At 46.9% G+C, this 71348-nt stretch overlaps 4 protein-coding genes across 15 annotated transcripts; 1 reads left to right on the top strand and 3 right to left on the bottom strand.

The window, feature by feature from the left end:
* Window positions 1-12054: 12054 nt before the first annotated feature.
* LOC136457572 (uncharacterized) lies at window positions 12055-14554 on the bottom strand. Its single transcript, XM_066457608.1, has 3 exons — window positions 14458-14554; window positions 12405-14361; window positions 12055-12319 (listed from the first exon to the last, which is right to left on the bottom strand). Exons 2-3 carry the CDS (start codon window positions 14354-14356, stop codon window positions 12055-12057), a joined length of 2217 nt encoding a protein of 738 aa, XP_066313705.1. The 5' UTR covers window positions 14357-14361; window positions 14458-14554.
* A 1356-nt stretch (window positions 14555-15910) lies between these two features.
* LOC136457562 (uncharacterized) lies at window positions 15911-16774 on the bottom strand. Its single transcript, XM_066457598.1, has one exon. The coding sequence runs from the start codon at window positions 16772-16774 to the stop codon at window positions 15911-15913; it is 864 nt and encodes a 287-aa protein (XP_066313695.1).
* Window positions 16775-21734: 4960 nt separating this feature from the next.
* LOC136528654 (putative pentatricopeptide repeat-containing protein At1g13630) lies at window positions 21735-50609 on the top strand. 12 transcript variants are annotated; one of them, XM_066521968.1, is made up of 10 exons: window positions 21735-22242; window positions 22871-24933; window positions 25030-25134; window positions 25839-26148; window positions 26233-26473; window positions 26583-26666; window positions 26754-26880; window positions 26972-27397; window positions 27487-27587; window positions 50481-50608. In XM_066521968.1, exons 1-2 carry the CDS (start codon window positions 21873-21875, stop codon window positions 24919-24921), a joined length of 2421 nt encoding a protein of 806 aa, XP_066378065.1. In that variant the 5' UTR covers window positions 21735-21872; the 3' UTR covers window positions 24922-24933; window positions 25030-25134; window positions 25839-26148; window positions 26233-26473; window positions 26583-26666; window positions 26754-26880; window positions 26972-27397; window positions 27487-27587; window positions 50481-50608. The 12 variants fall into 12 exon arrangements, with proteins under 12 accessions (XP_066378065.1, XP_066377996.1, XP_066378408.1 ...); XM_066521899.1 differs by lacking the exon at window positions 50481-50608 and adding an exon at window positions 43608-43770; XM_066522311.1 differs by lacking the exon at window positions 50481-50608 and adding an exon at window positions 27708-27876 and having other exon boundaries at window positions 26972-27040.
* LOC136457545 (zinc finger BED domain-containing protein RICESLEEPER 2-like) lies at window positions 28626-30702 on the bottom strand. The gene is made up of 4 exons (XM_066457578.1): window positions 29935-30702; window positions 29629-29851; window positions 29050-29538; window positions 28626-29002 (listed from the first exon to the last, which is right to left on the bottom strand). Exons 1-4 carry the CDS (start codon window positions 30700-30702, stop codon window positions 28626-28628), a joined length of 1857 nt encoding a protein of 618 aa, XP_066313675.1.
* Window positions 50610-71348: the final 20739 nt, after the last annotated feature.

Below are 71348 nucleotides of genomic sequence, written 5' to 3'. Positions count from 1 at the left end.
ACGACCAGCACCGAGCACACATCTTGAGTGACACCGACGTAGAGGTGGCCTTGCCTCCTTTGAGGCCCCGCACGCACACCATGCGGGTCCCCCATATGACCAGCACACCTTCGTCGAGTACCTGCGGTGGCTTCACAGGTCTATGAGGACACATATCAAGCCCCCGTACACTGAGGAGGCGATTGACGAGGACTCAAAGGAATATGTGATCGAAGATGTGTACGACGTTGCCACTAGAGACGACACACAACTACAGAGAGCCCCGCTTCAAATATACGTGGTAAGATACTCGAATGGTATAATTTGTTATCCATTTGGTATTAAGTATGTGTACCAAAACTGTCCAACCGCGTTTCTGTACCCAGGCGACACAATTGTCAAGGATGTCCAACGAAGCAGCGTTTCGGCTTCACGAGTCTAGAGGGCAGGGGCCAGACATTCTCGAGGCTTTTGTGAAGGTAAACATAAACTTGTCCGTTTCGAAAATGTTTCTTTAGTATATATGCGTTTGAGAAATGCACTAACTTTAACGTCTATTTATGCAGAAGGGAAGCGGGACTGCAGGAAGTTAGCTCATAAGATGAGCTGCATGGACACTCCTTTGGTGGAACCGACAGTCCCGGCGTGGTCAGGTGGCACGTCTTCTAGCTCTTTGAGGACACCAGCCGGCTCTTCTTAGCCGATGACTGGTGCCACTTTCGCAGTGCGTACACCACCACATCATAGCGCTGGGAAGGACCCTGCAAACGAGGAGGAGGACGACGACGACGACCCCCTGGGCTTCCGTAGACAGCACCACCAGTGGGACGATTGGCCGTATGACGAGATCGGCATGTCTCAGCTAGGTAGTACTCCGCTTGGTACCAAGAAACCTCACAGGTAGTAACAATTTAGTGATGTGTCACCGACCGCCGCCGCCACCACCACCACCCGATCGCCTCCACTAAACGAGACGCAAAAGGCCATCATGTATGATATTGCTAGTCTGGTGAACTCTGAATCCGCCAGCACTAGGGGGAACACTGAAGACCAGAATCCATGCAACTGGAACCGATTCCAGTTCTTTCTCGGTCGTCACTAGCATCGCCTTGTCCAAGTCCAACTATGGCCTATCCGATTCCTCCATCTTTGCCCACCTTTGCCGTCTTGACACCTTGCTGACCCTTGACCTTTCCAGAAATTCCTTCACAAATTTGTCCGCTCAGTTCTTCGCCTATTCTTCTTGCTCCATGAAAGAAGGGTTGCAGTCACTTAATCTTAGCACCAATCAGTTGGCTAATTCGCTCAGTGATCTATCTGGCTTCCACCAGCTAGAAATTCTTGATTTGTCCTTCAATTCCTTTGCCAGTAGAAGTCTGAGTGCAGACTTGGGTTCTTTTCCCAAATTAAGGAGCTTCAACGCTAGTACCAATAAGTTGAATGGTGATGTTCCTACCAGTATGGTCAGCTCTTTAGCGGAGCTGGTATTGCCTCGTAATCAGTTGAGTGGTTCAATCCCTCCGGGCTTGTTTAAATATGAAAATCTCACTCTGCTGGATCTCAGTCAGAATAACCTGACTGGTGTTGTCCCAGATAACTTCACGAGTCTCTCCAGCTCGAGACTTTGCTCCTTTCAGGCAATTTACTGACTAAGATTATAAGTAATCGTGCATGTACGAGCCGTACGTACCGGTAACGTGACCACACCGACGTTGGCTACACTCCTAATGTGTTGCCAATAAATTCGAAGAGACAGAGGCGTCCAAGAGATCTTTACACTCCTAGATCTTAGTTTGATAGATCGAACCAATATTGTCGTCCAAAACTTGCCGGCTTAGTTGGTTTTGTTATATCGAACTTATATCGAATCAATGAAAATATTATGTGGCAACTTGTCAACTTACGCACGGACTTTATTTATTTGCTTTATATTCGCTTCAATGCGTCACGACAGCACTGCCGGTGAGATTAACTAGCAACTAGTTCGGGAACTAGAAGTCCCGGCGTATCTCGCCGTCGGTGGCCGGCGTCTTGACCCCGATCCTTCCGAGCTTGGTCATCGCCGCCACGAAATCGCCAAAGAAGACACCCTGGTTGGACGCGCAGTAGTCGACCGTGCTGCGCGACCTCATGTTGGACTAGAGCACTTGCTTGGAGCCCACCGGCGAGGGGTCGAGGAAGGCGAAGGCGTTGGGGTCGGAGCTGCAGGTGTCGTTCAGCTGTGACGCGAAACCGGGGTCCATAGTCGCGTTGCTGCCGACCCTCACCAACAGCAGCCGATCTTCTATCTGCGTTCAGGTCCTGCCGCGCCATGGGACTTGGCGCGGCAGACCCTGCCACGTTACCGGTCAGCAGCCCCGGTCCTCGCCACGTCATCCTCCTGCCGCGCCACCATGCATGGCGCGGTACAGGCATTTCGCCGCGCTATAGCAATAGGCGTGACCAAAAGTGTTAGTTTTAAAAAAAATAAATAGTGTTAAATTTAAAATTAGTTTACAAAATATGTTAAAAATAAAAAAAAATCAATGCGGCAAGCCAGCAGCAAAGGCAACTGATGGACCAGACTCCTCTGACGTAGAGATCGGCGTCAGATGCTCAGGATTCACATCTCAATAGATGGGTGGGCGGGTGGGCAGAGGAAACAGTCGTCAGCCGACGGACATGCGGGAAATATCGGGGACCGAGCGAGCAGAGCCGTCCGACCGGTGGGTTACTGGAGTGGCTATAATCAGTTGGTAGTATTGAGAGTGGTTGTAATCGAGAGAAAGAAAATGATTGAACTGCGATCGTTTCCATTGATTGATCTTCCATTTATACGTGTTGAACCGTCGCCAAGGATCGGATGGTGTCCGTTCGGAGGCATCCCTCGCGAACCGACCCGTCGCTCGGCGACGTCGGTTGTTTACAGGGATGTACAGGAAGCGTCCGATTAGATGGACGCTTAATACTAATCCAACTCAGTAATCCTTAACTAATCCATGTCATGGATCTTGTGCTTCTTCCACCTTGGCGATCCGTGTGATGTTATCCATTGTGGCAATCCGTGTGATGAGATCAGTTGAATCTGATTGGCTCTTAACATATATTTTCGTTACCCGTTAATCCTATTGTTCTTAATAGAAAACTGTCAAATTCCAAGCTACCAATGGGCCGGCCTATACAGAGCACGAGCAGTATAGCAGGGCTAGGATGAAACTGGGCACCTGACATGACAAAGAGGTTTGCGGATTAATTAAACCTTGGGCTTTTCTATCTTATATAATATAATAATCTCCATCTTGACTGATTTTTAGTGAAACTTTCATGATTAATGTCGGAAGGAATCACGTGTAACTCGGCACGCGGTGAGCCGACACGAACCGATATTAGATCCAACGGCAACACACCAACATACGGCATCCTCGTACTGTTGTGCCCAGCGATGAATATAGGACCTCTCGGGTGTTTAATGCGCTTGCTGCAAGCGTGACAGTGGTCGTAATCCATGTCCTTCCTTAGCGGTTCCTTGATGTCTCTCACCATCTCATGACATCCACCTAAAAAAGGCATCAAAAGATGTCCAAACATTATTCAAACGAACCAAACGCAAACATAGCAAACAAGGACCTTAAACCATACACACTACTCCGTCCTCAACTTTCAAGATAGAGAGAATTTAAAATGCACCCATCTTCAAATCGTGCAAACAATGGCATGTTCGGTTTGCCACACTAAAGGTTAGGCACATGCCAAAGCTCTGACATGCATATATTTGCAAAGTAGAGCTATTTGGTTGATTACCATGTCAAACTAAATTGAGTTGTGGCAAATTGAATGAGGTAAGTATTTGGACTCCTACACGAAACTTGCCACAGTTGGATAAACATGTAGCGGCTGTTTGGCTTGCAAGTAGCAAAACATGACCCAAATCTATGAAATGGTAAGAATATCACATCGGACAATTCAGTTGGACCATATGTTTTTTTTAATGCATGATCAATAATTATATAATGATAATACACCTATCGATAATGTCAAACAATACAAAACTGAAAAAGGTGTACGCAATGCAACAAATCTTCTCAATGTTACTCACTCCAAACAATATAGTACAGCAAGCCACAAGATGCATTCCGTATGACAAACCGAAGGCATACCGTAACAGGAGGAGACCTAAGTGTCCAAAAAGAGGCTGCTACTTCCCATACAGTGCAGAGGTATTAATAGATTCACCATAAGCATAGATGAGCAATTTCACGAAGAGAAACCAGATCATTAATCTTGAACCCAACAGATTGAAAGTTGTTCTTCAATGGTGACAATGCAATTAGCCACAAAACCAGTACAGAATAGGTATAACCATGCTTATCGTGAAGCATCTCTATCCAACATGGGACATAAGTTACCAATTTTTCCCTATAAATAAAAGGAATTTTATCCATAGAAAAAATCACATTGCCTATGCAAGAAGCTACTTATAAATGAAAATAATTAGCTTATCATCAATAGAACAAGAAACAATCTTCTTACAAATTCCTAAGATAAATAGAAAAAGGGATGCATTTTACCTCAAATTTACAAATATTTGGAGACAAATAAACACAAGACCAAAACGGGTGGGCAAGATAGTTTTGAGAGGCCAGGGAGCGAGATGGACCAGTGTGGCAGAACCGCATAATCTAATACCTCAGGAGTACTTGTCTTCTATTAGACACTAAGTACTCAAGGGAGCACATCAAAATACGCAGTTCCATTGAGCACACCTCAGGGAAGAACCCAAAAATTCATATTTTTCCATCAGGATCACAAATGAGAGAATAAAGCTTACATCATTCTTAACCAATTCTTACATCGCTTTTTATGTAACATCAGAGTATAATATTTACTGTTGATAATAGCAGAATATGATCATGTTATCAGAGTTGTGAACAATTTAATTTAACAGCGGAATATAAACATGTGACCAGCGTTACAGTGGAAATAAATACCTATTCATGACATGATGAAACATTGATATATAAACATTGACAACAGGTTATAAAGCTTCTATTTATAAAAATATTTAGTGAGAGTTATAAATAAAAACTATGATCGCAGCGTAAAGGAAATCTCCTCTGAACCCACCAGGAGAAATCCACACACAAGGGTTAGCTCTAGCATCCGCCTGTCACCTGCAACAGGGGGAAATAAAATCATGAGTACTCAATTATACTCAGCAAGATTTACCCGATAGGAGAAAAGAAAAGACTCCAAGGATATGCAAAGCTATCTAGCTTGTGGGTTTATTGCATCTACAGGAAGCATTACTTCCTTATATTCAATTTTATTAGCAGTCATTATTAGTTCATTAACTAACAGTTCTATGTAAGCACCTGTGTTATTTTCAAGCAGGTGGTAAGCAATCAGATTTATTTTGCCATCTTTCATCTTGTAGTTCTTACTACGTTGCTAGACTATAGACAAGCTGTACTAGATTGTCCGGCGATTGGCGAATCAATATGCCCAGCTGGGTACCTCAAAACACATGCCCCGCTTGTACCCTAGGCACAAGCAGGACCAACCCACCACCCTCTTGTCACGGGGTCCAGGTCCATGTCCAAACTTGGACTCCAAGCCCCCGCCCCTGAGTCTCGGACTCAGTGCGGTGATAGGACCTCCACCAAAAAATGACTCTGAAAGTCGGTCCAAAAAGAGCCGGAATCTATGACAAGAGAGTAACAAGTCTTCCCTATGCCCATACACAAGTATGTGTTTAGGATAATAAGTTTGTGACCTGCCTAGAACCCAATGCAACGGCCGGTCCTTAACCGACACAGACAGGGAAACAGTATAACCAAGCTATGCCCCGTTGGCCGCAGGACACAACCTCTTACACCCACCAATATCCAACCCATATTCCTACCCGGTCTTTATTTTTTATTTCCACCATTTTATCATGAGTGATAATAATATAGTAACAATAATAATATATTTCTTATCTCTTGTGAGTGATAGGCAATCACTCGACTTCTATTAGAGTCCTATAGCATAACAATCTACACGATCATGACATACTGGTAAGACTCATTATATATATATATATATATATATATATATATATATATATATATATATATATATATATATATATATATATATATATATATATATATATATATATATATATATATATATATGCAAGTGGGTTTCATTCGACTCCTTAAAACTTAATGCACAAATATAATTTAAAGTTAAGAAAAGTAGGGGTTATGCACCGAGGCTTGCCTGGGTAAGATTTAATCAGAAGTTAGCTTTCCATTACGATGGCACGACCATCGAGACACAATCTTTTCTGATACTCCAGATGACTCCACAATCCATCAACATCCCTATTATGATATGCAATGCGATGCAATACAAAGACGTAATTAATCAACTGCAACCGTGACTTATAAAATATGATTTACGTCTCTCAAGTTAACGAGCCAGTTCTAACGACGACCGTACTTAGGCTATATATCCATGTTGTCGAATAAGACGTTATTTCCCAACAAATATTTTAGTATACAAACTCAAGTTGTTTCGTTATTCTGTTCTATCGATTTAATCTTTATTCGAAATAGGGCATCATTATCTATCTAGCAAACTAATTATTATTGGCTACAAAAATTATAGAGAACACATGATAACACTTCTAATTTACTGTAAAATTTTTAGAGTTATCACTATCACCGATTCATCACGGAAATTTCTACAAATTTATGTATTAACAATATTAAGCATGTTAAAATAATTAGAGCAACCCTAAAAACATACAAAACCTATACGAACAAAATACACTATCAGATAGACGATGATTTCAGAAACCTAACAAATTTGGTTTGGCATTTTTATGATTTTTCTACTATTTACTATGAATTTTTAAGCATTCAGTTGATTACTAAAATTAACGAAATACCGAAAAAGAAGAAAAGATCCTTGGGCCCGAAGCGGCCCAGCTCGACCTAGACCAGGGGCCAAGGCAGCCCAGACGAGATGGGCGCGCGCGGGCGTGAGCAGCCCAGGCGCGGCGGCAACAAGCCGGCCCAGCGCGGGCGCGAGCGGCCCAGGCGTGGCGAGCATGGCCCAACACTCGGGGAAAGGCACGCAGAGGGGAAAGGCACGTGAGCGGCCCAGGCGCGGCGAGCGTGGCCCAACACTCGGGGAAAGGCGCGGCGAGCTTTTCTACCTTGAAACAGAGCACGCAGAGGGGAGCGGTCACCGACGGCCGATTCGGCACGGGAAAGGCACGACGGTGGTGGAGGATCGGCCGCGGGGTGAGTGGGACCGTCCCGCATCCTTTGGTGCCAACAGCATGGAACGAGGTGGCCCACAGCAGCGAGGCGACGTGCGGTGGCGGCGCGGCATGGCGACCGGACACGACTGCGGCAGGGGAGGCGGTGCGTCGGCCGATGGAGACGGTGGGGTGGCACGTGGGGCAGCGGTGGCTCCAGCCGCACGCGTGGGCGGCAACGGCTCGGCCAGCACGGCCGGTGGAGCACCCGCCACGCGCATAGTGGCAGTGCGAGGGCGCGCGCGACACGGGGAGGAAGAGGAGGGGACGTCGGTGCGATGCGTGGAGGCGCGGAGAGTAGGGGAGGTCACCATGGAAGGAGGAGCGCCGTTGAGCAGTAGGTCCAGCGCGGGGCCGTGGGACGCGTGCGCACGCGAGGAGCCAGGCGACGGCGCAGCAGGCGCGATTAGAGGCAGCGAGATGCCTCGGCCGAAGGTGGAGCGACGCGAGGAGGTGTGCGGATTCAGCACACTCGCGCGCCCTCGATAGTTGGGGAAAAGTCAGCAATGGTGGGCAAGAGGCGTGGCACGGCGACGTCGGCACGCCAATACGCAGCGGCGAAGGAGCAAGAAGGGCAGTGTTGCAGGGCCATGGGGGGGTTCGCGTGCACTCGCGAGGGGGGGGCCACCGACAGTGGGCGCAGCCCTGGCGGTTGCTCGGCTTGGCAGAGCAAGCAGAGATAGAGGCAAGCGGAGGCGGACCGGGACAGGGAAGAACGGCGCAAGAGGAAGAGCGAGGAGACTTGAGCGAGCTCGCCAGGTGAAGTCAGAGCGGTCCGATTGACAGCGGCCACGAGTATGTGGCCCGGTCAGCTAACAGGGAAGGACTTGGCGCGATGCAATGAATCGTAGCAGCGGGGTCCGAGCGGGGTTGCCGGCGTCTGCTAGCCGCAGAGCAGGGTAGGGAGACATCCCGTCCTTGCTGTGACCGAACCACCGATCGAACGCAGCAGCAGAGGATGTGGGCAGAAGCGAGGTAGGTGCGATAGGCGGCGAAACAGGTGCCATGTCAGCCATCCCGCGTTGGCTAGCGGTTCCAGCTCGACCCGTGCACCTTCAGACCGGCAACGCGCACACGACGGCCGCGCCGCAGCGGCCTTGCAGTACAGCCTGGTCTCGCGAAGACGACCATGACCAACACTAGCACGACGTGGAGACAGACGCGGTAGCGGCAGCTGGACAGCCTGTCGAGAAGCGGCGTCGGCAGCGCGGCCGCAAAGACGAGGCTGGCAACAAGGCCAGCGCACAGCAAGGCAGCGACGAGGCTAAGCGTGCACACATGCGTCCATGAGTGTGCTGTGCCATTTTCTTTCTTTTTCTTTTACCAAATATATAAATAATCATGTAATTACAAATATGTCATTATTTCTTTATTACTAATATCCATACACACATGCATATATTTATTGTATGTTTAAATGTTTACTTATCTATAGAGATACACTCGAAAAAAAAATAAGTTTGTACACTACTTTAATTAATATAGCAACATGCTTACCAAAACTAAATACACGAGTGTATATATATACCTATATATTTATATCTCTATCGGTTTACTAATTTAGACAATTAGCAATGTCTAGACACAAGAAAATTTTCAACAAGGCTCGAATTTAAATTTGATTCAAAAGCTATATATATATATATATATATATATATATATATATATATATATATATATATATATTTAATAATGTATTTTATTTCATTCTATTTTTGAGTTCTCTTCTACTCTAATCTTGATCTAATTTATTATTAACAAGTTAATAATTACATATTTAATGCTAAGAGGGCTCATGTAACACTAGAGGTATTACAACCGGCACGTAACTGTAAGTTCCTAAATTACTTAGGGACCGTTTGGATATTGGGATATAGGGGTAGGATAGGGATAGAGAAATAAATGAATGTCCAAAATTAAATGAGGTACCAAGAACATATGATACAATATTTTTTTTATCTCTGTCACAGTCCCTATCCCCATCCAAACGTGGTGTTAAGCCACCGCAGCCCACGTAATGGGCTTTCAACAGGCACATTTGGAGATGGATAACCAGAAGAGCAGCAAATTGACTAGCGCCCTGTTAAACCGTACTTTTTCAATCAACGAACAATATATTTCTCTCAAAACAAATCAGCCAATGATACTTTTAGTCATAGCTTATCAGCCAAACGAATGGGACATAGAATCCCATGTAGAATTAATAGAGATATTCGTTAGTTCCGAGAAGTGGCTGCAAAACAAGAGAGATTCAGTGAGAAGAGAATGAAAGGGTGAAAAAGATGCAGGAGCCCATTTTTCCCTCTGTCATGCCAGCTTTAATGGGTGGGTGGATGACCGTAGCACACTTCTTTCTGCACGTGCGTGTTGCGCCCAAGACTGTGGCGATCAAATCCTCCACCGTACCAAAACTTAGCCCCGAGAAAACACCTAACTTTCTTTGGTGCACTACAGTCTGGTAACAGAACAAACAACCTACCTTAGTGTGCCATGACTAACTTGCAGCATCGCAAGGTGTGGGGTCCAACCAAGCAGACCCTATGCTTATCTACCGGAGCCAACAAACTAGAGAGACAAACATTGTTCCAGCAAAACTTAGTTAAAGAAACAATAGTAGAAAATAGAGAGACAAACAAATGAATGAACTGTTGGAATTTCACGTGAAAGTGTTCCACACAAGCCTTATTAAACAAAAGTAGAGCCAAACGTTACTAACATGAAGTGCGAATCGAACTACTTAGCGAAGCAAGAGTCATCGATGGTGCATACACGCATAGGCTCGGTACCCTCATATGCCTGAAGATCTGGGATAAGCATTAGCTCAGCGAAAAACAACCGCTTGGCAAGGTGTGAGGTGCTTTGCTGGGGGGTGGCGATGAAGTTCACATGGGCAAATGTCGTGCCATCTTATGCTGTGTTATTTCAGTAACAGTTGGTAAGCACAAGATGTATTGCAGAAGCGGTTTGAAGTAAAAACAAGTTAAGGAAGCTTGCAAATATACCATCTTCTTGGTGGAGTTATAGACTTATAGTGCTCCAAGGCAAGCATGGCAAAATGGCATGCCTGAGGGCAAACCGGCCATCCAGAACGATCTGCTTCCATCTCCATCTTCTATGCAGTCAAGTGCTGCTCGCTGCGAGTGGCGTATATGGTTAATTCAGTTGCATCTAAATGCGCTCTAAATGTTACAAGGCTGGGCATGCTAGAATCCAAGACTGCATTCTTATGCAATACACATGTGAAGGTTCTGATTTTGTTGTTATCATCAAATGTAGTTATTATTAGGTCCCAGGCATCAGCCAGGTCTTCCACACATCAGGAGATCAAAGAACACACTTTTTTTTAACGAGAATTGCCATGTTCGCTTGGCTGATAAGCCATGGCTGAAAGTACTGTTCACTGATTTATTGTGAGAGAAAAATACTACTCGTTGACTGAAAAAATATGACTTATAAGCCAAGCGAACACGGCCGGAGTTGCCGGCTACAAAAGATAACAAAGGTTCAAAGACAAGAACTTGATTAAAACTCTACTACATCTGAAAGTGGATAAGCGCCAGTGTTGAAATCCTTGAGCCATCTCAGGACGTCCTCCTTCATCTGCGCGACTCGATCCCTATCAGAGTCCTTCAGTAAGGCCTGGTTTAGTTGGCGAAATGGTACTGTAGCACTTTCGTTGTTATTTGACAATTAGTGTCCAATCTTAAAAGATTCGTCTCGTGAATTTCGTCTAAATTGTGTAATTGGTTTATTTTTTATTTATATTTAATGCTTCATGCATGTGTCCAAAGATTCGATATGACGGGAAATCTTGAAAATTTTTGCAAAATGGAAGGGAACTAAACAGGCACTAAGTAGCTCAATTTCTGCATAAACGGCAGTGCAGTGTATATAACATCAGTGGGCGCTTTAGGGAAATGCTTTTCAATCATCATTTTATTCCGGCATGTCCACAGAGCCCAGGCAAAACATGCAAACACAAACATGATCAACCTTTTTGGCCAGGGCCCCTTGCCCAAAAACCACAGGCTGGAGAGTTCCCCCAAAGATCTAGGGTAATACTGAATGTCATAAATTTCCTGAAGCATACCCCAAACCAGCTTAGCTAAATGACATTTGAAGAGAATGTGGTTGATGTCCTCTACACAGGCACAAAGGCAGCATTGGCAATTCCCCCGCCAGCCCCTCTTAACTAAGCTCCTAGCAACCTGCAGCTTATTGTTAAAAATTTGCCATAAGAAGAACTTTATTTTTAAAGGCACTTTACTCTTCCAAATCAGACCAGCAACCCTGCTGGAAACCCCACTATCAGACAAGAATCTATAGAGTGATTTGGTAGTAAAGCATTTGCTTTTATCTAAAGCCCAGTAAACCAAATCCCTATCAGAGGATGGAGTAATGTTAGACTAAATTGCACGGATACGTGGATACGGATACCGGTACGCGATACGGCGATACTCCGATACGCCATTTTCCCCAAAATGCAGATACGGGGATACGGCAATATATATAAAAAATAAAAAATAAAACATACCATAAATATTACATAACATAACATGGTTCAGGGCATAACGTTCAACAGTTCAAGGCATAACGTTCAGGCCATCAAGCCATAATTCAAACTTAGGTACGACACACACACACATAACATAGCAACTAGATTAAGGACACCACATGATGAAATGATAAAACGATAACTGATAAAGTGATGAAATGATGATGCATGAACAGCAGCTGGCCATGACAAACTGGCAATCATCCATCAATCCATCGATCCAACATCTTCAGTCAGACCCAGCAGCAGCACCAGAGCTTTCAGTTATTCCTAGCGCCCCAAGATCTTCTAGAACTCTTTCAAGGTCTAGTTCATCAAGTGACAGATCAGCATGCTCAAGAAAATCAGCACCACCCTCAAAATCAGCCTCAAAAGTATCAGCTCCAATATCCCACATTGCTGATGGACCATGGTGGTATTCTTCAGTTTTCCTTGAAAGAAGGCGCAAGTTCTGGTGTGTGAAAACTAAATCCTCAGCACGGCCAGGATTCAGCCTACAAAAGCAATTTGTAACCAGGAATCAAACTTCATGCAGGCAGTAAAAAATAAGGCCAAGTAATCAAGAGGTAGAATTAGAACCTGTTTCTCAAGGAACTATGGATCAGCCCATAGGTACTCCAATTTCTCTCAGCACAAGAAGATGATGTTGGCTGACCAAGTAATCTAAATGCTAACTTTTTCAGGTCTGGTGCAGAATGACCATGAATTCCCCACCATTGCTTTGGATCCATATAAGTTCTATCCTCAAGTGAGTCAAATGAATTGAATCCAGGCCCAAACAAAGAGAAATTAGCATATTGTTGCTTGATCTTTTTTAGTTCCTCATCAGAAAAATACCTCCTGAAACAAGCATTTCTCATTTCTGAAATTTCCTCATCATTGTGAGGGGCTACTCGGTTTGGAACCTCACTGATCCATGCTTCAGTGTAGTACTTGGAATTTAGTGAGTGTGCTAAGCAGTGCAAGGGGGTGTTACTTTTTGCCCATCGACTCACCAAGATGTCTAGCACAGCTGAGAAGAAGGCAGATTCTTCATGTGGTTCTAGCCCTTCATGACGATAGATCACAGCCTTCACCTTCTCTATCATTGTATCCCACATTTCATATATCAAATGCAGGCATGGCTTGTCAGTATCAGCTGCCCGTATCATAGAATAGATAGGTTCAGTGAAACTGAGGAAGTAGCGCACCTTATCCCACCACACATCATTCACAATCTTGTCTTTGACAAATTGGGCCTGACCTGGATTATCATCCCTGTAGGCAGACCACTTGTCACTCACTACCATCACTGAAAGAGCATCTTTTATAGCAACAAACCTCTTCAACATCACAATGGCAGAGGCAAATCTTGTCTCAGCAATGGCAAGGAATTTCAGCTTGCTATGCTCATTGAACATAAACAGCCTCATAGAGTGATTCATGATGTAATTCTTTATCATGCTGGCATCTGCAATAACCTCGCTGATCCACTGGAATTCATCATGAAGCTCATCCTCAGCGTCCCTAGGAGCACAAATGTTCTTCAAGGCAAGGTTCAAAGTATGCACAACACATGGGGTCCAGAAAATATGAGGGTGCTTCTGCTCAACAATGATACCAGCAGCTCTGCAACTGGAAGCATTATCAGTGATCACTTGCACAACATTTTGTGCCCCAACCTCATCAATTACAGCTAGCATCTTCTCTGAAATGTAATCCTTGGTCTTGGATATTCCTTCAGTGTTGATTGCTCTAAGAAACATTGGACCATCTTCTGTTACAGCCAAGAAATTCAAGAGTGGACGCCTTTGAGCATCTGACCATCCATCTGATACAATACTCACACCTTTAGAGCTCCATGTCGCCTTGATGGGCTGCAGCATTCTCTCGACATGTGTCTTCTCTTGCACAAGAAGAGTTGTTCTCAGCTTGTTGTAGCTTGGAGGGACATATCCTCCAATTGGCCGATTGGCAGCAAACATGAAAGCCTTCCTAAAATATGGGTTACGTGCAAGATTAAATGGCAGGCCTGCTATATAAAACATTCTAGCTATCAGTTCATCAAGCTGGCTACGGACTTCTTGATTGAAGCTAGATTCAATAACTGAGACACCCTTCCTCTTTCTCATCTTCTTGTTGCCCTCAGTAGGAAGTGGAATATCTCTAGGCATGGTCCTGGCAACAGCAGCATTGGCAGCAACAACTTCAGCTTGCAGTTGTTCAAGAACATGTACAATCACCACTCGACAAAACTTTACCCCAAAACTAGAAATCTTTAACAGATGTGCTTTAACTCTAGAGTAGCTTCCTTGAAAATGATGGTCACAAAGTCTACATCTCATCTTTGAGTTGCCCCCCTGACCCTTTCCAATTCTCTCAATTAACTCAACATACCTCCACAGTGGCTTCTTAGCATCATCATCTGAAGGTGGAGGAGTCACACGAGCAGCAGCTAAGACCTGACTTGCAATAGCAGGGTTGTTGGCGACAGGAAATCCTCCACTTTCAGAACCATCAGTAGATGCAGAAGCATTCGAAGAAGTCGCCATTGGATCTAATAACAAGAGGAGAATCATACAAGGAGCAGGGAGATAGCTGAGAAGTGAAGGGAAGGACCAGATAAGAGAAGAGAAGAAAAAAACGGACTCACCGTAGAAGGGGAAGGAGCCGCGGCCGCCGATGGCGTGTGGAGGCGGCAGGGGCTTGAGGACGTGGTCCAGGGAGAGAAGACACAGGCGGAGAGCTGGAGAACGAAGGGGCGGCCGAGCAGCGCTGCTGCCGCAGATCTACGGCGTGCTGCACGCCTGCTTCAGAGGAGCGTGTGTGCAGCGGCGGCGGCTGTTGTGGCCGCACGAAAAGGGATTGCAGAGGGGCACAGCTGAGCGGACGGCTTTTATACGAACCGAATGAGTGGTTTTAAGGGTTGTCAGGTATCCTACAGGTATCGGCAAGGTATCCCAGGAGTATCCGCGTATTTTTATTATTTGAAAATTGCGTTAATTTCCGATACGTCCGGGATACGTATCCGGCAGTATCCGTGTAGTATCCGTATCTGATACGGTATCCGATACCGATATGTGAGTTTTGCGAAGTATCCGCGTTTCTTAGATGTCAGATAAGCTATCCTTGAGCTCTATCCGTCTATTGTATTCATGGGTTGTCAGAGTCCTTTTGAAATCCATCTCCCAACCTTCTTCATCCCAACAGTCTGCCACAGAGCAGTAGGGATCTCTAACCATCTTGTAAACATCCTCATATTGGATTTTCAAGGGGACATCACCGGCCCAAACATCCTGCCAGAAACTGCAATGTTGTCCATTTCCAACTTTATATAAGCCCCCCCCCCCCCCCCCCCCCCACTTAAACAGGTGTTTCACTTTATGAAGCCCCCGCCCAAACTGAGATGAACCCTTATTGTCAGAATGAAAAAAAAAAACTCTAGAATCCATATATTTAGCTTGTAAAATTCTGAACCATAATTCATTGGGTTCCTGCATAATCTTCCAGACTCGACTCGAAGGAGATATTGCCACTGCAGATCGAGCAGCAGCTATGGATTTTTTTTGAAGTATTGCCCTAATACTTATCAATTTTTTCATGCAAAAAGACATGCCAGTGTCACTGGGTGGTTGGTCCTTGAAGACAACGTCCTTGGGCTTGGTGGTGGCAAGCTTTGTTTTGAATAAGCCCTGAGCATCCTTTTTTTAGCAAGTAGGAAATTGATTAGCCGGCTGTGCTAAGAATGGCATGCCCCAGATTGTTGGGATGGCAACAATTGCGCACGAGCATGCTGTGATTGTATCAGCATTTTGTATCCATATTTAGCTTGTAATTTTGCTTTATATAGAAATGAAACATCAAGAGAAAAGCTGTCGCTTGCAGCACCAAAACATTTGCGTCCTCTGTGTTCGCGTGTGTCCACCCTCTCCCGATCGGAATTCTGTCATTTGGCATCAGAGCCGGTCTCCATCGTCGCCATGGCATCCCAGTCGCCCTCCAAGAAGAAGTCGACTGATGCTGATAACGAGGACAAGAAGCCCAGGCCTTCGACCTCGCCGTCACGACGACGTCGTGGGCGCTCCAACAACCGACACCGCTCTGGCTCACGAGTCGTGGAGCGCGTCATCGAGCGACCATCCGCGAACGTCGCGTGGCCGATGCTCACGCGGACGAACTACCCGGAGTGGGCGTTGGTGATGGAGGTGAACTTCCAGACGCTCCGCGTCTGGGACGCCGTCGACATCGGCATCGACGAAGACCCTGATGAAGATGAGCACCATCAAGACCGCCAGGCCATGGCGGGACTCCTGCGCTCGGTCCCCTCTGAGATGTGGGGGACGCTCGGTCGCAAGCGGACCGTGAAGGAGGCGTGGGACGCCGTCAAGGTGCTCCGAGTCGGCGACGGCCGCGCGCGTGACGCCAGCGCCCAGCAGCTTCGCCGCGAGTTCGGCGCGCTCGTCTTCAAGGAGGGCGAGTCCGTCTCCGAGTTCGGCATCCGCATCACGTCGCTCGCCGTGAACCTCCGCACCCTCGGCGACAACATCTCGGACGCCGAGGTGGTAAAGAAGCTCCTGCAGGTGGTCCCTGAACGCTTGTCCCAGGCCGCCGTCTCCCTCGAGATGTTCCTCGATCTGAACACGGTCTCGATCGAGGACGTCATCGGCCGACTGCGAGTGTTCGAGGAACGCGGCAAGCCGAAGGAGATCATGGATGGCATGGGGCGTTTGATGCTCTGTGAAGAAGACTGGGAGGCCCGACGCAAGGCGCGCCGTGAGCAGGAGAGCTCTGGCGGCAGCTCCGGCCCCAGCAACCGCGGGAAGCGCCGAGGGCGCGGGCGCGGTCGTGGCGGCGGCGCAGGATCTTCGTCGCGTGATGGGCGCGATGGCCAGAACGTCGGTGCCGGGAACGCCGGTGGTGGGAAGCCACCGCCCGGCACTCTTTGCCACAACTGCGGCAAGGGTGGCCATTGGGCCAAGGATTGCCGCGGGAAGAAGAAGGGCGCGGCACATGTCGCGCAAGCGGAAGAGGAAGAAGGGGCACTCATGTACATCGCCGCGGACACTGAGGTATGCGCGTCGCCGGACTTGTGCTCTCATCCCACGTCGCCACCACAGGCTGTTCCGCAGGCTCGCGTCCACCTCGTCGAACGAAAGGTTCTGCTCCATCTCAATGAGGAGGAGCAGGAGGTTGTGGGGCCTCGGCGCTGGGTGCTCGACACTGGCGCGACGAACCACATGACGGGGTCGCGTTCTGTCTTCGCCGAGCTGAACACCAACGTCGCCAGGACTGTCAAGTTCGGTGACGGTTCAGTTGTCGCCATCGAAGGAAAAGGCACCGTGCTGTTCGCCCTGAAGAACGGAGAACACCGGCGTCTCGACGGCGTCTACTTCATCCCGAGGCTCACCACCAACATCATCAGCCTCGGGCAGATGGATGAGGATGGCCTCAAGGTGGACATCGAGTCCGGCTTCCTGCGCCTCTATGATCTGCAGCGCAGGCTACTTGCCAAGGTGCAGCGATCGGCAAGTCGGCTCTACTACCTCGACATGAATGTCGTGGCGCCAGTCTGCCTCACTGCCAGAGCCGGTGACGTCGCTTGGCGCTGGCATGAGAGGTATGGGCATCTCAATTTCCAGGCGCTGAGGAAGCTGGGACGCGACGAACTCGTGCGCGGGCTGCCGGTGGTTGATCACGTTGATCAGGTCTGTGAGGACTGCGTGCTGGCCAAGCAAAAGCGCACGTCGTTCCCGCAGACCGCGAAGTTCAGAGCTGAGGAGCAGCTTGAACTCGTCCATGGTGATCTGTGCGGGCCGATCAAGCCGCACACACTAGCCGGGAATGCCTATTTCCTGCTGCTGGTGGATGACATGAGCCGCTACATGTGGCTCACGCTTCTGCGCACTAAGGCGGACGCACCAGCGGCCATCATGGAGTTCCAAGCCCGTACCGAGCGTGAGACGGGCAAGAAACTCAAGGTCCTGCGAACTGACAATGGAGGCGAGTTTACCTCGGTCGAGTTCGCTTCTTACTGTGCAGGTGAGGGAGTCCAGCGCCACCTCTCGGCTCCTTACTCGCCGCACCAGAACGGCGTCGTAGAGCGCCGCAATCAGATGATTGCAGGCACGGCGCGGAGCATCCTGCGCGCACGTGGCGTGCCCGGACGTTTCTGGGGGGAGGCGGTCCACACTGCCGTGTATCTCCTTAACCGGGCACCGACGGCGGCGCTCGAAGGCAAGACCCCGTACCAGGCGTGGTACGGGAAGAAACCTCCAGTGCATTTTCTGAAGGTGTTCGGATGTGTCGCGTACATCAAGCGGCTGCGCCCACACGTCGCCAAGCTAGAAGACCGCGGCCAGAAGGTCGTCTTCATCGGCTACCAAAGCGGGTCCAAAGCGTATCGCTTCTACGACCCCGCGACGGAGCGCGTCCACGTCTCGAGAGACGCGGTCTTCGACGAGAGCACGCGCTGGGACTGGGGGAGTACATCTTCTGGATCCGATTCCGAGCCCTTCACCATCGAGGAGGAATACGAGCTTCCACTCCGAGCTGCTGGAACACCGTCGCCCAGCACGACGCGGGAAGCGTCCACGACGTCGTCCGCCACGCCGGAGTCACCCGCGGCCGTGGCGTTACCAGCATCTCCTGCGCCGGCTGGCACATCATCGCCGCGAACTCCGATCGTTCCCACGGGGACGCAGGCCGAGTTTGTCACTCCACTCAGCGACGACCCCAACCTCGACGCAGATGATGACGAGGACATGGTGCACCGGTACCGCAGGCTGGACAACATCATCGGCTCTGGAGCCGTTCCAGGCCTGGCGGACCGTGATAGAGTGGAGGCCGAGCTGCACTCGGTCAGTGTGGAGGAGCCACGGTCGGTGAAGGAGGCCGGAGGCGATCCAAACTGGATTGCCGCGATGGAGGAGGAGATGAACTCCATTCGGGAGAACGGGACCTGGTCCCTGGTGGAACTCCCGCGTGGCCACCGTGCCATTGGCCTCAAGTGGGTCTATAAGGTGAAGCGCGACGAGAACGGGAACGTGGCCAAATACAAGGCACGCCTCGTCGCCAAGGGTTATGTGCAGCGCCCTAGTATCGACTTTGAAGAAGTCTTCGCTCCTGTGGCTCGGTTGGAGTCGGTGCGACTGCTCCTCGCCATAGCAGCGCACTACGGCTGGGGCGTCCACCACATGGACGTCAAATCGGCATTCTTGAATGGTGATCTCTAGGAAGAGGTTTACGTTCAGCAACCGCCGGGGTTCGCCGAAGGCACGCACCAGCACAAGGTACTGCGCCTGCACAAGGCGCTGTATGGACTCCGGCAGGCGCCACGAGCGTGGAATCAGAAGCTCGACGCCTCGCTGTTGGCGCACGGCTTCACTCGCTGCATCAACGAGCACGGGATGTACACCCGTGGAGGAGGAGCTGCACGCCTGATCGTAGGCGTGTACGTGGATGATCTAATCATCACAGGTGGCAACGCTGGAGCGGTGAACAAGTTCAAAGCTGAGATGATGAACACGTTCCGTATGAGTGACCTCGGACTCCTCTCATACTACCTCGGTCTGGAGGTGACGCAGGGTGCGGGCGGCATCACCCTTCGGCAAGGAGCCTACGCCACTAAAATTCTTGAGAAGGCGGGGCTGGGCGCTTGCAAGCCGAGCGCCACTCCCATGGAGATGAAGCTCAAGCTGTTGAAGGAAGGAACGACACCGAGTGTTGACGCTACTGACTACCGCAGCCTCATCGGGAGCCTCAGGTACCTGTGCAACTCTAGACCTGACTTGGCCTACGCAGTTGGGTACTTGAGTCGATTCATGGAAGCACCTCGGGAGGAGCATCTTGCTGCCGTCAAGAGGGTGCTCCGCTATGTGGCAGGGACAGTACATTGGGGCTTGCACTACTGTCCCGGAAGAAGAACAGAAGGAGTCCCCAAGCTGGTTGGCTACTCTGACAGCGATCTCGCCGGAGACGTCAATGATCGGAAGAGCACTAGCGGGCTCATCTTCTTCCTTGCAGGTGGACCGGTTGCCTGGCAATCGGCCAAGCAGAAAGTGGTCGCGTTGTCCTCATGTGAGGCGGAATACATTGCGGCCGCCGGAGCTGCGTGTGAAGCAGTTTGGCTAGCACGCTTGATGGCTGAGCTCGTCGGAGGAGCTGTCTTTGCGCCGAAGCTCAAGGTAGACAACAAGTCTGCCATCTCCCTGATGAAGAACCCGGTGCATCATGACCGGAGTAAGCACATCGACGTGAAATTTCACTTCATCCGGGAATGCTATGAAAAGAAGCTGATCGACGTCGAATTTGTTGGCACTGAACTGCAGCTGGGAGACATTCTCACGAAAGCTCTTGGGCGTGTTCGGTTTCAGGAACTTCGTGGCGAGATCGGCATGAAGAATTTAGTCTAGCAGCTCTAGGGCTTAGGAGGAGAATGTTTTGAATAAGCCCTGAGCATCCTTTTTTTAGCAAGTAGGAAATTGATTAGCCGGCTGTGCTAAGAATGGCATGCCCCAGATTGTTGGGATGGCAACAATTGCGCACGAGCATGCTGTGATTGTATCAGCATTTTGTATCCATATTTAGCTTGTAATTTTGCTTTATATAGAAATGAAACATCAAGAGAAAAGCTGTCGCTTGCAGCACCAAAACATTTGCGTCCTCTGTGTTCGCGTGTGTCCACCCTCTCCCGATCGGAATTCTGTCAAGCTTGCGGTAGACGGCGACGAACTTGGCCTTGAAGGCACGGAAGGCGACCTTGTCCACCTCGGTGTCGCACAGATCCTCGTCCGCCTCCTCCAGCCGCTTCGCATGTTCCAGCATCTCCCGATTGCCCCGCTCCCTCGCCTCCAGCTCCTTGGACCCTTCCAGCCCAAATACCAGTTCCAGAGGCTTGGACGGCAACTGCTCCCGCTGCCGCTTGTCGTCTGACCCTAGAGGCAGAGGGCCGGCACAGGGGACCAAAACGCCGGCACGAACGGCAACTTACTCAGGGCCTCAGGGGTGTTTGGTTGACTCTTACCACTAAATTTAGACCTATTTAGTCTTATTCAGTTATTTTTATCCAAATACTACGATTAAATGGACTAAAAAGTGCATTAGCTAATTAGTCACCTAAGTGTTGCTAAAGGGACTAAAGCTCACTTTTTAGTCAGGCTGTCTCACATTTTAGTCACTTTGCAGCCAAACACTCTGACTAAAAGGGACTAAAAGGCCTCTTTTAGTCTATTTTAGTTTATCAAACTAAACAGAGGATGACTAAACTCTAGGAGCTAGTTTAGGTGACTTTAGGAGGTGTGAAACAAACACGCCTACCAAAGTAACCTTCACGGGCTGCCGTGGGATCCTCCTCCATCGCCCAGGCTTCCTCTGCCTCCCTGCTGTCGCCGACATGGCACCAGGCGACGACCCGCTCCCTCAGAATCCTTCTGAGCCTAAGGCCGGCGCCGAGCCCGGCGGTGCAGCAACGTTGCCTCCTTCCACGGGATCGTCTATGGTTTGGTCTTCCATATCTAGGTCGGGCTGATCGATCTACCAGAGCTAGAGGCGGGGGCGCCCCTCGGCGTCGCGGAGATGGTGGGAAGCACGGCGGAGGTGCGGTGAGCGAGGGCGGCGACGATCTGGGAGATAGCTGAGGCATGATGGGCCTTTTCTTTCTCAATGAGACACTGCATTGAATTCGGGTTTACTTGCATATGTACACCACTACTTCCCTACCAAGGGAGACCTGAGAGATTAGCTAGCTGCATTCTATATAACTATGCAAAAAAAAAAGGCATCACTAAGCTTGGACCAGTGTTTGTATTTTAGCCCCTAGGAGCTAACCCAATGCCGTCTGACGGCATGTCATTCAGCCCACTAACTCCAAGCCCAAAGATCTTTTGGCCCATAGTCATTTTCACACTTTTCCTCTCCTCACACAAGCAAAAACCCCGACCGGACCACACGCGCCGCCGCCGCGCCGCCGTTAAGCCTCCTCCACATGCCCGCCGACAAGCGCACGGAGGCCCTTCCACAACCATAGGCTGCCGCCGCGCTCCCCCGCCATGAGACCCTGCCCCACTTCGGATGCCCTTTCGACCACACATCCCCCTCCGCCTCCTGCCTCACCTCCAGCACCGCACTCCCCGCCCACCCAGACCTCCACGTAGACCGCTCTCCTACTCTCCCGCGGCGGCGTTGTCGGCGGCTGGAACAGAGTCCGAGGAGGAGGCGGTTGTGGGTAGGGACGCGCCTCTAGCCCCTCCCCGCGCAGGCGGGCCGGGAGGTGGACAGCCTGGGCGTGGCTGGGCACGGCAGGGGTCGCTCGATGAGAACAGGGCGGAGCTCGAGCGGAAGGCCTCTATCGCCGCACGGTTCAGGCACTGCCATGAGCTTCTGTGGCAGACTAGGTGGCGGGAGATGCGCGACGGGTTGGCCCAGATGGTGGACGAACAAGGTGAGCTCGGTGTGAGTGCTTGACTGCTTGTGTTTGTATATCTAAGTAGTTGTTGCTCTTGCCGGGAACATGAAAGCACAGTTATTCATGAATCCTAGCTGCAATTGCCATGCTCTTCCCTTAATTTTGTCTGAAGGAAACAGTATTTGCCAAGAGTGGGTTGCATTTTTCGTGCTGTTAATTATATTTTGATTAAATCTAGGGTCATCTGTTAATATACTGAAATTCCTATGCTGGTAATCGTATTTGTTTGAAATTTGTGATCATCTGTTACCGAGCTGCAACTTTCATGCTGCTAGAGTGCTAGTTGTATATTTGGTGGAAGTGTGAAGAGACAAACTATGTATCTAGACATAGCATATATCTAGGTGCATAGCAAAAGCTATGTATCTAAAAAAAGCCAAAACGACTTACAATTTGGAATGGAAGTAGTAGTAGTTTTGTCTGCAGAAAGCAAACTCATAGCAGGATCACTAGCCAAATTTTGCAGATTGTCACTTAGTGTATGCATAAATATTCTTTCACATGTCTTGAAAATGGTAGGATTTGTATCTCAATGCATGCAACCACACAAAACATTTAAACGTAACCTTTTCTGCATTCAATTTTACCATATCTTTTGCTGTAGGTTCTGATTCTGCTCCGACTCTATGTGATATTCTGTGGAGTGGATTCAGGGAGTGGGATTCAAGCAGCATTGTGTGGGATGCTCTAGCAAATAGTTATGCTAGAGCTCAGATGAATCATGACGCTCTTTATGTTCTTAGTAAAATGAGCAGCCTAAACATGCAAATCTCAATAACCACCTATGACAGTTTGTTGTACAGTCTAAGAAAGGCAGATGTGGCACTGGAGATTTTTAAAGAGATGGAGTCATGTGGTATTCCCCCCAGTGATTATTCCCATAGCATTCTCATAGATGGCCTCTGCAAGCAAGATAAAATTGGAGAAGCTTTATCTTTCCTTCAAGAGATTAGGAAAGAGGGGAAATTCATACCCTTGGGGATGACCTTTAACACCCTCATGTCTGCATTGTGCAATTGGGGGTTCATTCAGGATGCAAAATCAGTTTTCTGCCTGATGTTGAAGTATGGATTAAATCCGAGCAGGCACACATATTCAACCATTATACATGGTCTATGTAAAATAGGTTCTGTACGTGAAGCATTCAATATTTTTCAGAGTGTGACAGAAGAAGGAATGGAACTTGATATTGTCACTTGCAACAGCCTTATTAATGGCTTTCGCTTGCATGGTCATACAAGAGAAATTCCAAAAATGATTGAGATGATGAGGGGCCTAGGTGTCGAACCCGATATTGTTACTTATACTATACTTATTGCTGGCCACTGTGAAGGTGGTGATGTTGAAGAAGGGATGAAGATAAGAAAGGACATCTTAGGCCAAGGTATGGAGCTGAATATTGTCACATATAGCGTTCTTATCAATGCTCTCTTCAAGAAGGGCCTGTTCTATGAGGTCGAAAACCTACTTGGCGAGATATGCAGTATTGGTCTGGAATTGGATGTCATTGCATATTCCATCCTAATCCATGGGTACTCCAAGCTAGGAGAAATTGGAAGAGCACTTCAAGTCTGGAATCTAATGTGCTGTTCTCAGACGGTAACTCCAACTTCAGTAAACCATGTATCTATTCTTCTAGGCCTTTGCAAGAAAGGATTCCTTGATGAAGCAAGGTCATATTTGGAAACTATAGCTAGTAAATATCAGCCATCCGATGTAGTCCTCTACAATGTAGTTATTGATGGTTATGCAAAAGTGGGTGATATTGGTAATGCCGTTCAGCTGTATGATGCAATTATTATGGCTGGTATGTGCCCAACCATTGTAACATGCAATTCTCTTCTATATGGTTACTGCAAATTTGGGGATCTGCATATGGCAGAGAGCTATTTTACGGCTATTCAGTTAAGTGATCTGCTGCCAACAACAGTTACATACACCACCTTGATGGATGCACTCTCTGAAGCTGGGAAAGTTCATTCCATGCTAAGTCTTTTTAAAGAAATGACTGGAAAAGGTATCAAACCAAATGCAGTAGCTTACAGTGTAGTTATTAAAGGACTTTGTAAGCAGTTCATGTTTCATGATGCCAAGAATGTTCTTGATGATATGTGTAGAGAAGGTTTTGATGCTGATCCAATACCTTACAACACGCTTATACAAGGTTTTTGTGAAACGCAAGACGCCAAAAATGCTTTCGGTGTGTATGAACTAATGGTATTTCGTGGAGTGATGCCCACGCCTGTTACTTATAACTTGCTTGTTAATGTGCTGTGCTCAAAGGGACTAGTTATTCACGCTGAAATGAAACTGGAGTCCTTCAGAAAACAGGGTGCCAAGCTGAGAAAATTTGCATACACAACACTTATCAAAGCTCAATGTGCAAAAGGGATGCCTTACAAGGCTATTATGTGGTTTGGCAAGCTTCTAGATGCAGGGTTTGAGGCATCTATTGAAGACTTCAGTGCAGCAATCAACCGACTATGCAAAAGACAGTTCACCAAAGAAGCTTTGATGCTCGTACCGATCATGCTCTCTGTTGGTGTTTATCCAGATATTCAACTATACCGTGTATTGGGTACAGCTGTACAGAAGAAAAATGAGTTATTCTATTTACCCATATTGCAAGCCCTTGCTATCAAAGCTGGTATTTAGTACTTTGAGCATGTAAGTGAAACTGCCTGGTCACTGTTCTTAACAAGCCACATCACACAGGCTGACTAACCCCTTTTGTATTTTGTATCCATGTTTGTTGCTCTGCAGCTTGCGGTGTTCAGCTGCAATATCTGCCATGTTTGAATAGATGGGCATTTAGGACTGTTGCCCACTGTCAATCGCTGGGTCAGTATGATTGTGCCAAAGCACAAGGTTAGCTAAAGTTTTGACATCCATTTACATCATTACATGATGCGATCAGTATATTTTACCAAGAATGCTAAGATCCTAAGATCATAGTTTGTATTTGGTTTTACCACATGTTCTTGTGCAATTAGCGCCAATGAAAATGTACTTAACTTAAGGTTACCATTTTGGTACTATCCATTATCTTTCAGTTACATGTTTATGATACTGATTCTTATCATGATTTCTGAATTCAGACTTTACTATTACTAGATTTCGCTGGCTTGCGAAACTATTGACCTTGTGCATGTAAAGCAGTGTTCATGCAGGCAAATGCATGCATCAGCTATGAGCTATCCAGCTACACCTGCACACAAGCAAATATTTTGCCTAGTTATATGTGTCATGAAATGACTTGTTTTGTTTGAAAAAAAAAGGAATTGTTACTTTGCTAGTTTGCTTATTCTTTAATCTTTTACCAAGCAAGATGTGCAAACGTGAACTTGTATTTACGGTCCAATGGTGACGCAGAGATGGTGTGGAAACTAACTTGTTTCTTTTGGTAGGTCAAAGATATCTTTTCCTTGGCTGAATTTATCTTTTAGCCCTACTTAACTCTTTTCATGTTTTCATGTGCCGTGGCTTGGTAATGGGCCATCAAGTTCTAAGGGCTGAACTCGAATCCTAACTCGTGGGTTGTTTCTTTTGGATCATGTATGGGCTCTTCAAAGAAAGGGGCTGGATTAGATCAGAATTTATGTTAGAAGGATTGGATTCTCGACGTGGCCTCATGTAGCCGCGTGGATCTTGGATAGGAGGGAAAGGCCATTCGTCTCAGCACCCAGCACATAAGCCCGCCAGCTAGGGTTGAGCAGAGGCTGTGGCACTGTGCATCGCTGTGAAGCAGACTGCTCCTCCATCCTCTCCAATATCCTGCACCATTAGGGGTTCGGGTGACCCTGAGGATGGTGGTTACCTTGAAGATCCCGGTGCCATTGCTTCTTCGCTACTTGGCCTCTCCACCGCCAGCAACCGTCCCAGGTACGTACCATTCCTCCCCCAGTTTTCTCTATAATTGATCCCTCCTATCTCATAGCTACTCGTGATGCCCTGCATGTTTCACAGCTCTCCCAAGCGTTTGCTTCAAGCATGGACTGGGGAACAAATCTAGCTGCCCATTCTTGACGCCTTCCCGTCCAAGGAGGAGCAGGCAGGAACTCCAGCATACAGTGGTCCTTGGCGGCACCTTCGAGCGTCTCCATGACGGCCACCGCTGCCTTCTCAGAGTTTACTTGGATGCAGAGCAAATCAGGAGAGATGATTTAGAATCTCTCGGTTATGTTCTTATGTACTTTCTTAGGGGCAGGTTTGTTTGTTATCAATCTTTTCACCCATCTGTTGTAAACATGTAATGGTTCCACGCATGCTTCTGTGAATGGATGTAACATTTCATTGGTGCTTTTGTCTTTGAACAGCCTACCATGGCAGGAGCTGAAAGCAGGACCAAGATTCAGAAATATGACAAAATCAGAGAGAAATAGATGCTTATTCCTGTGGAGGTGGCTCATAAATTAACTCTCGACAATTCATTTTTTTTATGAGAACTGCAGTAGGCAGACATTCATAAATTCTTTATTATGGGTTAGGTACTCTGCAAATCGTATACATCAGAGTTTATCTCCTACTTTCACTACTGTCGTTCATTGTGGTTTTAAGACAAGCCTGATTATTCTTACCTGAAGAGACTATTCTGTGATCTCTTTATTCAGGAAGGTGTGATTTTAGTGCGCATGTTTATTATTCTTTTTGCATTTTCTACTAGAACATCCTGTAATTGGTATTTCTAATTGTGTTACTTATGCAGGATACCAGTTTGACTATGTGTTTGCTGGACCATTTTGAAGCATCCTCAGGCTGCAACCCGCGGATGAGGGTACGTAGTTGTCCTGTGTTTCTGTTTGATGGACTTATCCCATCTGTTTGCCATTATCTAGGCAAGTGAAAGAACTAGTGGAGGTGCTGGACCTTAAATGGATAAAGGGTGTGTTTGGTTCTGAGAGCCAACTCGCCTGACCTCACCTTGCCCTGCCGGCACAAACAACGAGAGGCTCGCCCAGGTCGGTGAGCCATTGGCTCTCTCCCGAAAGCAAGAGAAATCATTGCTAGCACAGACCCCGAGACAGGCAGGCAAGAAAACCAAACGGCTAGACTCAGCTAGAAATCTCGCTTGGCAAGGCAGCATAGTTTCGGTCCAAGAAACCAAACGTGCCCAAAATTGAGAAGACCCCAGGTTTGTGCTTCTGCTCTTGAAAATTTGTGTAACAAATCTATGATAAAAACCAGACATACGTTTGTGCATGCATGCTCCTTTTTGTGCAGGAGAGGCGTCTGGTAGAAGGAATCCTAGTGGTTCTGTGAATCCGAGTGGCAATTATGCTCAACAACCACATGAGACCATATCTATGTCATTAAAGGAAATTGTAAGTTAAACTTCCCTCCGCCCCTTGTATGATCTATGAACATTCAGTGATGTTGTATCTTTCCTCATGCAGTCCTCTGAATCTCATGAGCTTTCCTTGTGCATGTTGTGTTACTTGTAGCTGTACCTGCACTCTTGCTGTACAGGATAATATGTAGCCGCACTCCTCTATAGAAGTGGTTGAGGACAATATGATAAAAAATAGCAGTTGCTAGAACTATTTGTGTTTTCCTTGATTGATAGCTCATGCCCTGTTTTCCTGGATAAAAGAACTTTGTCAAGGACTGTACAATTCGTTGATGGCAGTATATATGGCCATCGGGCCGGCCCGGCTCGGGCACGGGCCAGGCACGGCCCGCTGGTGTCGGGCCGGCACGGCACGCCGTGCCCCCCGTGCCGTGCCTTACCGGGCCTCGTGCCCCGTTGACAGCCCAAGCACGGCCCCTCGGGCTGAAATTCGGGCCGTGCCGCCCGCACAGCCCGGCCAAAACTTGCGGGCCGTGCCAGCCCACAACCCAAATTGTAGAAAACCGCTCATCAGATTCTTAATCAACAGCACATTCATAATTTTGATAAGTCATTCACAGAATCACAAAAACAACTTAACTATTTAACAACTTAATAGCAAGACTCAAACACAACAAAAGACAGAGATTTAAAGATAGAAATGAGCTGTGTGCAATGGTGCCTCATTAAAAACCTTTTTGGGTAAAACTCACCCTTGTGAGAAACCCCAAAAAGGGAAAAAGAGTGCAGCACAGCTCTTATAATGTTCAAATGTTCACAATACAAATACCAGATACAAGCATTATGTCTCAACTCTCAAGCCTCACAGGTCTCAATCTCAACTCTCTCAAACTGAACTCTCAACTCTCAGCTCTCAGGTAGCAGCAGAAGCAGAAGCAACAGAAGCACTTGCAGATGTGCTAGCAGAAGGAGGCCCAGATCCATCTTCAGGAACATCAAGATACAGATTCTCAAAGGACTCTGCCAGCTCTTGGTTGTCAGCAGAATGTTGAAGTCTTCTATCACCCAGCTCCTAGTCCTTGATGCAAGCAAGCATCTCCACATGTTCAGGCAGAAGTCTTCGGCGCCGCTCCTCAATAATCCTTCCTGTTAAACTGAAACATGATTCTGAAAAGACAGTAGAAACAGGAACAGCCATAATATCTCTTGCCATTATAGAAAGAACAGGATAGGTTAGTTTGTGGTCACGCCACCAGAGAAGCAAATCAAAATCATCCTCATATGCAGTGACATTGTCACTATCCAGATAAGTTGTGAGCTCACAAGCAACAGAGGCAGCAGATTGAGTTGAAGTGGAGACAGAGGCAGGGGGAGGATGACCAACAACAGCTGATGATCCAGGGCCGCCAAAGATCCTTCCCCATGCTTGTATCCTCTTACCTGAGTTGACTGCAGGATGTACAGGCCTTTGAGTATTACCAGCACATTAAACAAACCTCTCAACTTAGCTCTAGGATCAAGAATGAAAGCAATAGAATATAACAGAGGTATATTTTCCCAGTACTTAAGATATTTAAGCTTCATAGGATAGACAACAACCATTAGATTTTGATCTTTTTCATTTTCATGCAAATGATGAGCAATGTCAAGCATATGGTGCAGAATTAGTGGACTAGTTGGATAGTAAACACCAGATAGAACACATGTTGATTCATAAAATAATTCCAGGAACTCCAATATCTTGGCAGCAATGAGCCAATGTCTTGGAGTCAACAATGTGCAGCCAAAATTTGCATTAATGAACACAGAAAAAACCTCCTTGTAAGGTAGCAAGTGTTTAAGCATAAGGTATGTAGCATTCCATCTCACATCTATATCTAAACCAAACTTTCTAGGTCTAACACCCTGAGCATTGCAATAATTCTTAAACATGGCAATTCTGTGATTAGATGAATTTAAGAAGTTAATAGCAGTTCTAAAATCCTCTGTGTAAGTTTTAAATCTCTTTAAACCAGATTTCACAATTAAATTAATGATATGACAAGCACAACGCTGTTGCATAAGATTATATTTACGCTTATTAGGATCTGATGAAGTAGGTGTTGGATCAGAACCTAAATAACATGCAAACATGGGTGTCAAAGTCTCCATTGCCTTAGCATTGGAGGAAGCATTGTCTAGAGTAACAGAATAAATCTTGTCAATCATACCAAATTCCTGAACCATACAAGCAATTTTTTCAGAAATGTTCTCACCAGTGTGCTTCACCTCAATCAACCTGAGGCCAATTACCTTTTTCTGTAGCTCCCAATCTGCACTCACATAATGTCAGAAATGTTCTCACCAGTGTGCTTCACCTCAATCAACCTGAGGCCAATTACCTTTTTCTGTAGCTCCCAATCTGCACTCACATAATGAGCAACTACACTAATGTAGTCCTCCTTAGCATTTCTAGACCATATGTCAGATGTCAAAGCAACAGATGATGCACCAGACAAAACATGATTCTTAAGCATATTACGACGTTCAGTAAATAGAGCACGAAGGTCTCTAGTGGTGGACTGTCTAGACACCCTACGAAACCTAGGGTTATGAGCACGTTGAATGTACTCCTCAAATGCATCTGTATCACCAATACCCAAAGGCAAATCAAGCCTAGCAATCAATCTGCAGAGTTCAGTTCTAGCTACCTCAAGTTTATAATCCCAGTTATGCACAGAACCATCAGGATTGTAAGATAGCCTAGATTGAACCCTGTCACGTTGATCAGTTTTCTGCCTACAAGAGTTCTGGTGCCTCTTCAAGTGACCAGTGCCAGCACTAGATCTAGCAGACAAGGTTGACTTACACATTTTACATTTAGCTTTAGTGCAAATCTGTACTCCATTCATAGTCTCAAATATCTCTTCAAAATCATCCCAAACAGGAGATTTACGCTTACCAACCTTACCATTACCAGCAGCAGCAACAGATGGAACAGAGCTGTTGGAGTTGGAGCCGACCGGGTTCGCAGACGTCGTCGCCCCTTCACCACCGTCGCCGTCTCCGAGATCGACACCGAACAACGCAGCAGCGTCATCACGGATGTCGTCGTCGTTCTCGCCCTCAGGGGCCATGCCAGGCGGAAGCTCGCCATCGTCTTCAGCCATGGCCGCCTCTCCAGCACCGTACCTCAACGGTGCGGGTGTGAAAGGACCTAGGATGCCGCCTAGAGGGGGGTGAATAGGCGTTTCTGAAAATTAACACCTTTAAATGCGGAAACAATTAGAAAGGGGGAGTTTCCAAAATGGAAACTCCAAATCAAGAGTACTACCACCCCTCACAAGTTAGCCACAAAGTAAACAAGGTATAAAGAATATATCTAGAAGCTACAACCCTGCAACACCAAGTTAGAACAGAGAATAAATATTTTCAGTGGAGGCAGGAAATACCGGACGTGTCCGGTATGAATACTGGACGTGTCCGGTATACACGATTTCTGCAGATCAGCCCCGAACTTGCTCCTTTCGATTTCTATCTTCAAACCAAACTGCAGGCACCTAATGGAGATGACAATATACACAGAGAACCTGCAGCACAGCTAGAGCAACACAAATATCAAATGAAATGCGAATTAAGACACGATATTTGTTTTACCGAAGTTCGGACTCGTTCGAGTCCTACTCTCCGTTGAGGGGGCTGCGGGCGACCCAGCGAAGGTCAGCCCTAGAGGGTACCACGAAGGTCACTCTAGCCAGAGTCTTTTCCAACTCCTTTTCCTCCTTCCACTAAATGATTCCGAGGCGGCGGAATCGACCGTTACAAACTTTCTGAAACAACCACAATCTCTCGGTTGCTCTCCGGCGACGCCTAGCCGTCTAGGACCGAAGAGTCCAAGAGTAACAAATGCGAATCACGAGATTGACAATATGCACAAGTGCTCAAGTGGTGGCTTGCTCTCTTTTTCAAATTCTTTCTCAACCCACAAATTGATTTTGCAATTTGGATCACACACTCACTAAGAGAGGGTTTAGGAGAGTTGGCAAGGCTCAAAAACATGTGTCTATCACAGCAGAATCAGCAGCCTCCAAAGGTGGAGGCTTGGGGGTATTTATAGCCCCCTTGAAAAACTAGCCGTTGCAATACCGGACATGTCCGGTATGCATACCGGACACGTCCGGTATGACTCACACTGCGCCAACGGTAACTAAGTTACAGTGAAGTTGTGAGGTGTCGGAACTCCCGAAGAATGCCGGGACTTCCGACCGTCGGAACTCCCGACTCAAGTCAGAACCCCCGACCCTCAGTAATTTTGAAAAACATGTAACTGAGTTAAAGTTAGTGAGGTGTCGGAACTCCCGACACATGTCGGAACTCCCGACCGTCGGAACTCCCGACTTACATCGGAACTCCCGACTCTCACGGCTTTTGAAAACTAGCCGTTGGCCTCTGGTCATCCATACCGGACACGTCCGGTATGAATACCGGACATGTCCGGTATGACCAGGACAGTGAACCCTCCAAGTCAGTTGAAGTGCGACACGTCGGAACTCCCGACCCATGCCAGGACTCCCGACCGTCGGAACTCCCGACCTGCGTCGGAACTCCCGACGAACCAACCCGAGAACAACAGGTATACAGCTGCTGGACAAATACCGGACACGTCCGGTATGAATACCGGACACGTCCGGTATTGCCAGACCAGCAAGTGATCAGTTAGCACTTTTGTCGCTCAAATACTCAAAACTCACATGGGTTGGCTTGAGCACTTATGAAACATTATCTATCAACATGATGCATCCCTCTTAATAGTACGGCATACCTATTAAACTCAAGATAAACGGAAATATGAATTTGTACCACTTGAGTTGTTCTTTTGAATTGATGCCGTCCTTTCCAATCTTCATCAAGTAAGGGTGCTAACATGTTGATGTTGATCTTTTCACTTGAGCATAGCCATCTTGAGCATGTGACTTGATTCCATTCATCAAGTTTGAATAATCCCAGATGTATCAAGTCACTTCCATCAAATACTTCATTATAGATTTTATCCTTCACATAAATATGACCATCTTAGCTTGATTAGTACCTCAACTAAATGCAAGTACTTTCTTCTTCACCCTAGCTAGGTTCTTCGGCCGCCAAGCCGTCGCTTGCCCTTCACCCTTGCTTAGTACCTCGAAGCCTTTCCTTGCTATCTTCACCATCTCAAGCCATCAAGTCACATCTTGTGTTGAATCATCCATTCATATGTATTGTTATCTTTTTCATTTTAATTTTGCAAGCTTCAAATATGAGACCATTCCATATGCAATCCCTCATGTCTCATTAACTAATAATCATGAGCTTGCTTTCACATAGTACATAGAAATCCCACAAGAAATAAGCCTTCACATGATTTCCATTTGCATTGTTGTCTTGTGCTTGAACTAGATTGTTTATACAACAATACATCATTTTGGCTTTCATTAAGTACCTGTGAGATAACCTATTACCTGTTCACACTTAGCAAACGGGTTAGTCCTTTAATCATGTTATCATTCAATCATCCAAAACCCACAAAAGGGCTAGATGCACTTTCAATCTCCTCCTTTTTGGTGATTGATGACAACTTGATTAAAGCTTACAAAATGATATAAGCATTTAAACTTTTGGATTCAATGATTTATGAGAGGCTCCCCCTTAATATGTGCTTATGATTAGAATCCACAAAATGACCTCAAATGTCAATTGCACATACTAAAACAAATAGGAGACTCCCCCTAGATCATTGCATCCGTGGGGTGCATGTGTGTGTGACAAAGAAGAACCGTGATGCATATGACATGATATATCATACAAGAATAAATATAAAGGCATCACATCAAATATTTTCATTCTAGCATGCATAGTCCTTATGAAAATAAATATGACACATGTAATTCACACATAGCACTCATTACAAATTTTCTCAAGTCCAGAAACCACTGATATATATAGATAAAGATCATGTCTCAAGAGATACATAGATAAAGCATAAGTAAGTCTCATCTCTCTCATGATACAATCTATCTCAAATCCAAGATACATCAATGAAGCTCAGAAACAAACTACAGCCTGCAGTACATATCTTCAGGTACAAAGATAAGCAAATGAAACTATCCTGAAGCTTTAATCAGTCTCTCTCCCCCTTTGTCATCTATCACCACAGAGGTCCAACAATGACATACTAAGGACAAAGGGGCTACAAGCTGTCACGGAAAGCTGAGATCACTCATCATCATCATCATCTCGACCAGCATCCTCATCATCTGAGCGTGCAACACTGGCTGGACGAGAACCACCCACACCAGACGCGTCATAGCCACCAGACCCGTAGAAGCCACCACCACCTGTCAGGTCACTCCACCAATCTGTAGCATAATCGTCTGCAGTGCTGGGACGTGGCTGAGAGTGAGTAGGCACACGAGCCTGAAGTGGTAGAGTGTCAGGGTGCTCAGGTGCCTGCTGCTGCTGCTGTCGCTGTATGAACTCAACATACTCTCTATCATATCTAGCCTGCTGCTGCTCCTCAGTCTCAGGCTCACTAGCTGCCTCATCTGATAGAGGAGACCTAGGAGGATCAAGCTCAAGATTAGAAGCAATTTGCTTCAAAGTCCGAGTGTCCTTCCTCCTAGCCTCCCTCTCCTTCTGCTGCCTGGTCTGGATGTCACGGCACATCCCAAATATGGAGCTGAAAAGCCTGCGGAAAGGCGAAGGAGGACTGCCACGGCGTGAAGTAGAACGTGAAGGAGCACGCGGTGAAGGTGAAGCTCCTGCTGGTGCACCACTCCCAGGTGCATCTTCCTCTGGTGCTGCTGCTGCTCCTCCTGGTCCCGCTGGAGGTAACCCGGTCTCAGGCAGATCTGCAATAATCTTCAGGGCCTTGTGAATCTTATCATACTCAAATGTGTGCCCTGTCACCTGCTCAATCATATGCATGATATAAGGAGCAAAACCACAGCCCTTAAGGGGCCTCTCTCCAACACTCCTGATCTCGGACCAAATAAAGTCAAACACGCTGAAGGGCCGAGCATCAGGTGCCATCCTGTGGAGTAGGTTCCTGGAGTAATCAGCAATGGTGCCCTTGTCTCCACCCTTGCAGTCAATAGTCTTCCTGAACATCCTGTCCAGGTACCTGTAGGTAGGGTGAAGACCTAGAACCTTCCCCACAGCTCCTCTCTGACCACCAGGAGGATACATATATGCGAGCTGCTCAGGAGGTAACACCTGCTCGGTGTGGATCCTGTCCCTCTGGAGATCATCCTCAGAGAAGCCAAGCTGGGCGGCAAAAACATCATAGTCAACACTGTACCACTGGCCCTCAAGCATCCAGTGCATCCGCCTCTCATCCTCCTCAACGAACAGAGTAGCATAGAACTGAGCTACTACCTCTGTGTTCCAGTCATGCTGGAACTCCATGATCTCATAAACTCCTGTGCTCTGGCAGATGGCAATAGCATGATCAACTGAGGCCTTCTGCAACTCTCTAATATATTGCCAGTCAATCCACTGAGACCTGGCAATTACTGGGTTCCTGGTAAGAATCACACTGGAGTAGAAGTCCAAGTGAAAGGCGGTCTGGAAGCGGTGATCGTACTGAACCTTAGGTAAGTTTCTCGGATCAACCCTTCGCTCATCTCTAGCCTTCCTGGTCATACCCTTTCCCCTGTAGTCAACTCTGGAAACATAGGAGGGCACATTGGGCAGACGTGTCTCAAGAAGACCATAATGCATCCCCTGACCAGGCTGGTGCTGAACTGGAGGAACGGACTCCTCCTCCTCAATCTCCTGCTCCTCATCTGAGCTGTCACCATCTGATCCTCTGTCAGTGCTCTTTCTCTTTCTTTCATCTCTAGACTCCACTCTAAACTCATCAGTGTCTGTGTCAGAAGAAGAGCTCCCGGACCCCTCTGCATACTGAGCTGTTGCACTAGAGGCAGCCCTGGTGGACCTCCTGCTGGTTGGCTGAAATCCAGGATGCATATCCTGTCTCGCCTTCTTGTACTTCTCAAGTGCTGGATCATGCCTGTGCTTGGACCTCGGCTGCTGTCGTCCACTCATGGCTGCTGTCCTGTATCCAAATATTTCCAAATAATTTTAGATACATGCCCATAGCTTATTCTTGAATTGTAGTTAGACATAGATTCTTTTATCCAAGGTTTTACAATCACCTCGACACACCGTTGTCACAAGGTTTGCAAAACATAGATACAAAAGAAACTAAGCCTAACAAACCATTCAGATAGGATTGAGTCAGAGAACAGCAGGGAGTCTGCTCTGCTGGGCCATACCGGACACGTCCGGTAGCATACCGGACACGTCCGGTATGGGCGACCAGCAACCCTAACCGGGGTTTCTCGATTCAAACCACCACGGATCAATTCCAAACTTTGGGCATTGCTTCTATATCACCAATGTAGCATATTGACCGAAGGAATTTTAAAATCTTGCATTGACCATGTAGATCGGACGAGGTCCGTGATTAGGGTACCTTGAGAGGAGAGAAGACAGAGTGATGTGAAATCCAAATCCACGGGCCTTCAATTCTTGATCCAAGTCTTCTCCAATGCAATCTCCCTCTCTCTCTTTTCCTTGATGAGATCCTTGGTCGCCCTAGGGGAGAAGAAGGGCGTCGGCTGGTTGGTTTGGAGGAGGCAAGTCTGTTTGGGCCGAAGGGGTAAGCTCTGTTTTTATAATCCCGCTCATACCGGACACGTCCGGTAGCATACCGGACACGTCCGGTATACGTGGGCTGGCCCAAATAATTCCAAAATGTTTTCTCACTCTTCCAAACCCTTTCTCTGTTGTTGCTCAGTCCAAAAAGGTGTATGATCTTGATCCAAACCGAGTACTATCACTTTTCTTATCAAATGCCATCAATTTATTTTCTCTTTTCCAAATAAATGGCATAAACAATAATTCGCTTGCTTGAGAGAGATAAAGTGAGACAAAGTAGATTGTGGACTTAAGAGAGCCATGTCATGTGTGATTAGCCAATCAAACAATCAAGGAGAGCTATAATCATCACATGGCAAGGCTAGGTCACAAAGACCAAGATTCAAATAGTTTTTCAAATTCACACTTCCTACTCATGCTAGTTAGGGATTTTTGAAAAACATCTCTCCTATGTCACACAAATGCACATTCTAACATATACAGGGCCTTAGATGCACTTACAATGTATGTATGTAAACACATACCTTTGCCTTGAGCCCGCAAGAATATCACTAAGAAGACAAGCAGCATGATGATCTTTATGTTGACCTCAATTGCCAAATAATCATGCTAGATACATTTTCATCCAAAGAACTACAAAGAATGCTAGATAAATTTGTTAGTCCACAATGGTGCAAAATGGAAATTTAGCTCCCCCTAAATAAGTGCTTCACGTATTTTGAATGACTTTTAACAAGCACTTTTATTCTAATAAGAAATTTGAGAGCCAATTTTTCATTTTGACCATAAACCAAATAAGATTGCCATAGTTAAAAGTGAGTTTAAGCGATGCTCACAATCCACTTAGATTTGATAAAACACAAGCTTCTGAGTAAGTTAGGGATATATAAAAAATATATGGATCGAATACTCACTTGGAATACAATTAGTGTTCTGGTCCATGCAATACCGGACATGTCCGGTAGTATACCGGACACGTCCGGAATACACAGAACAGAAACACTGACTTCTGTCCCTGTCCATACCGGACACGTCCGATAGTAATGCCGGACACGTCCGATAGGTGAAAGACAGAACCAATTAAGTTGCTGCTTGTGATTCTTCGTTTTAACTGTAATATTTATTTATTGTATACTTGCATCTCAACAAATAAATTACTCTACTAGAGAGCTAATAAAAGCATCATATGGCAAACATGATGAATCTCAAGTGAAATTAATTAGCCACTTTCATTATTTCACAAATGTACTTATTTGTGAACTATAGAACATGAAATGAACAAGATGGCTATCCTAAAAGGTTTAGGTACGTGTTACCAATGGTGAGGATGAAATATATGAGATGTTCATCGTATTATCTTCGGGTCAACCATATAAGGGATTAAGATAAGAATTGGTTGATAGATTGAGTGAATATAGTCAAATTGCTTGCTCAACCACCCCGAGGTGTTCATCTCATCACCAAGTACCTACATCATTAACCTAAGCACACTTTGGTACCCAACTCTTGTTGGGTCCTTTTGAGTTAGTCAATAAGTGCTTAGGCACCCAAATAGCTTTAGCATTAGTTTGTGGTGAACACATCACCTTACTAGTGCTAACTCCATTTGTGGTCTTCCTAAGCATATCATTATAAACAAATGTGTTTGCCTTAGGAGTTTTACCATTTGGGCGTTCATAGCTTAGATGCCCCTTTCTTCTACAAGCATAACATATGCGGCCTTTGTGTGCTCTATGCTTGATTTGCTTGTATGGACATCTATCAACCTTGTGGCCCATCTCATTGCACCCATAGCATCTTCTAGTTGCAACTTGGGCTTTCTTTCTTGCTTCTTTGTACATTGGGCATTTCTTGGTAGAAGCCTTTTGATTGGCGGCTTCAACTTTGTTGGCCCAACTCTTGTGTGGACACATAGCCCACTCATGTCCATACAATCCACAACCATAGCACATCCTTTTTCTATGTTTCTTGCTCTTGGTTGTGTTGGCCTTGCTTGAGATGTGATTCTTTTGTTGGGCTTTGGAGGAAGCAAGGTTTGAACCCTTCTCAAGCTTCTTCACCATGTTATCACGGTTATCTTGAGAAGGTTGTGCTTTCTCCTTACCCTTCAATCGAATTACATCTTTCTTTAATCTTTGCACTTCTTCTTTGAGCTCTATGTTTTCTATAATATTTAGCTCAATCGAAGATTGGCTTGCTTGAGTAGCACATTCATTAGTACAAGAAATATTTAATTGAGATGGTGTACTAGTGAGCGGATGTGTGAGAGGTTGAGAGAATTTTACCGATGTAATCACAACCTCATGAGCCACCTCAAGCATGATGCTTGATTCTACTACTTCCTCATGAGAGCACTTTAGATGATCATAATTTGCTTGTAGCTCATTATACTTGCTTGATAGTTCATCTAGCCTTGCCTTGAGCTCAAAGTTTTCCTTCTCTAGTTGTGAAACACTAGAAGAGGAGTTAGTAACTAAAGCATGCTCAATTGATAATTTTTCATACCTCTCATTAATTGCCTTTAGCTCTTGCAATTTGGAGATGAGAAACTTTTCTTGATTTTGAAGCGATTGCTCTTGCTTCTCAATCTCTTCTTCAAGCTCATCATTCTTTTCAACTATCTTCATGATGATGAACTTATCTTTATGGTTGAGATGATCAAGGTTGTAGTTGTCTTCAACTTCAACATCACTCTTATCTTGATCATCTACTTGTGCTTTCTCCTTTTCTTGATCTTTCTTGTTATTCTTCTTCTTGCTTTTCTTGGCCATGAGACACAAGTGATGAGTATCATGAGATACTGAGGTTGACTCATCACTTGGTCGCCATCGGGCTTGAGCATCGCTGCAAACAGCTGCTTGCTGGTCTGCTGCCTCGGCCATACCGGACACGTCCGGTATGTGCAGGCAGACAGCACGTCATGTGCTGCTTACACCTCTTGCTCCGGCTCGGTACTCTTGAGGTCTTGTGAGGCTTCTTCGCTGTATGAAGATACAATGGACACACTTTCCATTGACTCGATCTCAAGTGCATCATCACATTTGGATTTTCCATATAAATCAAAAAGTCTAGTCCAAATGAGATGAGCACTCTCCGGAGGTGGTTGTCCATTGAATATTGCCTCATCTTGAACCTCTACACTTAATGTACTTAAAATGACATTAATAGCTTGAGCATTGAGTTGCACGCATATCTCTTCCTCTTTTGACAAATTTTTGTAGTTGCTCCAATCAACTATAGAAAGAGGTATGCTTGCATCCACAATATGCTCAACAAGAGGACTAATATCTCTAAAAGCATTGAGTACATTAATTGACCAAGGTAGAAAGTTTGAACCATCATTTTGGAGAAGCACCGGCTCCAACTCGACAGGCGTCGACATCCTTTTCTCACGGCGGTGAAGCTTTAGGTGAGAACCAAGCTCTGATACCAATTGAAAGGACCTAGGACGCCGCCTAGAGGGGGGTGAATAGGCGTTTCTGAAAATTAACACCTTTAAATGCGGAAACAATTAGAAAGGGGGAGTTTCTAAAATGGAAACTCCAAATCAAGAGTACTACCACCCCTCACAAGTTAGCCACAAAGTAAACAAGGTATAAAGAATATATCTAGAAGCTACAACCCTGCAACACCAAGTTAGAACAGCGAATAAATATTTTCAGTGGAGGCAGGAAATACCGGACGTGTCCGGTATGAATACCGGACGTGTCCGGTATACACGATTTCTGCAGATCAACCCCGAACTTGCTCCTTTCGATTTCTATCTTCAAACCAAACTGTAGGCACCTAATGGAGATGACAATATACACAGAGAACCTGCAGCACAGCTAGAGCAACACAAATATCAAATGAAATGCGAATTAAGACACGATATTTGTTTTACCGAAGTTCGGACTCGTTCGAGTCCTACTCTCCGTTGAGGGGGCTGCGGGCGACCCAGCGAAGGTCAGCCCTAGAGGGTACCACGAAGGTCACTCTAGCCGGAGTCTTTTCCAACTCCTTTTCCTCCTTCCACTAAATGATTCCGAGGCGGCGGAATCGACCGTTACAAACTTTCCGAAACAACCACAATCTCTCGGTTGCTCTCCGGCGACGCCTAGCCGTCTAGGACCGAAGAGTCCAAGAGTAACAAATGCGAATCACGAGATTGACAATATGCACAAGTGCTCAAGTGGTGGCTTGCTCTCTTTTTCAAATTCTTTCTCAACCCACAAATTGATTTTGCAATTTGGATCACACACTCACTAAGAGAGGGTTTAGGAGAGTTGGCAAGGCTCAAAAACGTGTGTCTATCACAGCAGAATCAGCAGCCTCCAAAGGTGGAGGCTTGGGGGTATTTATAGCCCCCTTGAAAAACTAGCCGTTTTATAGCCGTTGCAATACCGGACATGTCCGGTATGCATACCGGACACGTCCGGTATGACTCACACTGCGCCAACGGTAACTAAGTTACAGTGAAGTTGTGAGGTGTCGGAACTCCCGAAGAATGCCGGGACTTCTTCCGACCGTCGGAACTCCCGACCCTCAGTAATTTTGAAAAACATGTAACTGAGTTAAAGTTAGTGAGGTGTCGGAACTCCCGACACATGTCGGAATTCCCGACTTACGTCGGAACTCCCGACTCTCACGGCTTTTGAAAACTAGCCGTTGGCCTTTGGTCATCCATACCGGACACATCCGGTATGAATACCGGACATGTTCGGTATGACCAGGACAGTGAACCCTCCAAGTCAGTTGAAGTGCGACACGTCGGAACTCCCGACCCATGCCAGGACTCCCGACCGTCGGAACTCCCGACCTGCGTCGGAACTCCCGACGAACCAACCCGAGAACAACAGGTATACAGCTGCTGGACAAATACCGGACACGTCCGATATGAATACCGGACACGTCCGGTATGAATACCGGACACGTCCGGTATTGCCAGACCAGCAAGTGATCAGTTAGCACTTTTGTCGCTCAAATACTCAAAACTCACATGGGTTGGCTTGAGCACTTATGAAACATTATCTATCAACATGATGCATCCCTCTTAATAGTACGGCATACCTATTAAACTCAAGATAAACGGAAATATGAATTTGTACCACTTGAGTTGTTCTTTTGAATTGATGCCGTCCTTTCCAATCTTCATCAAGTAAGGGTGCTAACATGTTGATGTTGATCTTTTCACTTGAGCATAGCCATCTTGAGCATGTGACTTGATTCCATTCATCAAGTTTGAATAATCCCAGATGTATCAAGTCACTTCCATCAAATACTTCATTATAGATTTTATCCTTCACATAAATATGACCATCTTAGCTTGATTAGTACCTCAACTAAATGCAAGTACTTTCTTCTTCACCCTAGCTAGGTTCTTCGGCCACCAAGCCGTCGCTTGCCCTTCACCCTTGCTTAGTACCTCGAAGCCTTTCCTTGCTATCTTCACCATCTCAAGCCATCAAGTCACATCTTGTGTTGAATCATCCATTCATATGTATTGTTATCTTTTTCATTTTAATTTTGCAAGCTTCAAATATGAGACCATTCCATATGCAATCCCTCATGTCTCATTAACTAATAATCATGAGCTTGCTTTCACATAGTACATAGAAATCCCACAAGAAATAAGCCTTCACATGATTTCCATTTGCATTGTTGTCTTGTGCTTGAACTAGATTGTTTATACAACAATACATTATTTTGGCTTTCATTAAGTACCTGTGAGATAACCTATTACCTGTTCACACTTAGCAAACGGGTTAGTCCTTTAATCATGTTGTCATTCAATCATCCAAAACCCACAAAAGGGCTAGATGCACTTTCAGGGTGGCCGCCTTGCTCCTCGCTCTATGCCGCAGCTAGAGCTTGAAGCATCGGCTACCGACCTGCGAAGGAGGAAGGAATAGATCAGTTAGAGATCTCATCAAAAAAAGAAGAAAGATGGGGATTAGGGTTAGCCGGTTAGGGTTAGGGTTAGGTGCTTACCTTCGCAACCGGAGCCCGGTGCCGGAGAAGAAGACGACGACGGCCCCGCGGACAGAGAAGACGACACAAGGTCAGCAAGGACGGCGAGCGGCGGAGGAGGGACAAACGGGGTCAACAAACTCACATAATCACCGAGATCTAGATGGGAGAAAGGTAGATGGAGAAGGGAGAGGTAGAGAGGGTGAGGAGCACGCCGGCAGCGGCGGTTCGAGGTCACCGGAGTCGGGGTCGACGACGACACAGTGGATACGGTCATACGGCGAGGCGAGAGTGCGAGCGGCGGCTGCGGCGCAGTGGACTGGAGAGTGGAGAGCAGGAGAGGAGAAGAGTCAATCGAGTGATTTAGGTTTAGGGTTTGTGAGGGGCGCGGGCGTCGGCTGCCTGCCTGCCTCGCGCTTATATGGCAGGGGGAGGCCGGGAGGCCAAAGCGCCGTTGGCCGCTGGGCCGCTAGCAGGCCGCGCGGGAGCCGGGAGCTGCTGTCGGGCCGACCTCGGACCGACGGCTTATTACCGTGCCGGGCCGTGCCAGCCCGCGGGCTTGCGCAACGGCCCAGGCACGGCCTGTAGCTGCGTGCCAGGCCAGCCCGGGCCCAGAGACCCTTGTGCCGGGCCGGACTCGTGTCGGGTCAAATTAGCGGGCCGTGGGCCGGGCTACCGGGCCTCGGGCTGCATGGCCAAGTATAGATGGCAGCTGCCTGAACTTCTATCATAGAGCAGTTCCATTTTCTAGCATCGATTTGTGTTTTTGCACCAACACCTGTGTGTTATGTGTGGCAGATTAGTTTTAGCTCCTTTTTGCTCTATAAATTTGTAATAGGTAGCAACTCTTCACGTTATAGTGTTATACACAACCCTTTAATCAGCTGGTGATTGCTTCCAATTTTGTGCACAATGCTCTTGTTGAGGACCAAACCTCCTAATCAGAGTCATAATACAGCCGAAGGTGCTATTTTCATATTCATCGACAGTGGTTTACATACAAGTGTCTAGTGAGTACATTTGCTGATGTGTTTGTTCAAGGGTTTTGTGGGCTTTATATAAACTTTGTTGGAAGCCATGTGAGGACTCCATTGATTGATCGTTAATCCCTTCGGGTTTTTTTTTTACGATTATACAGTACAACGCAGACACTCACAACCCACGCACACTCTCCCCTTCGAATACACGCATGTAAACCCTACCCCTATGCATCTTCGAAGATTGGGCCGGCAATTCTCGAGATTGACGAAATCATCAAAGGCACCTCGCTGTAGACGGGAACGCCGTCTACCACTGAAAGCACGACGTTGTTAAATCCTGAAAAAATTGCTTTCACGGGGAGTTAAACCTAGAACTTGAGGTGCTATAGGCTCTTGTAATCACTAGGCTACAGGTCCTTTCGCAATCGCTAATCTCTTTGTTGCTGCAGTGCAATGTGTTAAAAGAAAATCGTTGTTCCTCGGTTCAATCCCCGGCAAAAAGAAGAAACATGACAAGAGCTGTTGACTGTGTTGAGATCCCTAATTAAGTTGTTCTCATCGGTTCATTCCATGAGGTCTTGTGATGTATATTTGTAATAGTTGATGAACTCCGTATTTGTGGACTTCCTAATGATTAGGAAAAAAAAATATAATTGTTCTCGTGTACTTGTAGTTTTTTTGTGCAGCCGTACACTATTCCACACGGTTGAATTTGTGCGGCTGCTTAATTCACGTGCGAGAGCCCACGGATTCAGGTACACATGTGGCTTGCTTGCTTGTCTGGTGGGCCGAATTTTTTATATTTTAGCTTTTTTTTAAGTTTCTCACAAATAAACTCCTGGCGGAAAGAATTCAGAAAATAAATCCTTAGCTCGGCGTCATTGGTGCTGGCGTCGAGCCGAGACGTGTTAGCTCGGTGCCAGCATCAATGGCGCCGAGCTAAGGGTTCATTTTTTAAATTCTTTCCGTCAAGAGTCTATTTGTGAAAAAACTTTTAAAAAAAAACTAAAATATAAAAAATTCGGTCCGGTGGGCAACGCTTGCTCTGATAGCCCTGTTCCTAGAGTAGGATCAGCCTGTGGGCTCAAAAAGGATCAGAGGCGTATTAAGGATGGTGTAACTTTAAGGGCCAGAATCGGATTGAGCTGAATGAAATCAGTAGGGGTTGGGCTCAGTCCCAAATAACCGATAGGATTGGAGTGGGGTTGGGGTCGGATCCTGGCCCATTATCAGGTAACTGGCTTATCTTTTAGATATATATAACCACACAATTTTTGTAATGTCTAACTAACATCAGACCTATGATTGTTTTGTACGATATAAAGCTCTTACTGATAGGAATGATGTTCTGTATATCCTGGTGCACCATCAAGTATTCAAGGAGGATTACTAGTAATAGCAGTAGCAATTAAAGAATGGGAAATGAAGTGCCGGCCCATATGCCATTTGATATCTTTCTGTTTTGCTCCTATTCAAGAGTCAGAATGTATGTCTGCTTTCGATGAGCAGAGTTTAGGAGTCCTTTATCTGAGTGTTTGTTTAGTTCGCGAATTTTAGAAATTTGGCTACCGTAGCACTTTCGTTTTTATTTGGTAATTATTGTTCAATTATGGACTAATTAGGCTCAAAACGTTCGTCTCGCAATTTTCAACCAAACTGTGCAATTAGTTTTTTTTTTCGTCTACATTTAATGCTCCATGTACGTATCGCAAGATTCGATGTGATGGCTACTATAGCACTTTTTGGGAAAGTTTTTGAGAGCTAAACAAGCGGTGAGAAGAAATGTGTTCTCTTCTTCATAAACCCATTAATGAGACAGGCTGGCAGATGGCGCTAAGAATTTAATCTGAGCCATCAGCATCTACAACCACCACTTTGACGTCGGTGGCTGGAGCTTGCAATGAAGAAAGATAGCACAACGTAGTGGGGTGCAGTCTGCAGTGAGGCTGTGGAAACAATACATCGACACCAGAAGCTCACCAGAGGTACGGTTCTATGAACTAATTTGTGGCTCATAGAATCACCGGCTCAAGCGAGTGAACCACTCATCACATCAGTCTTGTCGAGCACCCGCTAGTGTTGTCGAGCACCCACTAGTCATGTCAACCACAAACGAGCGTTGTCCGTCCCCATACACTATGGCTGAAGCTAGAAGAAGAAGAGAGAACACAGCAAGATGTAGGCACATACAAGGTGTAGTAACTAGATAACATACAGGGCTGACTCTGCGCCGACCACTGTACGTGCCGCACACAATACAAGAAGAAGGTGAGCCGTGCGACGCCTGCACCTGCAGCGGCTACAGTATCACAGCAGGGGGCCTTTCGACGCCGTCTTTCCTTGTTGTATTCACACAAGGTAGCAGTAGATTATCTAACAATCTTCCTTTAATCCTACTGCTAACCTTTGTACCTCCTCCATGCCGATCATCTCCTTCAGCTTCGTGAGTCGAAGACATCCGAGCGGCTTGGTGAGGACGTCCGTGAGTTACCGACCAGTTTCGACGAACTCGATAATGATCTGCCCTCCATCGACACAGTCCATGAGGAAGTGGAACTTCACGTCGATGTGTTTACTTCGGTCGTGCAGAACCGAATTCTTCGCGAGGGCGATGGCAGGCTTGTTGTCCACTATCAGTGCTGGTGGGTGAGCTTCCACGCCGGTCAGCTCGCCCAGCAGCCGGCATAGCCACACAACTTGGCACGCAGTTGTGGCCGCCGCTACGTACTCTGCCTTGCACGTAGATAGCGCCACCACCTTTTGTTTTAGCGACAGCTACGAAATTGGGGCCGACCCGAGGAAGACGAGCACGCCAGAGGTGCTCCGTCGTCCGTCGATGTCCCCCGCCATGTCTGCATCGCTGAACACAGTGAGCTGCAGCCTACTTCCGTCGGTCTTTGTGAAGATGATCCCTTGATCCACCGCCCCCTTGACGTAGCGTAGTAGCCGCTTCACCACAGCCCAGTGATCCTCTCTGGGATCCTCCATGAAGCGACTGGCGTAGCCCATGGTGAACGCAATGTCCGGCCTCGTGTGGACTAGGTAGCGCAGATCGCCAACGATGCTCCGGTAGAGTGTTGCATCCACCTTCGCCGTGGTGCTGGCCTTCGTCAGCTTTAGTCGCTCCTCCATTGGAGTCACACATGGCTTGCACTCAGCCATGCCGCTCCTCTCCAACAGCATGGAGGCATACGTGCTATGACCGAGCGTGAGTTCCTCCTTCCCCTGTCTCACCTCGATGCCGAAGTAGTAGGAGAGTGCGCCGAGATCGCTCATTCAAAAATGAGCCGCCATCTCGCGCTTGAAGCTATTGATGTCCTCCGTGCGCGCGCCGATGACGATCAGGTCGTCCACATACACGCCGACGATAAGCTCCTCCTTCCCCCGTCATCACGTGTAGAGCACGTGCTCGGTTGCGCACCTTTGAAATCCAAGCTCGCCTAGCGTGGCGTCAAGCTTGGCGTTCCATGCTCGAGGAGCCTGCCACAGCCCGTAGAGTGCATTGCGCAGTCAGAGCACCCTGTGCTCCTCTCCCTTGACGGTGAAACCTGGAGGTTGCCTGACGAAGACCGTCTCCGCCAGTTCGCCGTTGACGAGGGCCAATTAACGTCCAAGTGATGGACGCGCTAGTTCTTTGCTGCTGCCAAAGCAAGTAGCAAACGGACCGACTCCATGCGTGCTACTAGCGCAAAGACCTCCTTGAAGTCTATGCCCTCGCGCTGAACAAAGCCTCGAGCGATGAGGCATGCCTTGTGCTTGACAATGGCGTCGAGCTCGTCTCGCTTGAACTTGTACACCCACTTCAGGCTAATCGGACGACATCCTAGAGGTGGATCGGTGAGCTACCAAGTCTTATTTTCCTCGATCGCCTTCATCTCCTCCAGCATCGCCCGTCGCCAGTTTCCATCGCGCTCGGCTAGCGTGAACGTGGGTGGTTCTTCTGCACTGACGAGTAGCAGCTCTACGTCATTGAGCAGCCTGCCCGCCAGACCTGAGGGGCCTGTGCTGCCGACGATGTCATCTAGCCTACGGAACTGCACCTCCTCACCTTCGTGGAAGGCATCCATGAACTCAGTGATGTCACTTGGAGGTGAGGCGAACTCAATCGACGTCGATGGAGTTCCTTGTTCCGCCGGAGTGCTTGGCACAGCACCTGGAGTGCTCGGCACCCTGGTTGCAGTGCTCGGCACTACTTCTGGACAACTCGTCATAACTCCTGCAGTGTTCGACCACATTGTACGAGTACCTAGCCTCAGTCTTGGAGTGGTCGACACCACTGCAAGACGTCTTGGCTCCACCATGAGAGTGCTCGACACCCGTCCTGGAGTGGTCACCACCACTGCAGAACCTCCTGGCACAACTCCTGGTGACTCGGCATCCCTCTAGGAGTGCTCAACACTCCTCCCGGAGTGCTTGTCACCTCTTCCCCAGTGTCTCCACCACCGTGGATGACCAAGTGCTCGACAACGAAGGTGCTAGTAAAGCCACCAGCTTCCCCCGTGCTCAGACTGCTCTAGTCCCAAATTGCCTCCTTGTCGAACATGACGTCGCATGAGACAAGCACCTTGTCTCCGCGTGGGTCGTAGAGCCAGTACGCCTTGATACCCTCCACGTAGCCTAGGAACACCATCGGTGTGCTCCTGTCCTCCAGCTTGGTGAGGTTCAGCTTTGTCTTCCTAACATGGCCGACGTAGCCGAATGTTCGGAGGAAGGACACACTTGGCTTGCGCCCATACCAAGCTTTGAACGGCGTCTTGCCCGTCAGGGCCTTGGTCAGAGCACGGTTAAGGATGAACACCGCTGTGGTCACCGCCTCTCCCTAGAACCTTACCGGCATGCCTTTGGCCTTCATCATGAATCGGGCCATGCCGACCACCATCTGGTTCCATCGCTCCACCATGCCATTCTATTGTGGCGAGTACGGCGTGGTGTGGTGTTGCCCCACACCCTAATCCGCGCAGTACGCAGCCAACTCCACCGAAGTGAATTCACCGCCGCGATCAGTCCTCAGCACGTGGAGCCTCTTGCCGCTCTCTGCCTCCACGCGCGTCTTGAACTTCTTGATTGCCGCCGCCGCTTCATCCTTGCTCGTCAGGAGTTGCAGCCACATGTAGCGACTGCAATCGTCCACGAGCAGGAGGAAGTACTGTCGACCACCGTTTGTCGCCGTAAACGAGCTTGAGAGCGTCCTTCGCGCGATACTTGGCCACCTTTGGAAAAGGTAGCCTTCTCTCCTTCCCGGCTAGGCAGCTGTCACACAACTCGCCTCCATGCTTGATGTGGGGTAGCCCTCGGACCATCTTCTCCAGCCGACCAAGCCCATCAAAGCTGAGATGTCCGAACCGGGCATGCCACATCCATGGTTCCTCGGAGTGCCTTGCCGCCAGGCACATTGGCTGCTCTACCTTTAGGTCAAGTAGGTACAACCGGTTCAAGGACCTCTTCACTTTGGCAAGAAGTCATTGCTCCCGGTCCCTGATCCTCAGGAGTTCGTCCTTGATTAGTACCTCGCTATCGCGCTCATCTAGCTGACCAATGCTGATGATGCTGGAACATAGCTACGGGATGTAGTATACATCCGTTAGCGCGCGGTGCTCTCCGTTTTGGCATCTGAAGATAATGGTGCCGCGCCCTTGGATAGTCACCCTTGAGCCATCACCAAACTTCACCGTACTGGTAACATCGCCGTCGAGCTCGAAGAAGGATGCCTTGGAGCCCGTCATGTGGTTACTGGCACCAGAGTCCATATACCACCGCTGCTCCTGGTCGGCGCCCACATGTCCGAAGTAGATTTGGGCGCTTGGTTCATCGAGGTTGATAGTCTTCAGGACCTTCCTAGGTCCTTCCACCATCATCGCCTCTTCCCTCTCCTCGGCCTCGATGTCGTGCAGTGCATAGAACGTCGCCATTAGAATAGTGGCTTCATCCTCATCATTGGCTTGCGCCAGGTGAGCCTGAGCCTTCTTCTCCTGCTTGCAATTTGGGCACTTCCATGCCCAATGGCCCATCTTCCAGCAACGCCGACAGGCGTTGGGGTCGACCTGCTTCTTCTCTAAAGAAGCCTTGCCGCGGCGCTTGCCATCGCCATCGCGGCTGGAGGAGGCTGCCTTCCTAGAGTTTCTCCGAGCATCCCACTCCTATTCCGTCAGCAGGAGTTTCCCCCTATCCTTCGTTCCTGTCGCCTGCTCTAGGCGCTCGTCCACCGTCCACAGATGGCCTGTCACATCCTCAATGGTGAGGGTAGACAAGTCCAGCATCGTCTCTATAGAGAGAGCGATTTGGATGTACTTTTGCTGGCATGTAGTGGAGGTACTTGGAGATCGCCTCCTCTTCGTCGATGGTGACGCCATAGCTCTTCAGCTTGCTGATGAGTGTCTGCAGGCGGAGGGAGAAGTCCTCCACCGTTTCACCATCCTTGAACTTGAGGTTGGCGTACTTCTGCTTTAAAAGCTGGGCCGTCGCCTTCCTTGCGCGGTCGGAACCGACGCGCATCGCCGCAATAGCCTCCCACGCTTCCTTAGCTGAGCTCTTCGCTCCCAACGGCTCCCTGTACTCCGCCGGTACAACAGCGAGGATAGCCTCCAACGCTGACATGTCATCTTCTTCATTGCCGGTGCCCTATCAACAACATTCCAGAGTCGTTGGGCTCTAAGCTTGACCTTCATGGTCAACGACCACTCTCCATAGTTGGTGTGAGTCAGCGTCGGCCAACTGGTGCCGTTGACCTCCCGCACAGTGCAAACAACGACCTCCGGTCGTGGCTGGACAGCCACAGCAGTGCCACTGTTGTCGCCCATCTTCGAACCGCCCGTCATCGCCAGCGGTTAGTCTGGCGACGGCGCTTGTACGGCTCTGATACCACTTGTTGGCCCACAGGATAACCGGCTCAGGCGAGTGAACCACTCACTAGTGTTACCGAGCACCCGCTAGTGTTGCCGAGCACCCACTAGCCGTGCCGACCACGAACGAACGTTGTTCGTCCCCACACACTATGGCTGAAGTTAGAAGAAGAAGGAAAAACAGAGCAAGCACACACAATACAAGACACCGGCGTTGGCCAAAGCCCTGTCTGTGAGATGACAAATCTAAACTCTCTTTATTGAGTTGACGTGGTAGTCTGTTTATGTAACTCTATCCAGCTAGTCCTAGTACAGCGCACATGATGTAACAGTAACTAGATAACATACAGGGTTGACTCTACGTCGGCCAGCAGCTACAGTATCATAGCAGAGAGCCTTTCGACGCTGCCTTTCCTTGTTGTGTTCACGTAAGGTAGTAGTAAATTATCTAACACTATTGCAACCCATTTCAACACACTGCAGGACGCGAAATGTGTTCCAGCTTTCAAACTTGCCAGCAGGTGCCAACCAGCGACATGCCAAACCGGCTCAATTTCGGTCACGCAACGACAATCGTTGTGATTCAGTGATCACTGTGTGGGCATCATTGCTGAAAACCAAGTTGATCTGGGGGAATCCATGAAGCAGATCACGTACTTGTTGGATGTGGTCGAGGACAAAGGACATGGCTACTACTCCTAGGCGCCTAGGCCGGCCTCCCCACGGAGGGGCATATGGGCAGGGTGGCCCCCGATCGAGATCTATCGTCCAAGTCCGAGAGATCTCATCACCAAGCTAGCATCATGTCCGGAGATCTGCGTGAGCATCTGGCGCATGGCCGAAAGCCAAAACTTCAGGGCCGGGCAGGTCGGTGGTTGTCGACTAGCTCTGAACAATCGCCCTCCTTTCTCTTCCGTTTGCTCTCGTCGTTTTCAGTCTTTTACTGAGCGAGATTCTTGTGTTTCCCTCGTTATCTATGTGTAAATTGCATACTCGGTTGGTTGTTTGTGATGTATAGTTGTGTTAGTGATGAGATCGTGACTGCAGGTCAGAGAGAAATAGCACATGTAGTGCAGAACAGACAGCTGCTGAATGCTGAGCTGCCTGGCATTCTGTTCTGAAGCATTGAGAATGCATTTTATTTTCAATGAATCTACATATTCCATGCGAGTAAATGTAGAATTCGGTACACGTTGTTGTGGGTCTTTAGCCTTTGCGTAGTTTGTCTTTTTCGCGTGGAAGAACCAATTCAATGAGTTGTTTTGTTACCCATCAGGCCATCACCCTCAGTCTGTCAGTCACATTTCCAACCACATCTGCAGTCACCGGCAGGATTTCGAAGCTATAGATATGCTAACGATAGGCATGGAATGGCGCCAAAACGTCCAGGCGATGCCCAAAAAGCTCGAGGAAGTCTTGCTAGAGGACAGGCTCCCAAAGTTGGTTTTGGTGATGTTGGGGAGGGACATGGCCACGGTTATACGAAAAAAATGTAGGCTAGGCTACCTGGTAATTTTCCAGGTCAAAATTAGACATGGCCATTTCCGTCGGCTACCTCATACCCTATTCGTGATCCATACTCCCTCCGTCCTAATTTATCTATCGTTTTCGGTGTCCGTGCCACGACTTTGACTCAATTTGTATAAAATATGTGCAACATTTGTGTCTCCAAATAAATTTGTTAAAAAACTAGATTCAAAGATCTTTCTAATGATACTAATTATGTATCATAAATAATAATATTTTTTAATATATATTTTGTTAAAGTTGTTTCTCGGGAAGCGAGAACGACAGATATTCTGGGACGGAGGAAGTACGACGCCAAGCTTTTCGTAGACAGGGGCAGCAGCAGATCGATGGCGTCCACAGAGTTCTTCTCTGCTGCTCACCTCTGAAGCTCTGACTCGGCCGGATTCTGGCGTCCGTCTTGGCAGGGGGTCGAGCCGTCGAGCAGAATGATGCGCCAGGTGCTGAGCCCGCATGACGGTGTCCCGACCGCCGTGCGCTCACGCCCCAGGGCAAGGAGACACGACGTACGTGCTGACTCATCTTGGTGCCATGCCCGGCCGTCCAGGCTGCACGGTGTGGTCGCAGAATGTTTGGTTTCAGCCCAGACACACTGAAAGGATCAAGATGCCCAAGAGGGGGGTGAATTGGGCTAATTCTAAATTCTCTTGCAATAATCAAATCCTACGGATAGCCCAATTAACCCCTTGTGCCTAGAAAAGTGTTTCTATCGAATTAACGCACAGAAGACTTGCAACCTATGTTCCAAACTTACTCTAGCATAGCAATTCTATGAATATAAAGACAAGTATTGAATTGCTCAAAGTAAATACTCAAAGTAAATGCTCAAAGTAAATGGAGAGAGGAACGCGGCGATATTTTGCCGAGGTATCGGAGAGTCGCCACTCTCCACTAGTCCTCGTTGGAGCACCCGCGTAAGGGTGTAGCTCCCCCTTGATCCGCGCAAGGATCAAGTGCTCTCTACGGGTTGATTCTTCGACACTCCGTCACGGCGAATCACCCAAAGCCGCTCACAACTTGAGTTGGGTCACCCACAAGCTCCACCGGGTGATCACCAAGCTCCCAATCACCACCAAGCCATCTAGGTGATGGCGATCACCAAGAGTAACAAGCACGAACTCTCACTTGACCACGTGAAGCCTAATGAGAAGATGGATGCACACTTGTCTACTCTTGATTCACTAATGAGGTTTCACTCTTGGATTCTCAAATCACAAACACCTCACTAGGACCTTGCTCTTCTTGGCACTCACAAACGTGTTTCTCAGCTGTTGGAATGAGCAAAAGTAACTCCACACACGAGTGGAGCTTCTATTTATAAGGCAGCCTGAAAAACGAACCGTTATGAGCTTCTACGGGATGACCGGACGCTCCGATTGTTTTGACCGGACGTTCCGGTCAGTTCAACCCGCGCAACAGTTTTCAAGTGATGACCGGACGCTGTCAGGGTCCGGTCAGTACTGACCGGACGCGTCCGGTCGCTCTTGGATGCTTACTGTAATCGATCGGACGCTGGATACTCAGGGTCCGATCACTACTGACCGGACGCGTCCGGTCACACTTTCTCAAGTCTGGACCCTTACTGGAGTCGACCGGACGCTGGCCCTCAGCGTCCGATCATATTGACCTTCCAGCGTCCGGTCACACCAGACTTGTTCTCCTCGGTCAAATGAACTGACCGGACCTTGCGGCCAGCGTCCGGTCGCACTGGAGCCAGCGTCCGGTCAGTATTTGACCCTCCATTCACTTCCAACTCTCGATCATTTGTGAATGAAGTTTGCTCCAAAGGATCTTAGGCATTCATAGGAGCTATCTAGAGCTAGTTTTAATAAGTGTGCACCACACCTAACTCACTAGACTCAACTAGGTCAAGCTACCTGTCCATACCCCCCTTAATAGTATGGCCAAAGGAAAAACAAAGTCCTAAACTACTCTAAGTGTCTTTCCTTAACCTTGTCGTCCATCCTTTGAAAACCGAAACGATTTTCATCGTAGGGGCATGACAACCTCGATTGCCCAATCGATCTCCATTACCATGACCTAACTTTATTTGCCTCTACAAAACACACGTTAGTCATAGTAATCTTGTATTGTCATTAATCACCGAAATCCAACTAGGGGCCTAGATGCTTTTAATCTCCCCCTTTTTGGTGATTGATGACAATACTACCTCGAGTATGTTAATGAGTGAAGTTTTTGACGGGCTTAGTTCATATAAGCTTTTGTCGGTAAGAACAAAAGTGTTAGTCAAGCTTATATGACCCAAGCCAACACAATGTACTCAAAGAATATGAATTAAGCATGAGTACGAGTAACAAAGCTCATTTGCTTCAAAGAATAAACGCGGAAGCAAAGGCAAATGAGCATAACACAAGTGATATGACATTTAAATGATGCAAAGTAGAAATCACACATGTCATTATCACAATCACGTAGATAGCACTATCACATATATATAATAGTATGCATGAAAGTAAACACACGAATGCATAAGTAATAGTGTATCACACAAATAAAACTCCAAATGTATATAATAAGCTAATACTATATAACTAGCTCCCCCTAAATGATGCTCCCCCTGAGTCTACATACTCGAACCCTCTCCCCCTTTGGCGTCAAACACCAAAACCTAGGGGTCGGTCGGCGAGGCTGCAGCGGACGAGCCGGGCACTGAAGAACATGGGGCAAACTGGAACTGGGCACCATCATCATCTGACCCTGAGCTCTGAACTAACTGACCCTCTGTGGCAGAAAGTGTCGCTGAAGCGGTCTGGGTCTGAGCTGGGGCTAGTGCTGCCTGTGAAGCTGCTAGTATGTCTGTCGTAGGATCTGACGAGGCGATAGATGAGGGGAGCCTCTGAGTAGTCACAGCGACTGGGGCTGCTGTAGATGGACCAGCGGTATGCATGTGAGGTGGAGTAGGCATGTCAGTCAACTCGCTGAAGGATGCTCCAAGACTCCTGGAGACTGATGTGATAGGCACAAATAGCGAGGAAGACTGCTCTGGTGTGAAGCCCGTCTGAAGTGGAGTGAACTGCGGGGCTACCACAGGTGAGGCTAACCACTAGGACACATGTACAAGAGGTGAAGCAAACTAAGCTGGAGGCCGTCCCTGACTCTAGAGCCCACTGGGCTGTACCGCTGGAGTCGTCGAAGTGGTGGCATGCGGAGCAAGCTGGGGTGAAAGCTATGGCTGTGGGGCCCCAAGAGCTGTCACTACATGCTGCATGAAACCCATAAGCTGCTGCTGCAAGAGTATCTGCTGCTGATGCATATGCTGCTGCTGCTGCATGGCCTGCTGCTGCCTCTGGAACTCATCCTGTCGAGTCTGAAACTAGGCAAAAGTAGCAGCTGTCTCCTGTGCCTGTCTATCCTGTGTCTGCTGCATCCGCTCAAGAATAGCAATGAGAGCGGGGTCTGTCTACGGAGCAGGTGGAGCAGAACTAGAGCTATCGGCCTCTGTATCGTGTCTGCGTGGAGGCATCTGAGGAATAGGTAGGTAGTCATCGTCAGAGCTATCACTATACTCGCTCACCTCCTGCTGTGCCTCTAGCTCCTCCTCCTTAGTGGCTGCAATCCCTCTGATGATCTCATCCTACTGAGCTATGGACTATGGAACGTCGGGACGACGGCTAGGCTGTCTGGGTGCCTGAGGAGTGGTGTGTCTGATCCTCTATGACAGGTTGTAAGCTGGGAACTCTATGGTGGCACCTGTATACTCATCCATCATACCAGGGGGCTTATCAAGCACTACTCTACGGATGAGGAACGTGATCCAGTGAGCATAGGGAAGCTGCCTGTGACCCTTGAATCCCTCAGCTATAGTATCCTCCATCTCTAAAAGAAGGAGGTCCCAGATATCAAATACTGTCTGCTGCATCAGGGCATTAAAAAGCCAGAGCTGTAAGCGAGTTAGGCCCTCTCTATATCCCAACCTGGGAAGCAGTGTCCTCCTGATAATGGCCTCTAGCACTCTCGCTGTAGGAGTCAAGTCGCTGGGGTTCCTGCTTGACCCCTCTCCAAAGGGCTCCTTGAAGCAATGGCGCACTAAATCTGTAGGGGGCACCAACCCTCCATGAGGACGCCTGGGAGGCTCCTGCTGTCCATAACACACCTCATGCATCTTGACAGGCTGCTCCTGTAGCCTCAGTATCTCTCTAGCCCTACCACTCATCACTCTGTAGTCTTTGCCTCTGAAAGCAAAGTGAATGAATTGGTGATGTGGATCGATGAAGAGTGAAGCATAAAACTGACGAACCCAAGATGGTACATATATCCCTATCCGTCCAATCAAATCTGTCAATCCTGGCAAATATGATAAGTAAGGCTGAATGTGCTCTCCGGCTGCTACCACAATAGACTCTATCCAACAGACTCTCTGAGATCTGAACACTGCCCCACTGTTGAGATAAGCATTGTAGAAATCTTCCTGTAGTGGCGTGTAGAAACCCTCAGCTGCTCTCTCATCCCTCCTCGGAGGAAACCAAACCTCAAACTCAACAAAACGTAGCTGCTGAACCTACCTGGCTGTAGCGGCTCTCAAGTCGAGGTGTACCACTAGAGGTGGACCCTATGGTCTAGGTGGAGGACGTGATCCCCTCTGCTGTGTCGGCGGCCTCGGCGAGACTGGTACACGAGTCCGTCGAGAGCAGCGAAGCTGGGGTGCCGGCTCTGTCTCCTCGGCCTCCTAAGTCTGCTGTGCCTGCTCGCCCTCCTGAGTCTACTGAACTAGCACCTGCTCTACTGACGGGCCTTCCTTAATGGCAACCCGTCATCCTACAAACATGGCAGTCCCAGCTGGACTACCGTGACGATGCTCAACCTCCTCAATCGCAGCTCTGACTACTGGTGAAACCGGCTGATCTGCAATGACAACTCCGCTGCAGGCACCACCTCTCTCGACAAGCTCTGCGGCCTCTGCAACAGCTGCTGCTCTCGCTGTCTCTGCGTCGGGGTACTTCCGCTTCTTGGATGTCACCTGCTTGGTTGACTTGCCCTTAGATCTGGCTGGCTGGCGAGGCGAGGGCCTCTGATCATCATCACCTGGGCCACCACCAACGTTCTTGGTACGAGCCATCTAAACTGACAAGATGATGAACTGCCGCTGATGAAAATCAACTGTCAAACTGCCGCTTTCGAGGCTTTGGCCTCGATCCTTACTCACGAGCTTGGCTCTGAGTTGACTGCCAACTGCCAGAAGAACCACAACGGAACTGACTCGCTGCACGATAGAATAGATGGATATACAAATAAATACCATATGTCTAATAGATGCGAAACCCTAATAGAGAAAGCAATGTAGATGCGAACTTGAATCGAATGGCTTTCTACCTGACGATCAGCGATCCGAGAAAAGATAAGATGTCGCACGGGGAACCTCGGAACCGGCTAGGGTTAGGTCAAAAGCCCTGAATGCAATGGGGAATCAGTGCATTGTAATTTGATCTAGGTCACAATTGATCAGATCAAGATTGGAAACAAAATCTTGCCTTACCAATCAAGGAGGTGGTAGGGCTAGGTCACATGGCATGAGATGACCAGCGAGGCTGGCGCAAGGAGCAATGGCACGGGGCACGGTCGCTGGTTAGCGCAGACAGGGGAGAGCACGGGGAAGGCGCGGTGCTTCGGCTCAGTGGCGCGGTGAGGTACGGCGGCGCGCGGCTAGCGAGGGGGCTGAGCGCAGTGGCGTGCATGGCTGGGGCACGGAGCACGGCTGTGGGCTAGGCTACGGCGGCGAGTTGGCATGCTGGAAGGCGGCGTTGGCGGGGGTTAGCAGCGGCAGCGACCTGGCGGCGGCAAGGGTTCGGGCACGATTTGGCGGTGCGAGTTAGGTCAAGGAGAAAGAGATCAAAGGCGCGATTATATGAGGGTCCCGAACATGACAGAGAAGGAAACGGAGAAGAGACTTAAGCCGCGCGAGATCTACTGACCGGACGCTCTGGTGGTAGCGACCGGACGCTACCACCCAGCGTCCAGTCGATTCCAGAGAGGTCCAATTCCTCTAGAATCGGGACCGGACGCGTCCGGTGGTCCATGACCAGATGCAGGCAGGGTCCGGTCAGTACAACTTGTCCTTCCTTCGATCGACCGGACGCTGGATCTCCTCCTGATCGGATGCACAGACGCAGCGTCCAATCACTCCATCGGTAGCAGTTCACCTCCTGTGAACTAACCGGACGCTGGACAGCAGCGTCCGGTGCAGTGTCCGGTGCACCTTTTCCAGCAAATCTTCAAACTTCCTTCTCGCTGCCTGTTCCCAATCAAGTCCCAACTCGAATAAGATCCAAATAAACACCAATTGGGACTGATGTGAGTGACCTCTCTCAAACCCTCGTATTTCTCAAAATATTTTGCCTTAGGCTATAATTCTTTTTAAGAAAATAGGCAACAAGAGGGCAAATGGAACAAAACGACAAAACAACATTCATGCATATGCAATACTTGTAAGTAAATCTAGTTGCTTGTCAAGTTTGATCCAAGGTTAAGCTTCTTCACATGCTTTTTGGCGGTTATCTTAACCATGTTAGACAAGCCCTATATGCATTGCCACAAATTAAGCATGTTGTATATTACAATGAATGCAAGGGACAACACAAGCTCAATTTTTAGTGAAGTTACTAAAATCAAGTACATTGAGCTCATTCCGCAATCTACAAAATGTAGCCTCATCTAGCGGTTTAGTGAAGATATCCGCTAATTGATCTTCGGATCTTACACCTTCTAGTGATATATCATTTTTAGCCACATGATCTCTTAGAAAGTGATGGCGGATATCTATATGCTTGGTGCAAGAGTGTTGAACGGATTATTTGCAAGTTTTACCACACTTTCATTGTCGCACAAAAGAGGTACTTTCTCTAGAACTACTCCATAATCTAGCAAAGTTTGTTTCATGTATAATATTTGTGCACAACAAGCACCCGCGGCAATGTATTCCACTTCGGTGGTGGATAAAGCCACACTATTTTGTTTCTTGGAGGACCAAGACACAAGTGATCTACCAAGCAAGTGGCACCCTCCAGATGTGCTCTATCTATCAACTTTGCATCCGGCGTAATCCGAATCGGAATAGCCAATTAATTCAAATAAAGCTCCTTTGGGATACCAAAGGCCAATGCTTGGTGTGTGTGCTTAAGATACCTAAGGATTCTTTTTACGGCAATTAAATAAGTTTTCTTAGGACTAGCTTGAAATCTAGCACACATACACACACTAAACATGATGTCGGGCCTAGATGCGGTTAAATATAACAAGCTACCAATCATAGAATGGTAGAGAGTTTGATCAACCGGGTTACCTCCCTCATCTAGGTCGAGATGTCCATTGGTAGGCATTGGTGTCTTGATTGGCTTACATTCATCCATCTTGAATCTCTTGAGAAGATCTTTTGTGTATTTCTCTTGAGAGATGAAGATGCCTTCTTCCATTTGCTTGACTTGAAAACCAAGAAAGAATGTAAGCTCACCAATCATTGACATCTCGAACTCCTTCGACATCAATTCACCAAATTCTTTGCATGAGTCTTCATTTGATGATCCAAAGATGATATCATCAACATATACTTGACAAATGAAGATATGCCCATCAAGCTTCTTGGTGAATAGTGTAATGTCAACCTTCCCAATGGTGAAGCCCTTCTCAATGAGGAAGTCCCAAAGGCGCTCATACCAAGCTCTTGGGGCTTGCTTAAGCCCATATAGTGCCTTGGACAACCTATAAACATGATTAGGATATCTAGGGTCTTCAAATCCGGGAGGTTGATCAACATAGACTAGTTCATTAATAAAGCCATTTAAAAATGCACTTTTCACATCCATTTGATAGAGATTTATTTCATGATGTGATGCATATGCAAGTAGGATACGAATGGCTTCTAATCTTGCAACCAGTGCAAAGGTCTCTCCAAAATCCAAGCCTTCAACTTGAGAGAACCCCTTTGCAACTAGTCTTACCTTGTTCCTCACAACATCACCTTGATCATCTTGCTTGTTGCGGAACACCCACTTTGTTCCAATGACTCTTGCACCTTTTGGTCGCTCTTCAAGAGTCCAAACTTCATTGTGAGTGAAGTTGTTCAACTCTTCATGCATGGCATTGATCCAATCCGGGTCCTTAAGAGCTTCTTCTACCTTGGTAGGCTCATAGCAAGAGATAAAAGAGTGATGAGCAATAAATAAAGTAAGTTTTTGAGATCGAGTCATTACACCCTTTGATGGACTCCCTATGGTGAGATCTTGTGGATGATCTTGTAGGAGAGGTGTATTCCTTCTATTGACCACTTGAGGAGGAGGTTGTGGAGCATCAACATCTTGTGCTTGTACCACCATTTGCTCATGGGAGATATGAGTATCTTCATTTTCCACTCTCCCATCTTTTTCACCATCTTGTGGTACATTTGATGAAGGTTGGTTAATGACTTGTACATCATCTTCATCATCTTTTGGCTTGATGTCTCCCACTGGAATATTCTTCATAGCCTCCCTCAATGGTTCATCACCTACATCATTAAGATTCTCATGTGCTCCTTGGGAGCCGTTAGATTCATCAAATTCCACATCATATGTTTCTTCAACCAAGCCAGTGGCATGGTTAAATACTCTATATGCTTTGGACTTCAATGAGTAACCAACAAGAAAACCTATATCACAATGTCTTTGAAACTTCCCTAAGTGTTGCCGCTTCTTGTAGATATAGCACTTGCAACCAAACACCCTAAAGAAGGAGACATCCGGCTTCTTCCCATTGAGCAACTCATACGGTGTCTTGACAAGGAACTTTTGAAGAAATAGGCGGTTGGATACATAACATGCGGTGTTGATTGCTTCCACCCATAGAGCTTCGGGGGTGTTGTACTCATCTAGCATTGTCCTTGCAAGAGTGATCAAAGTCCGGTTCTTCCTCTCAACTACACCATTTTGTTGAGGAGTATAGGTTGCGAAGACTTTATGTTTGATTTCAACTTCATCACAATAAGCTTATATGTTTGTGTTGTCAAACTCTTTGCCATTGTCACTTCTTATCTTCTTGAGCTTCACTTCAAATTCATTTTGAGCTCTCTTGGCAAACTTCTTGAAACAAGATGCAACTTCGGATTTGTTATGAAGGAAGAACACCCATGTATACCTTGAATAGTCATCCACAATCACAAGACAATAGAGATTTCCTCCCAAACTCTTGTATGTTGTTGGTCCAAATAAATCCATATGTAGGAGTTCTAGCACTCTTGTGGTTGACATAAAAGCTTTAGTTGGATGAGTGTTTGCAACTTGCTTGCCGGCTTGACATGCACTACAAAGCTTGTCCTTCTCAAACTTCACATCCTTCAACCCTCTCACCAAATCATTCTTCATAAGCTTCTTGAGTGAGCTCATCCCAACATGAGCAAGTCTTCTATGCCATAGCCACTCAAGTGTTGTTTTGGTGAATAGGCAAGTCTTCAAGTTTACATCTTTGGAGGTGAAGTCAACTAGATATAAGTTGTTGTATCTAAATCCATTGAATATCACTTGATTGTCATTTACCTTGGATACAACAACCTCCTTCTCGGTGAATAAGCATTAAAAGTCAAGATCACATAATTGCCCAACGGATAGCAAGTTGAAGCTTAATGAAGCAACATAGAGTACATTGGAGATGGAATGATCATTTGATATTGCCACTTTGCCCAATCCTTTAACCTTGCCCTTTGAATTATCTCCAAATGTTATTTTCTCTTATCCATCTACCTCTTCATCTAGTGAGGTGAACATATGAGGATCACCGGTCATATGTTGAGTGCAACCACTATCAATAACCCAATGACTTCCACCGGTCTTGTAGTTCACCTACACACAAGAGATTCAAGCTTTAGGGATCCAAACTTGTTGAGGGCCCTTCATCTTCTCAACAAGTGACTTAGCCACCCAAATCTTCTTAGGCCTACTCTTATTGGGGGGTCCTAAGAACATGACTTTCATCTTTCCACTAGAATCTTTTCTAAGCATGTAGTGAGCACTGAAAGCAAATGGTCTAGCATGCTTGGGCAAGGGTTGTGGTGGTGGAGTTTGACACTCATGAGCAAAGTGGCCTTCTTGTCCACACTCAAAACATCTCTTTGGCTTTAGCTTTGGCTTTGATTGATGGTGTTGAGCTTGAGCCTTCTTCTTCTCTACACTTGCCATATATCCAATGCCACTTCTATCCATCTTCATGATGGTATTCATGAGTAGCTCACTTTGGAGATGCTTGCCTCTAGCAAACTTGCTCAATCCCACCTTGAGATGCTCTTTCTCCATCTTGAGCTTCTTATTCTCTTCCTTGAGAATATCATTGTTCTTCTCTTCCTTGAGTTTCTTGTTTTCTTCTTTGAGCTTCTCATTCTCAAGGATCAACTCTTTGTCGTGATCAAGAGTTTCTAGCACAATGGTGTTGTGACTTTTCATCTCTTCAAGATCTTTTATGAGCTTCTCATTATCACTCTTGAGCTTGACATACTCATCATAGTCATTGCACTCAACCACTTGCTTGCCTTTGCTACTAGATCCATGCTCAATGCTCTCATCAATTAAATCATCACATGATGTAGCTATATCAATCTTGACAACATGGTTAGTAGCATCATGTGGCTCATTTGGTAGAAATTCTTGAGCAATAACAAGAGTATCATGATTAATCTTAAGAGTAGTGTATTCATCTTTTAGCTTGTTGTGACTAGTGATAAGCTCATTGTGCACCCACTCAAGTTTATCATGTTTATCTTTAAGCTCTTTCTTAGAAGATTTGAGCTCCTTGAGTTTGGATGATATAGAATCATTTGTTTCTTTGAGCTCATCATTAGCCTTTTCTAATGTATCACACTTAGCTAAGAGTGAATCATTTTTAGCATCAAGTTTTTCATTTGTAGTTCTACTCTTTCTAATGATCTTAGTGTATTTTCTTAGTATTTTGACAAGATCATCATATGTAGGTGAATCATCATCGCTATCGCTATCATCATCACTAGCTTGCTCATCATCACTACTATCATCACTCTTAGTTACCTTGCATTCACCCTTGGCCATAAGGCATAGGTGTGTAGAGGATGATGGCGATGGTGGCAGTGAGGATGCAAGATCAATAGCAATGGTGGCCACCTTCTCATTGTCACTCTCATCATCGGATGATCCACTTGATGAATCAATGTCTGTGAGCCAATCACCGACAATGTAGGCCTTGCCACTCTTCTTCTTCTTGTAGAAGTCCCTCTTTTTGCCATCTCTCTTCTTGTATGGCTTGTTCTTTTTCTTTTCATCTTCATCGCTTGAATCATCTTTCTTGCCCTTGTTCTTGAACTTGTCTTTCTTGGGCTTTGTGCATTGATGAGCTAGGTGGCCAAGTTCGCCACAATTGTAGCAATCCATCTCGGAGATTGGCTTTCTTCTTGAGCTAGTGAAGAACTTCTTCTTCTTGCCGTCAAACTTGATGCCACTCTTGTTTAGCTTCTTTAGCATCTTGGCGGTCTTCTTCACCATGAGAGCAAGGCTTTCTTCATCATCTTCATCACTTGAGCTCTCATACTCAAGTCTTGCTTTGCCCTTATCTTGGCTAGCTTTGAATGCTAAGTTCTTCTCTTTCTTCTTTGTAGAGGATGAGCCATCTTGTGGGGTGATGTGCATGTACATCTCATGAGCATTAATCTTTCCCAAGATTTGTGTCGGTGTAGCGGTGGAAAGATCACCTTGATGTAGCACGGTCACAATGTGCCCATATTTGTCAATGGGGAGGACACTCAAAATCTTTCTCACAACGTCGGATGGCGACATTTGAGTAAGTCCAAGCCCATTGACTTCCTCTACAAGAACATTCAAATGTGAATACATCTCATTAGCACTTTCTTTGAGAAACATCTCAAAAGAATTTAGCTTTTTAATTACAAGATGATAGCATTCCTCACGCTCACTCTTGGTTCCCTCATGGAGCGCACAAACGTCCGGCCATAGTGCATGGGCGTCTTTGTGGTTCCTTACACGATTGAACACATCTTTGCAAAGGCCTCTAAAGATGGTGTTGCGAGCCTTTGCATTCCATTTTTCATAGTTCACTTCATCGCCTTGAAGTTGTGCGGCATTCTTAGGTGTTGGGAACCCTTGAGAGGCGGCTCTAAGAATTCCAACGTCTAGAGCTTCTAGGTATGCCTCCATGTGAACTTTCCAATATGGAAAATCATCTCCCTCAAAGATAGGAGGAGGTCCATCCCCGTGAGACATCTTGCTCTAAGCGATTAAGCTTAAAAACGTGAGCACGAGGCTCTGATACCAATTGAAAGGATCAAGATGCCTAAGAGGGGGGGGGGGGGGTAAATTGGGCTAATTCTAAATTCTCTTGCAATAATCAAATCCTACGGATAGCCCAATTAACCCCTTGTGCCTAGAAAAGTGTTTCTATCGAATTAACGCACAGAAGACTTGCAACCTATGTTCCAAACTTACTCTAGCATAGCAATTCTACGAATGTAAAGACAAGTATTGAATTGCTCAAAGTAAATACTCAAAGTAAATGCTCAAAGTAAATGGAGAGAGGAACGTGGTGATGTTTTGCTAAGGTATCGGAGAGTCGCCACTCTCCACTAGTCCTCATTGGAGCACCCGCGCAAGGGTGTAGCTCCCCCTTGATCTGCGCAAGGATCAAGTGCTCTCTACGGGTTGATTCTTCGACACTCCGTCACGGCGAATCACCCAAAGCCGCTCACAACTTGAGTTGGGTCACCCACAAGCTCCGCCGGGTGATCACCAAGCTCCCAATCACCACCAAGCCGTCTAGGTGATGGCGATCACCAAGAGTAACAAGCATGAACTCTCACTTGACCACGTGAAGCCTAATGAGAAGATGGATGCACACTTGTCTACTCTTGATTCACTAATGAGGTTTCACTCTTGGATTCTCAAATCACAAACACCTCACTAGGACCTTGCTCTTTTTGGCACTCACAAACGTGTTTCTCAGCTGTTGGAATGAGCAAAAGTAACTCCACACACGAGTGGAGCTTCTATTTATAAGGCAGCCTAAAAAACGAACCGTTATGAGCTTCTGCGGGATGACTGGACGCTCCGATCATTTTGACCGGACGCTCCGGTCAGTTCAACCCACGCAACAGTTTTCAAGTGATGATCGGACGCTCTCAGGGTCTGGTCAGTACTGACCAGACGCGTCCGGTCGCTCTTGGATGCTTACTGTAATCGACCGGACGCTGGATACTCAGGGTCCAGTCACTACTGACCAGACGCGTTCGGTCACACTTTCTCAAGTCTGGACCCTTACTGGAGTCGACCGGACTCAGCGTCCGGTCATATTGACCTTCCAGCGTCCGGTCACACCAGACTTGTTCTCCTCGGTCAAATGAACTGACCGGACCCTGCGGCCAGCGTCTGGTCACACCGGAGCCAGCGTCCGGTCAGTATTTGACCCTCCATTCACTTCCAACTCTCGATCATTTGTGAATGAAGTTTGCTCCAAAGGATCTTAGGCATTCATAGGAGCTACCTAGAGCTAGTTTTAACAAGTGTGCACCACACCTAACTCACTAGACTCAACTAGGTCAAGCTACCCGTCCATACCCCCCTTAATAGTACGGCCAAAGGAAAAACAAAGTCCTAAACTACTCTAAGTGTCTTTCCTTAACCTTGTCGTCCATCCTTTGAAAACTGAAACGATTTCCATCATAGGGGCATGACAACCTCGATTGCCCAATCGATCTCCATTACCATGACCTAACTTTATTTGCCTCTGCAAAACACATGTTAGTCATAGTAATCTTGTATTGTCATTAATCACCGAAATCCAACTAGGGGCCTAGATGCTTTCACACACAAACTGTCTGGCACATGCATGGACCCTCGGCAATGGACGCCTAGGGCTGTTGAGATCAACAGAAACAAGCACTGGACATTAAAGGAGCTCTTTGGAGAGGCTCCATCCAACAAAACAGGCAGTGGACAGCATAGCAGCTGGGCATCCATGGGCCTGGGCGCGAGAAAGTTTGGGGCTCTGGGCACTGTTCTGACTGTACTTTACACGCAAATGGTAAATTTCAAGAGTGAGGAAAAGCACTACTCCTAGACTTTGCCTTGTTAGATTGATCTCCACAAGTTGGCCCAATGACTAATTGAACCCTTGATCCGCGTCCTGATCGGGGTTGCCTAGCCATTCTCCTGGCTGATGGGTCTTGTTGGGCAGCGCTATAAAGAGGAAGGTGTGGGCCGGGGCGCAATAGATGAGGTTTCACCATAGCCGCCAACACCCTACCATGTCCTAACCCTAGTCCAATCGTGAGGGTGCGCTGTGAGCGACGGGAAGCTCCACCGCTGCCTCTAGACCGCGCCTGCACTCATGTCTTCTTTGAGACCCTAGCAGGCACGTCAAGCTACTGCTACTTCCTCGCTGGCGCCATGGCCATGACTTCCCTTTGGTGAGGTATATCAGCAAGTCTCATTTATGTAAGTTGAGTTTTACCCGCTAGATCTACACCTAAAGGTTCTAGAATTTCATCAATGGCATTAGAGCCAGGTTGGTGTGCGGATCTATTTTGGGTAGTCTAACTTTTAGCATTTAGAAGGAGATGAATCGGAACGAACAAATCCAGTCGAGTTAAACCCTAACCCTAGAAGAAGAGAAAGGAAAGGAAGGGGGTTATCCTACCTGGGAACCGTCCACACCGTCACCACCGCCGGACATCGCCTCGACGCCGCGCGGGAAGTCACCCCGAGCCGCCGCGGGCGCGAGGACTCACCGCCGTGCGGTCTCCGCCTCGGACTCAGGCCAACGGCACCGCCCGAGGGCCGCTCGATGGCTCAGGCCAGCGCGCGCGCCGGTGAGGGGCCCAGTGGCGGTGCCGCTTTCCCACCGTCGTAGCGCGGGAAGATCACCCAAGCCTCCACCGAGCCGCGCGCCTCAGGACGCCGTCGCTAGACCACTCGGCGGCAGCGTGCTCACCCTACGGTCGGCGCGTGCACCGACGAGGGGACCGGCGGCGGCACCATCATCTCCGACCATCATAGTTTTTAGAGAGAAGGGAGAAAGAGAGCAGCGCGGCGAAGAGAGAGAGGCAGAAGAAGAGAATGAGCTCTACGGTTCGGGGCAGCAGCGGACGACACCTGTTTTTGTTCTTCTGATCTGGACGGATAGTCGTCGATCGTGATGAACGGCTATGAATGCAAGGGCTACATTTGGCCCAGGTGGGTTGGAAGAATCCTGGCATAGGCCCAGGTTGCGGTCTTGGACGCAGGGGAGCGCAGCGCGAGCAGCCGCCGCGGGCCGTATTTGCAATGCTGGGCCACGACAAAGGGTGGCAGCGCACTGGGCCGCGCGCGCGAGCGGACTAGCGGATGGGCCATTGGGCCAATTTTCGCTTATAGCGCAGAACTGTAGCAAAGCTTTGGTTTTATATTTTTAGAAGCAAATTTTTTTGATGATTTTGTCTAGTTTAAATCTCTATCAAAATTTGAACCAACGGGATAATTTTCAGAGAGTAGATGAGTACAGTAAATGCCACTAAAAAGTAGATAAAGAATTTTTTTTTCATTTTTCCGCTGCAAAGTTTAATGTTTATTGTCTTCTAATTAAATTCGAACCAACGAGAGAATTTAATTTGAAGAGCAGTTATATTTATTCATTAAATTATGATTATGTTTATCCTCTAATTAAATTAGAACCAACGGGATAATTTAAATTAGAGGAGTAGTCCGATTTGTTTATGTTAAATTATGGTATTATTATTTTCTGATCAACGTGATGATAACAATATTATAATAAGTTTAAGGTTGAAGTTTAAATCGCTGATAAATTTTACACCAACATGGTCAATTTTTTAGAGAGTAGATATAGACCAAGAAATGCTCCTAAACTAATAGAATGTATTTTATTATCGTGTTTCGCTGCAATGATGTTGATTATCTTCTAATTAAATTCGAATCAATGGGAGAATTTAATTTTAAAGAGTAGTTATATGTCTTTCAAGTTAATTTATGAGTTTTATGCAATAATTCTATTTTCTGTCCAACGGTGATGTAGAATTGATGCAGAAGCATCTTGTAAGTTATATTTTTTAACCGACGAGATTACTCGGCTGCATGCCAACGGGCTGCAATGCTAGGGTATGTCAATGAAAAGGCTTGAGTCAAGCTAGTTCAGGACAATTTTTTGTTAGTTTACTAATTTTCTGATTAAATTAGAACCAACGGAAAGATTTAATTAGAAAATGAAGTATAAGTAAATGTTTTAGTCATTATGACTAAATTTTTTGTTATGGTAATTTATATATATATTTGTCCCGCATGGGGAGAAGTTTGGCATAGTACTTATGCTAGTCAATCCTGCATGGTGGGAGAAGTTTTGTGATGACTCATATGTTTTTTTATCCCGCATAGTGAGAGAAGTTTGGATAGCTCTTATGCTATCTTAGTATTGACAATGGCACAATACAAATGCACTGTCATTGTCAATACTAACCAAAAGATAAGAAAAGATGCAAGTGTGACTTACAAAAGTAATGCTAATAAAAGACCTCGTTGAGTTCTTGAAGTGAAGTAAGAAAAGTGTACTCCTATACGGATCAAGAAATAACTCTATTTGCACGACATAATCATGTGAATGAAGTAAGTCATAAGTGTCTCCTCGTTCACATGTTTTTCTGAATAGTTCTCGAAATTATAGCAGTAAAGTTTATGCCATATTTCGAGGGAGAGAATAGTAAGATCAATTAAGAAAGATATTGTTCATTAAGAGTGAGATAAAGATTAATTAAGATAAATATGATCATCGAAGGAGTACAACGGTCATAATAACGATACCCCTAGGCAGAGAAATAGCTAAATTTTTAAACCTTTTACAGTTCTGATAGGAAGATAGCATAGTCAACCAGAATCCATACTGGACGAGTTTTAAAGATGTTAAGGTGATGCTTCAAGCACCATATGAGGTTTTAACAGATTAAACTCAAACAAGAAATTTAAAGATACACTATCTTTATAGAAGATGGGATGATCTGGGGGAGCATGGCATGTAGAGACCTATGACTTTAAGAGAAGCGGGACTGCGTGGCCACTTCATTGATTCAAAGAACAACGAATTTCTCAATACCTGTTGATGTTGTATGACTTACACAACACCTATTGTTTGCTCTTCGAAGAAGATGCATAATGTAAACAAGGATCTTGTAATACAGGAGCCTGCAGAATCAATTGCCTCTTGGCATTGAAGAGCAACAATAGCCCCATATGAAAGTGCAAGTAGCCGAGACCCTAGAAGGTCTCAAAATGTTAGTAAACCAGTTTTTTTCTTATGACTATAAAGTTTATGTTAGTAAAGAAATTCAAATAGATGGTGATCCCACCTCATTTAAAGAAGCCATGAGAAGCGTTTACTCGTTTGAATGGCAAGAAGCTATGCAAGTTGAAATAAATTCGATGAATACCGATGATGTTTGGGACTTAAAAGAAATTCCTAATGGAGCAAAAACAGTAGGCTGTGAAAAGGGTCTACAAGACAAAATATGACTCCAAAGGGAATGTGTAAAGATATAAAGCATAACTTGTAGCAAAAGGCTTTACGCAAAGAGAATGAATAGATTACGATAAGAATTTTCTCTCCAGTCTCATGCAATAATTCTTTTAGTATCATAATGGTGTTATTGGCACATTATGATTTAGAGTTACATCAGATGGATGTAAAGATGACATTCCTCAACGGAGATTTATATAAAAACGTTTACATGGCACAACCCAAAGGTTTTGTCGTGAAAGAAAAAGAACGTATAGGATGCCGCCTGTAGAAATCTATTTATGGGTTAAAACAAGTCTCTAGACGGTAGTATTTGAAGTTGATGAAACGATAAGAAAGTTTGGGCTTAAAAAAATGAGAAGGACAATACCGTTTATGCGAAGTTCAAGAATGGAAATTCTTTTTCCACATCCTGTGTATAGATGACATCATACTCACTAGTAGTAATGATAATCTGTCATTGGAGAAGAAGAAGTCTTTGTCCTCAAGTTTCAATGTGAATGATCTTGGTGAAGCCTCATTGGTTCTAGGAATTGAAATTCACCGAGATAGATAAAAAGGGGTATTAGGACTTAAAAAAGATAGATGAAAAGGCATACTTAGAAAAGATTCTAAAGAAATAAAGTATGCATGCGAGTAAACCTACGCCTGCTCCTATAGTCAAGGATAATAGATTTGGAAACTTTCAGTGTTCCAGGAATCGATATGAGATCGATCAAATGAACATGGTTACATATACTTCAACTGTTGGAAGCTTAATGAATGTACAAGTAAGAACTTACCTGACGTATCTTACGTATCCGGGATATTTTGGTAGAAGTCCAGTCCAGTTATAGATCACTAGAATGGAGTTAAGAACGTCTTGCAATTTTTTCAAAGTATCATAGGCCTCATGTTGAGTAAGAAAGAACACGTACTCTCAAATAGTTGTGGTACAAATGTTAAGTTTTGGTTAGATGTGTAGTGAAATTCATAGTAGTTGCTAGCACTTGTAGTTAGAGTATTATTGTGAAAAAGCTTCAATGAAACAGTTGTGGTGTCATCAATTATGCATACCATAATATAGCCTGTCACGAGGCCTCAGGAACAGATAAAAGTGGTTAAGGGAATATATACCCAGATTTAACAATGGTAGTCAACAACAATAACCATTTAAAGTAGTTAACTCCTAAGACAACAGGTCAAGTGTGCTGCCAAATATATTGACATTAAGTTATATATTATAAAGGAGAAAATCCAGAATCGTTTTAAAAGCATTGAGCATATAAGTACCAAACAAGTACTTACAGATTCGCTTACTAAAGTCTAACCACCCAGTGCGTTCAGAGAACACATAGTCGATATGGGTTTACGGGAAAGCCTATGATTTCTAGATACTAAAGGCCTAGTTGAGAATCTGTTTCAAAGCAGAGAAGTGCATTGTACTTGTTTAATCTAATGGTAACTGACCGTGACGATGAGGCACGCTCTATACACTGATCTGCGATGGAATGAGAAAAAGATAAAGTAAGTTAAGTTTAAGACATAAGGCGAGATTAAGGGGAGAATGTTAGATTGATCTCCACCAGCTGGCCCAACGGCCATTTGGGCCCTTGATCCGCACCCTGATCGGGGGTGCCGAGCCGTTCGCATGCCTGATGAGCCCCCGTCGCGCAGCGCTATAAAAATGAAGGTGGGGACCGGGGCGCAACAGAAGAGGTTCACCGCAGCCGCTAGCGCCCAACCATGTTCTAACCCTAGTCCGATCGTGAGGATGCGCTCTAAGCGACGAGAAGCTTCACCGCCTTCACTGCTGCCTCCAGACCGTGCCTGCATTCCTGTCTTCTTTGAGACCCTAGCGATTACGTCAAGCTATCGCTACTTCCTCGCCGGCGCCATGGCCGCGACTTCCCTTTGATGAGGTATAACAGCAAGTCTCCTTTATCTAAGTTGGGTTTTACCCGCTAGATCTGCACCTAGAGGTCTAGAATTTCATCATGCATGTCAAGCTTGCATGGGCACTACTGTAGGAAACGGGTCACTTTCGACTCCACCCGAGCGCTCTAGCTCCCGCCCACACCATTCCCGTTGGCCGTTGGGTCGGCGCCGGCGCCGGCGCGGCCGCGGCCGCGTGCGGTGGGGGCTGAGTTGGACCGCCGGTTCAGTGAGTGCCTAGCTAAGCGCTGCTAAGCTAGACGGCCCTTTGCGTGCGTGGCTGCCTACTCGCTACTCGGTCTACTCGATCGCCCGCTCGAGTGACCGACGGGTTCGTGTCCGAAATGATGCCGCGGGGAGAGCGAGCAGGTGGAGCCGGCCGGCACCGGCAGGCAGCGC

This window comes from Miscanthus floridulus, chromosome 1 (assembly GCF_019320115.1).
Source record: "Miscanthus floridulus cultivar M001 chromosome 1, ASM1932011v1, whole genome shotgun sequence".
NCBI lineage: Eukaryota > Viridiplantae > Streptophyta > Magnoliopsida > Poales > Poaceae > Miscanthus > Miscanthus floridulus.
This window is presented reverse-complemented; position numbering and strand designations above follow the sequence as displayed.

Bases quoted from the DNA above. Each gene is read 5' to 3' on its own strand.
- LOC136457572 (XM_066457608.1), bottom strand. From the start codon at position 14,356: ATGGCGACTTCTTCGAATGCTTCTGCATCTACTGATGGTTCTGAAAGT. The intron at 12,320-12,404 runs GTTCTAATTCTA...TTGCTTTTGTAG, and splicing joins CATAGTTCCTTGAGAAACAG to GCTGAATCCTGGCCGTGCTG.
- LOC136457545 (XM_066457578.1), bottom strand. From the start codon at position 30,702: ATGGCTGAAGACGATGGCGAGCTTCCGCCTGGCATGGCCCCTGAGGGC. The intron at 29,852-29,934 runs GTAATTGGCCTC...TGGGAGCTACAG, and splicing joins ATTGGGAGCTACAGAAAAAG to AAAAAGGTAATTGGCCTCAG. The intron at 29,003-29,049 runs GTTTGTTTAATG...TACATCCTGCAG, and splicing joins TCCTAGAGCTAAGTTGAGAG to TCAACTCAGGTAAGAGGATA.
- LOC136528654 (XM_066521845.1), top strand. From the start codon at position 21,873: ATGCCCTTTCGACCACACATCCCCCTCCGCCTCCTGCCTCACCTCCAG. The intron at 22,243-22,870 runs GTGAGCTCGGTG...CTTTTGCTGTAG, and splicing joins CCAGATGGTGGACGAACAAG to GTTCTGATTCTGCTCCGACT.
- LOC136457562 (XM_066457598.1), bottom strand. From the start codon at position 16,774: ATGGCCACCCTTGCCGCAGTTGTGGCAAAGAGTGCCGGGCGGTGGCTT.